General features: G+C 40.9%; 3 protein-coding genes across 6 annotated transcripts in view; 1 reads left to right on the top strand and 2 right to left on the bottom strand.

Moving 5' to 3' along the window:
* The window catches only part of ZDHHC6 (zinc finger DHHC-type palmitoyltransferase 6), a 10473-nt gene extending 2253 nt beyond the window's left edge, over nt 1–8220 (top strand). Inside the window, exons 3-10 of the mRNA XM_058029550.1 lie at nt 1376–1535; nt 2582–2743; nt 3367–3420; nt 4843–5010; nt 5292–5333; nt 5680–5825; nt 5914–5957; nt 7690–8220. Coding sequence (XP_057885533.1) covers nt 1376–1535; nt 2582–2743; nt 3367–3420; nt 4843–5010; nt 5292–5333; nt 5680–5825; nt 5914–5957; nt 7690–7793 — 880 coding nt within the window. The 3' untranslated portion in view covers nt 7794–8220. The remainder of the gene's footprint in view (nt 1–1375; nt 1536–2581; nt 2744–3366; nt 3421–4842; nt 5011–5291; nt 5334–5679; nt 5826–5913; nt 5958–7689) is intronic.
* Nucleotides 8221–9836: 1616 nt separating this feature from the next.
* Nucleotides 9837–26817, bottom strand: ACSL5 (acyl-CoA synthetase long chain family member 5). 3 transcript variants are annotated; one of them, XM_058029004.1, is made up of 21 exons: nt 26807–26817; nt 21240–21399; nt 20591–20699; nt 19868–19932; nt 19687–19788; nt 19271–19370; nt 17934–18112; nt 17262–17294; nt 17009–17060; nt 16395–16468; nt 15864–15941; nt 15516–15650; nt 14908–15042; nt 14738–14833; nt 14151–14223; nt 13297–13385; nt 13100–13216; nt 12515–12658; nt 11486–11591; nt 11051–11118; nt 9837–10654 (listed from the first exon to the last, which is right to left on the bottom strand). In XM_058029004.1, the coding sequence occupies exons 2-21, from the start codon at nt 21393–21395 to the stop codon at nt 10514–10516; spliced, it is 2052 nt and encodes a 683-aa protein (XP_057884987.1). In that variant the 5' UTR covers nt 21396–21399; nt 26807–26817; the 3' UTR covers nt 9837–10513. The 3 variants fall into 3 exon arrangements, with proteins under 3 accessions (XP_057884987.1, XP_057884988.1, XP_057884985.1); XM_058029005.1 differs by lacking the exon at nt 11051–11118 and having other exon boundaries at nt 11490–11591; XM_058029002.1 differs by lacking the exon at nt 26807–26817 and having other exon boundaries at nt 11051–11122; nt 11490–11591; nt 21240–21395.
* Nucleotides 26818–47806: 20989 nt separating this feature from the next.
* TECTB (tectorin beta) lies at nt 47807–56187 on the bottom strand. 2 transcript variants are annotated; one of them, XM_058029316.1, is made up of 10 exons: nt 56109–56187; nt 54277–54467; nt 53736–53878; nt 53580–53652; nt 52164–52267; nt 52001–52084; nt 51655–51817; nt 49839–49908; nt 48943–48975; nt 47807–48454 (listed from the first exon to the last, which is right to left on the bottom strand). In XM_058029316.1, exons 1-10 carry the CDS (start codon nt 56185–56187, stop codon nt 48402–48404), a joined length of 993 nt encoding a protein of 330 aa, XP_057885299.1. In that variant the 3' UTR covers nt 47807–48401. The 2 variants fall into 2 exon arrangements, with proteins under 2 accessions (XP_057885299.1, XP_057885298.1); XM_058029315.1 differs by lacking the exons at nt 47807–48454; nt 56109–56187 and adding an exon at nt 55154–55240 and having other exon boundaries at nt 48676–48975.
* Nucleotides 56188–70399: the final 14212 nt, after the last annotated feature.

The raw sequence follows: 70399 nt of genomic DNA, 5'->3' as shown, positions 1-70399 counted from the left end.
CTTTAACATTTTCTTTATAGTTTGAAATTAGTTTCTCTTAAAAACTCCTCGATGGTACTAACAAAACAATGCAGTCCTGCTTCAGAGATGCAAATGTAAATACCTAAAAATCATCTGAAATTCTTTTAAAATTCTGAGTTTAAACGTTGCCCTGCTTAGAGAGTAGAAACACCTATTCTGTCATGTTTCCAGATGGGAATTAAATGTTGATTTGAGTGGAAATTTTGAACTGCTTGTTTTTCACTCTTCACCAAAGCGGGTTTTTGAAGGGACTTGACATGTTAAATAATAAAACCTTTTGGGTCAACTTAAGAAGTTTGCACCTTTTTATCTTCCAACACAATCGTCCTGATACAAAGGATATTTTATTATAAATAGCTGTCACTAGAATTTAGTGCATCTTGAAAAAATCAAGGCACTTCAGCTGACTGCAGTCCAGGCAGGTTGTCCTCTGAAGGACTCCTAAGAGAATGTGGTGAAAGGATATTGCAACATATGTGTTCATTTGTTATTTCTATAAACCTAAGATGTGCAGTCAGTGTTTTTTAGGAAACAGAAACTGAAACTCCAGATCAGTGCTGTAATTTGGCTGCATCATCCCCAGATTTAAAACTAACCACTCTTTTCCTTGAGTGACAATCTTTGCACTGAGGACTGATCACTTAAAAGGTCACATAGACTTTCACACCTGTCAAGGTAATTTGGAATGTGAACAAATCTTTATTCAGGTGGAGTTTTTTTGCATCTGTGAGCTACACCAAAATAACTGGCTTTATGTTCAATACAAGAGTGTCTCTCGGGTGTTTACACATGTTAAATGTATTTTGAAAAGGATTTTCAATGGTGTGAGGTTGATACATTGCAATTGAGAAAGTGGTAAACCCTCTGAAAGCTGAAAAGAGAGAGCCACTATCACACTTCTGTCTGCATATCTTTCTTTAAATACTCTTTCTACAATTTCTACAATGGAATTTGATATTTCCTTTATTTTCCTGGTATTCTGATTTTTAAAAACTGGCATTTACAGTATTGCATAATTTTTGTGATCATAGTTCTTACAAGTCCAATTCTATGGCTCTGTCTCCAGGCTCTGTTCTATGGTGTTTATTAGCAACTAGTTAGTTTGAGTAAAGGGGAGGACAAATAACTGGGGAGGGTAGGACCTGGAAGCACTTTTTATTTGCTTTTTTAATTCTACGACATGGAAATATAATTCTGAATAGCAACTGAAAAGAAACTGTGTTGATCTGATTGTAGAAGTTGGTGGGTTCAAATGAAAGAATGGAGGTTGAGAAGTAGAAAATCAGCCATCCTTTGAGTTTTTTGAGAAACATCTTCTGTGTCCTTTATATTAATCAGTATTTATTATTCACAGATGTGTTATGAAGATGGATCACCACTGTCCTTGGATCAACAACTGTTGTGGATATCAGAATCATGCATCTTTCACTCTGTTTCTCCTCTTAGCTCCCCTGGGATGCATTCACGCTTCTTTCATATTTATAATGACAATGTACACTCAGCTTTACAACAGAGTAAGAAAACATAACTAAATGCTTAAAATATTATTTGAGTCAGGTGCATAATTTATCTCTGGAAGTAGGAGAGAATTTAGTTTTCTGAGAAGCAGCATGTGGAATTCCTTGCTCTTCTTCCACATGCACTCCTAGTTCTGCTGTGTACCTGTAAGATGTATGGGAATGGAGGAGGATTCAGAGAAAGTTGTTTCTATTTTCATTCTTTTTTTTCCTTTTTTTCCCTGTGGCTTCTCATAATCACAGGGAGTTTCCTATTGCTCTACATTGACTGAAGACAGTTTCAGAGTAGCACTTTATGTAGAGAGAGAGAGAGACAGGCTGTGTTTTGGCTGGCACAGAAAACAGCTGCTATTTATTTCCAACACTCAAGTTAGATCATATTTATTTTCTTTTACTGGCCACTTTTTTTGAATTGTGTCTGTTGCTTCAAGAAAGAATGTACATTATTTTTAAGACTAAAATATGTTAGCTGTGGTTTTTTTTAACTGGAAAACTTCAACAGTGAGTAAAGCTTATTCTGGAATACACCCCTTATCTCAGATCCATGGTTAAGATTATAAGCTTTGATTTCAGCCTTTGTGGTTGCAGTGAAGAGCTTGATAACATCACCTGAGTGTAACAGATGAAGTTGTATTTGTAGCAGCTGAGCTATGTTTGCAGAGGGATAATGTTGAGAATTGCTGTCTGCAGAGCTTTCAGAGGAAACCTGCAGCATTTCCACAGAAAACAGGGACTGTTCTATGCAAACATTGTCCATCTGACACTGATGAATATGAGTTTTTGAACATACCAGAGTCCAGATTTTTTTGCCGATTTTTGGGCGTGTGGAGCTTGCAAGATGGTGAATGATTGTGGTTTCATTTTCCATCTAGCAGCAAACTTCTGAAGATACAAGTCTTTTGAGTACTTTTTTTTTTCGTTACTCTACTTCATCTCTGTGAGATGTTGGACACTTACTTTCAGAGCCAGATTTCTTAGGGATAACTTGCTTTGTTGCAGCAGTTGGAAAGTTCTAGAGTTGAATGGAATTTTCCTCTTTGCAGATATCTTTTGGGTGGAGTTCTGTGAAGATTGACATGAGTGCAGCCAAAAGAGACCCTCGTCCCATAATCCCCTTTGGACTGTCTGCATTTGCTGCATCTTTATTTGCCTTAGGACTGGCATTAGGAACAACTATTGCTGTTGGGATGCTTTTTATTATCCAGGTGAGTCTATGGCTCTGTTACAAAGAAGTTAAAAGCTGTAAGTTCTGTGTGCTTGTGGAGCAGAAACAGAATTGAGATAAGTACAGTTGTTCAAAGCTTATGTTGTATAACTTTTTCAGGGATTAGTGTAGCTTTGTCCCAGTTTTTCTGCTACCACAGTTTTGGTTTTTAAAAATTATTTTTTCATGTTTTTTAATTATTTTTTGATTCTTTTTGATTTTTTTAAATTATTTTTCATTTTTAAATTATTTTTCTTGGATGTGAAAATCTAAGTAAGTAAGAAAATATGAAATGGATTATATAAACTCCCTGAAAAAAGGCAAAATACTTGCCCTGTTCCTGCAAATAGGTGCCTGATACATTTCTTAAAATTTTGGAGATCTTTGGAAGGAAACAAAGACACATTTTAAACATAAAGTGCAATACTGTGTGGTACTGTCTTAAGTGTGTAATTCTAGATCATGTATCCCTGCTGAGGGTTAGCTTCTAACAAATGTTTCACTTAAGCCTATAAAAATTTTGTTCTTTAAAACAAGTTTAGTTTGTTAAATGAAGCTTTCTCTGTATAGCTGATGTATTCTGCAGAAAATAAATCCTAATTTCACCTAACACTTTTATTTCAGATGAAAGTAATTTTGACAAATAAAACTTCAATCGAATCCTGGATTGAAGAAAAGGTATGCTTTTATTATAATATTCTTGTACTGTTGCAAAGTCTATTTTCCGTATTTAAAATTTTTGTTGCATCTCTGGGTTAAAACCGAAGATGTTATTTCAATTGACAATTTCAACACTGACCTAACACCCACAACAAGCTTTTCCTTTACCATCTCTGAAATTCACTGAAAGAAATGAGAAATCATGTAAATTAATAGATTTTTGTTTTGGAGGAGCTTGTTGAACATACAATAATACTTGCTTTGAAAAGACTTACCTACTTGTGTGTGTTTTCATCTGAAACTTGAGCTGTCTTAGTCATTACATCTGCCTGTAGCTTTAATTGTCCACCTCACTGACCCATTGAAAGTGGCATCTTTTGACTCATGGTTTTACCCATTTCTTACTTTAGATTTTAAGGGAGGATTTTCCTTTATTTTAAAGAAGTACTAAAAAATACCTAGTCTTCTGTCCTTTAAATTTCTCCTGGATTTCCTTATCTCTAAGGATTTTCACAAGATTTTTAAGGGGAAATATAGTCAAGCAACAGAAGCTAAGTTTAGAGGAAGGAAAACTGACTCAGTATTTAGAAATTAGTTTGATTCTACCTGGTTAGTTTTTGTGTAAGTCCACAAACATTTCATTAATGTCTTGTTGTCTTATTTTGTGTGCCAAATTAGCATGAGAATCTTGACTGTGTATAAGTACTTAAAGTATTTATTGTAATGTCAGCTCTTTGTATGGCTGGATCCAAGTCCGGGAATAATGGGATAATTGAACACAAGTGAAAGGAATCCCTGTTATTGTAGAATTTGGAATAATATGTTAAAAGTTTTGCTGTAAAACACAGGCTGCTAATATGTCCCCTTTGAAAGCTGAGCACAGACTGTAATACACAAATATTTAATAAAATGGCATTTTTGCAACAAAGAGAGCACAGTTCTGTGGCTGCTCCACTAGATGTCATCAGAACTGTGGGAATGTAAAGCTTGTGACTACGGAATGTGGGCAATTCAGATCACGCCTGTGTGTGCATTCTTAGAGGAGGAGCTGGCACCACCAGTGTTGAGTCATGTTTGTGATCATTAGCCAAAGGGTTCTGAGCTGTGGAAGCTTTTTTATATAACTGAGAAATAGTCAGGCATTGGTCCCTAAAAGAAAGCAGTAAAGTAAGATCAGAGCTTGGAGGGAATTATCAATGTAGTCAGTGGACTGTTGTTATTGAGTAAATGGAGGTTGGCAGGGATAGGGGCACCCAAACCAGACATGCTTCTGAATTTAAGGAGGTTTTAAAGCCTGGGTTGATACAGCAGGAGTTCACTACTGTTGCTTGAAAATATTTGCTCTAGGTCCTATGGATCCATGCAGGGCTTATGACCCTTGCTGCTTGACTGCAGTGTGTAGGGTGTTTTTATGTACTGCATTTCCTAATTATTTTCCAGGCCAAAGACAGAATCCAGTACTACCAAACGGGTGAGACCTTTATCTTCCCCTATGATATGGGAAGTAAATGGAAGAACTTCAGGCAAGTGTTTACATGGTCTGGGATTCCTGAGGGAGATGGCCTGGACTGGCCAGTTAGAGATGGATGTCACCAATACAGTTTGACGGTAACTGCTCCTCAGTGGTGTCTCAAGCTGATTCTCCCCACTATTGTCTGCTTTCCTTTGCAATAATAAACCAGCTTTTTTAATAACTAAAACAAACAGGCTTGAAATACATGTACAGGAGTTCTGTTAAGTGTTCTCCCATTTTTGATGCACTAAAAAGTTATGCTTTTGTGAGTGCTTCTAGCTGCTAATGGTACTTCTGGTGTTTGTTGAATGATTTAAATACCTGGCTTCATTTTGTGTTGAATTCTGCCTAAATTTCTATTTTTAATCATTTATAGATAGAGCAACTGAAACAGAAAGCAGACAAGCGAGTAAGAAGTGTAAGTATTTGTTGAAGTTTGGTCTAAAATTACTTTGAAATAATAGAAACAGTGGTATAAATAAATGTAATTAAGTGACACCAACAATGTGTAGCAATCTGCTCAGTTACTCTTGGCACTTAGCCTTTGCATTTGCTTCTTAGTTTCCAGATGGGAAGAAACATGATAATAAAGAGGATTGTGCTTCACTGTTAAACAGTAATTTAGAATTTAGAGTCCCTTTGAGAGCCACTGTCATTATATTTAAATCTGTGTTATGCTTGAATTAATTTTTTAGTGTGAAACTTATCAGTAGGGCCATAACTCCTTCAAAAAACAAATCGCTGTGTTCTGTTCCAACCTGTAGGTGAGGTATCGAGCCATAGAAGATTACAGTGGTGTCTGCTGCCCTGTGACTAAAGGTGTTAAAACATTCTTCACAACACCCTGCACTGAAGAACCTAGAATTGCACTGAGTAAAGGAGATCTGATTTTAGCCACCAGAGGCTTAAAGTTAGTGGCTCCACACCTTTATATTTGGTTAAAAGAAGTACTGAGTTGAGTTCTGGCGTCTAATTACCTATTATGCTTCCTTCCCCAGACACTGGATGTATGGTGAGAAGATTCTCATCTCAGCTGCTGATGGTATGGAGCAGTTAATTTCACTTTTTCTGATGAAAATTGCATATCAATTTCATAGCTATCTAGAAATGTGGCCAATATTATATATTCACTTCTCAAAATATAGAATGATAACATTACTGGCACTAGCTTCTCTCCACTCTCCACAGACTTCCCAGTTTTGATAAACATTAATTCATTCTGTCAGACTGACAGCACACAGATGTAGTAGTTTATTGAAAGTTGAATGGGAAGGGGGACACTTCATATTCTAAGGAAAAGTTAGAGTTTTAGACCATAAGGAGGTTAAGGATTATTAATTTTTTGATATTTAAATGGTGGTCTGTCTTAAACACATCCAGGCTTCCTACCTACACACTCTGTATAACTATAGAGATTAATCTTTGTGTATCTTAAAAATTAGGCGACAACATATCTTTGTTTGAAATAATTTCTAGAGACTTTAATATGCATTTATAAAACTAACTGGGGCTATTGAAGATATTAAAGACTCCTGCTGATCTGCTGGTCAGCATCACAGCCACCTGCATTGAAGCTTTTACATTTTTCACTTCAGATCTCTTGCTTTGGACTGAACTAAAATTTTACCTGCCAGAGGGTGTGTTGGAGTCTGTTGTTTCTTCCAAACAATTGTTAATTCATTGCATGTGCATTTCATATTTGTACAAGTGAGGCTGCCAGCCTCACTGAAAGAGTTAATCCTTTTTGTGAGATGTCTGAAACCTTCATGGGCTGGAAGTGCCCTGGCAGCTCACTCCAATAAACTCCTCCAAACATCAGATACAAATGAACATGGCAACAGTTTGTATTACAATGCTTATTGTGAAGATTAGTGGGACATATCTCCTCTATTGAATGTTGGGTTTTTTAGATCAGCTAAAACAAGTTATGGATGGAGAACTTGGTGAACCCTGAGAGGCTGGATCAGACTAGGCTTCAAAAAAAGGATGAGTTTTGTTAGGAAGGTATAGCAAAATACTGAAAATAAGCAGGAATGAAAAGTTGCACTACAGCAAGATGGCAAAATGAATAAGTAGCAGTTCTTCTGTGGAAAAAGACTCAATGGTAATCTTAAGATGAGTCAACACTTCCAGAAAAGAAAAGGCATACAGCTTCCCAGATGCTGATGTAAACCTTCCATCTTCCTGAGCATTGGCAGAGCCTCTGCTGAAGTACTCCTACAAATAAAAGCAGTTACTGCATCTCAAGAAAGAGGAAGATCAACTGTAAAGGGTTGAGAGGAAAACAGAGAAAAATTAGAATTATTAGGATAATAGAAAATGTGACTTATAAGGAAAAGCCAGACGAATTGGGATAGTTTACCTGGAGAGGAATAGGAAATGGGAGACAGCCTGGGTGTGAACACATAATCATCAGCTGTGTGAAATTCTGTGATAGACAAGTTTGTTTTCTGCTTCCTGTGCCCTTGCTGTGTAGAAAAAGGAGCTGTAAACCTGATTTATAGACAGAAATATTCAGATAGGGTATGAAGATGAATTTTCTCAAGGAAGGTAGAGCACTGCAAAACTTTGGAGATGGCTGAAAGCATTTTAGGTAGTTGGAGAAAATCCGTGCATCCCCAAGCAATGATGTTAGAAATGACTTAGGTGTTCTGTCTTGTAGAAGAAAATAACTTGGGTAAGTGCTTGAGATGGATGTCTCTTCCAGTGCTGTGTTTTTCCTCAGCAGTGGGCTATGTTTTGTTCTAAGTTAATGCAACTTTTCATGTCTTAAGGTGGAATAAGAGAACGAGGCTGGTTCCCTAGGAATTGTGTGGAAAAGTACCAGTATGACTCTGAAACGGATCAACCAGTGGATGGAGAGAAGAAAATCAAATAGCCTTCTAATTTTTTTAAATATGAAATGGAATTTTTACTTCAGACCACAATCCTTTACTTGAAATTTTCTGTATATTATTTTAGACTTATGCAATGAATATGTTAGGATGAGGTTTTCTTTTCCTCACTGCTGAAAGGGTTGTATTATGCCTGTGCCATGGTTTGCATACTTTTTGAACAATAAATAATTGAAGAAGCCATTCAGTGGATTGCCTTCAAGATGCATCTTTTTCATCCCAGGTCAGGATTGTTTTTTTCTGTTTATTCCTCAGCCGCATCTGATCGTTATGAGTGCTGCTTATCTTTTGTATTTCTCTGAAGCTGCCCCTGAAAATAAAAACCTGATTCAAATTCCAGATAAAATTTGTTACCTGTGACTTTTAATGATGTGATTTGTCCACCTCAAATAAATGATACATTCATATTCACTTGTGGGTTCAATTGTTCTCGACCTAGAAGAACTTAGTCCATAGGCATGCGAGTGTGAACTGACTGGGAAATTAACATTTAACCTTGTAAGTTGATTTTCAAAGTTAAAAATGCTTCTGTTGTTGCAATAGGAATATTTTGTGCTTTTAATGGCAAAAATTACATCCACCACTGTCTGTTCCCTCTGAAATCTGAGCCAGTACCCAAGAGATCTTGATCCATTTTAAAGTAAAAGGAAGCATTATCCAAGAAGAAAAAATTTGGTCAATTTTGCTACTAATGATAACAGCTTTCTCAAAGCATTTTCCTTTAGGATCTAGTATGGATTATTAGAAGGAAGACCTTAAATAGGAGTAACTTGTACCAGCTCAAGGCTTTTTAAATGTCTCCAAAATGCAGCAGGTGCTTTTGTTCTCTCATAGTGTAGAGTTACATGTCAGCCAGGTTGAGAGGTTTTGAAAATCAGTTCATGTGGCCGAAGTGGCACACAAGAGACCAATATAAAACCAATTTACACTTGAATTGCTATATATATTATGTCGTTGAGGCAGTGCCATTTGCCCTCCAAGCATACTGTTCAGGGAAGCATCACTTTATTGTATCAACAGAAGTACTTTCCAGGCCCTGCAGCAGGGGGCATCACAGGATTCAGCCTCGATTCTGCAGGTCTCAGTTGCACTGGATTTACTCTCGCCAAATAACTTGCTCATTTTTGTGTCCTCAACCAGTTCTGGGATATATTTCTTCTTCCTTGTTTCTTTCTGTTTTCCTCCCCAGTCTCCCCTGGGGAGACAGATTAGGCCACCACTGATGTCATGTCACATTGCTTTAGGGAAAGGATAGGAAAGATAAAGAGCATTGTTACATGCAGTTTCAAGGATGCCTTTATAGCCTCACATTTCTGACAAGCACAGTAAGTGACACAATGGTTACCCTAAGATGTCAAGGTCTTTAGGCCCAGACGAGAAACAGAATTAGGTCAGTTGTTTTTACTAGTCAAAGCTAGAGCTGCCTAACAGCAAGAGGGGGATCTTTTGATAAATCTTACTTGCATTTTGGGATGGCTAAGCAAGAGCATTAAAGAGGGAGAGAAAAAACTACTAGCTGTCTGAACAAGACAGGGAAAACAATTTTTGTCTACAGTCAAAGAGAATTGGCCTAGGAAAGCTGCAGATACACCTTCCCCATGTTGCATCCTTGTTAGCACTGCCTTTTGAACTACTAGAGCTGACTACTGCAGGGACAGGGAGGAGCTCTCAGCAGAGACAGCGCAGACTGATGGAAGACATAAGAAAGTTTTCATCTTGCTTAAATCATTTTCTAAAGCAGGAGCTTAACACAAGAAAATCTCACACCTTGTTTCCTGTGTTAAATTCATTCTTTCACCTCAGCCTAAGCTGAAGACAAGGAAAAGAAAGTTGGTAGAGGAGCAACTAGACTACAGGAGCAAGCCTGGACTACACTACATTACTGCCTCATGTCTGGAGCTGTGGCTGACCAGTGACAGCATAGGGAACATGTTCTGCAGCAGTTGTGTTCTAGCTGCAGCCATACACAGCCAGGCAGCTGACAATGTGGTTGCAGCAGAGCCACAAGTAGTTCACACAGGCTTTAATTTGATTGTGCAGTCTCAATTTATTACATCCTATAACCTTAGGATTGACAGCTAAAGTTTTACACTTATTAGGCTCAAATTCATAAGTGTATAGGCTTTAACACTGCCATTTCATTTGAAAATGTGCAAAAACTAATCCAGTGCTTCCTAAAGAATGAACATTTGCGGTAGACAAATGTATTTTGCAAATAATTACTCATTTTCATTATTAACAACTTGTACCATGTGGTCCAGGGCTAGGAACAGGAAATTCAATTCTGTGTTTGCTAAACAGATGTTAGCATGAATTCACACTGTGTTCAGTCTGATTGCAGATCAGTCCACAACAGGTCACAGTGGAGTTTGTAGTTTCAGCAGGAAAACAAGATTTGCTTTTGACAGTGAGAAGTGCATACAGCTGTCTTTTAAAGGCTGAGGGTTCTTGCATGTTACAGCATTTCAGTCACAGTCCAAGAAAGATGAAAGTTGTGGCTTAGCCCAGACAGTTGATGCTCAGTCCCACAGGATGTTAACACTGCAAGTTGTCAGTTATACTACAGCCATCTTCATCCACAAGTCATTTTTCAAACTTAAATTTATTTAAGTTCCTGTTCCCCTCCACTCAAGCCTGTCTTCACCACAGGCCATGTAGTGTCACAGATTTAGCTACTCCATGCAGTTTAAGTTCAACTGGCTATTTATTCCTGAGTAGATGAATAGAGGGCCTCAATCTCCTTCTGGAAGAATTTAACAACGTCTCCTCGCTTTGCCTTCAGTGTTGGCGTCAAGAGTCCATTTTCTACAGAAAACAACTCTGTGTGGATGTACAGGTCTTTAACCTATTAAAAGAAAACCATTTAGTGCATGACACATCATTAGAAGACAAACAATAGTTCTTTCCAGGTTCCTTGGGCAGAAATTCAGTCCCAGGAGATCCAGTAACTGAACTGGTTTTTTTGGCCGACACAGCAAGAGGGTGGAATTCCAGAACAGCCCCTACAGCCTGTTGTGAGCCTCCACTCCAGCTCCTGGCAATTGCCATGCTTGCCCTTCACAGCCCCTGGTCTCCTGGTATAGGGACAGGCAGCCAATGTTTCACTGACTGCTTCCATCAGGTGTCAGGGGCAGCTGCCTCAAGGCCCCTCCTGGAACAGGCAGTAGCACCAATGGAGACTTCCCAGCCACTGTGTCAGCAATACAGCTGTTAGTGACAAGCAGAATTTGAAAGTACTCACTTGTTCAAAGGATTTAAGGCCAGCCTGTCTCCCCAGTTGGATCATATCATCTAAAATAGCTTTCTTCACTGCCTAGAAGAAACACAGTAGAAGCAGAGTGGGTAAAACTATCATTGCAGCTCAAAACCATAACCATTTGCCCAGTCAGGGACAACTGAGGATGGCAAAAATACATATTTCAAAATTCAAGATTTCTCACATTAAGGCCACTACAGAGTCATGTCTCTCTTCTCACTGGAAAAGAAGCAGTGATAGCCCTTGGAACAAGAGGCACCTATACTGAGTTCCAGTTTTTGCTGGAAGGCTGCTTGCATGACTCACCCAGCATTAAACCAGTTCAAATTACTGAAAAGAGGTGAATAGAACAAGTTCAGAGCAATGTAGGATTGGACTTAGAATTAAATTCTGTCTCTAACCCACTAAACACAATGCCACTCACAGGGTTTTTGCAGAGCTCTTCAAAGGAACCTTTGACTCCCAGTTTTGCTGCAAATTCTGGAAGCATCTCAGCATCAGGAACCACTATACCTATTAGAAAAGACTGAAAACAAGTGGAAATAGTCAGGCTGAGACCAAGCTAAGGCATACTAAATGTCTTTGTGAGCTTGATTGCAGGCAGTATTTCTATGACAAGTCAAATTTACATTTCCATTCATTTTCAGAGTTTCAAAGGTAGCTACAAGGATTTCCAAGTCACTGAGAGTTGTGACAGCAGTAATTGAAGTACTGACACAATTTGTTCTGTGTGCTGAATGGTCCAGCAATAACTTTTGGCTGTTTACAGACTGAAGACTGGCCTCTGCTAGCATTGGTAACACCTCTGTGGCAAAGGAACGGAGAAACACTTCTGCTGTGCAGAAAGGATTCTGCTGAGAGAATTGGGGTTGTTCAGCCTGAAGAAGAGAAGGCTCCAGGAAGACTTTTTTTTGTGGCCTTTCAAAACTAAAAGGGAGCTTGCAAGAAAGATGAGGACAAATTTTTAGTAGGGCTTGTGACAATAAGACAAGAGGTATATGGTTTTAAACTATAAGATAGTAAATTTATATTAAATACAAGGAATTTTTTTTTTAAGTGTGAGGGTGGTGAAACAATGGCAGAGGTTGCCCAGAGAGGTGGCAAGTGCCTAGAAACATTCAAGGTCAGGCTGAATGGGGTTCTGAACAATCTAATATAGTTGAAGATGTCCCTGCTTATTGCAGGGGGGACTATTCTATGAATCTAAACTGCAGAGAAGTGACCTGACATGCTAATCCCACACAAGTATGTAATTAGCCTTTACCCAGCTTGCAACAATGCCAGTTTTCACTTGGCAAGTCTGTAGGTCTGAGAACATCTTCCTATAAACACAGCTCTCTTAGGAGCAGATTTTGTTCAAGGACTCTTGTACATGCATCCATTTGTGCCCTGATCATCCAGAACTTGTTGTGGAAGGAAATCTTGCAGGATACTCCTAACATCACTTACCCTCAGACTTTCCCCATGTACAAAGACCTGGGCTACAGGAGCACTTCTGATATAGACATTTTCTATCTTCTCTGGAGCAATGTATTCTCCTTGTGCAAGTTTAAATATATTCTTCTTCCTATCAATGATCTTCAGCGTTCCATTCTAGAAGTAAAAAGTGGAGGTCATTAGTTCCAAGTCACTCTCTTATATAAGAGAATATAAACAGGCTTTGTTTAGTTGTATGAAAGGCACATCTGGAACTAGTCTAGAAACCACATACTGGTCTTTGCTTTCTACAGAGAGAAGGGTTTGTGTAATTTCTCCAGTTAGCTCAGGACATGATTAAACAGCTCCTTTATTCTCCTCTGACAGAAACCAAGACACCTTGTTATATTATTTCTACAGTGAAGAATAGTCTTAACTATGGGCCTAGCAGTTGTTATTTGATATTCTGTAACCTAACTGGTCTTTGGAACTTTGACTGGAGTTACCTAGTGAATCTACTGTGTAGAAACATTTATCCTAGAATTCCATCTTTAGAGAATACTGTGGAATAACAAGAATTCACATGCAAGAGATGATTTGTGTTAAGCAGCTACTCACTGGCAACCACTTCCCTATGTCTCCAGTGTGGAGCCAGCCATCTTTATCAATTGCTTCTGCTGTCTTCTCAGGGTCTTTCAGATAACCTTTGAACACATTTGGTCCTTTAATGCAGACCTATAGCAAGCAGAGAACACTGTTAGTCACCAAGTCTTATGTTTCAGTATTTCTTGACACGCACAGCAGATGGTACCTACCTCGCCTTCATTGTTAGAAGAGAAGTAGCTCATTTCTTCCACATCATCTAGTTTTATGATATTACAAGCCAGAGGGGCTCCAACATGGCCTAAGAGAAAAGAAAAAAAAAACAACAAAAAAGGCTGCAATGATAGTAGATACTTACTGGGTTTGTTCACTGCTTTAACATGAACCAGCATTATTTAAAGGAGTATGGCATCAAATGTTCAAGCAAGTTGTTGCAATGCCATTTTCAGACAGTTAATGTAGGACAAATAGCAGCTAAGTCTTGATGCTTAGAGCACTATTGGTGTCATCTACCACACCAGCCATGAAGCACTGAACCACTCGTGCCTCCTCAGGACCCCCTCTCATAGATCCTGGTATTCATTTGCATTTCATCCTCATTATGCTCTGCAATTACTGTGTTCACAAAGATGGTGACTTGAGTCTGAATTTAGAATATCCAGTATCGCTAAAATAAAAGCTAAATCTTCAAGGTCCTTCAGGAAAATAGTCAAGTATCATGTCTAATATTTTTAAGTAAAACATATAATTTAAGAGACCAAGCTAGTTTCTTAAGGCCATTTGGGAAGTCTCTATCCAGTTTGCTCAGCTCTCTCTATTCCTTTCCTATATTCTGGGACAAAGTCTAAACTGATCTATGACACTTTACACCAGGGTTGAGTCTTTACATCTGGTTGAGTCAAGAATTTTAGTACCTATTAAACAGACAGGTGACTGCTGCTACCAAGAATCACTTTGAGTACCCATGATTTAATTTTCATTAAACTAAAAGCATTACAGCACCTAGGCTTGAGTGCCCCTTTATGTGGACAGCTCTGGGAGACTTCACAAGTCTCAGCTCCCATACCTGTTGTCCAGTCTCCGGGCATTGAGAAAGTGGATCCAGCTGAGCATTCAGTCTGGCCATAACCTTCAAAGATCTGTGTGAGAAAGGATGAGTATTCCTTGAACATCAAGTCCTTGGTGTGAAAGGCCTCCGTTTTGACTGTGCCCGTGCTCAAGTTTTCTTAGGAAGGAAGCCAAAACAACCTTTGCTTTTAAGATATCTTGATCTTATTGGTGTGACCCGATGTTAAAGTTCACTTATTCAAACTTTGCTTTGGTCACCTCATTTTCTGTTCTCAAATGTGCTATGTTGGGAGCTCATTGACTGTCAGAATAAGCCACAAAACTCAGAGGCAGCTGCCTGACTATGAGTGCTGCATGTTCCTATTTCTGCTGCTCTATTCTTCTTAAAGCCTACAGCTTAGTATTTTTGGTAGTGTAATTTAAAGTGAGCCCTGCAGAATTTTTTTTCCTGTTACAGTTAACTCAGATGAAGCAGTCTGTAAATGCCTGAGACTTGACAGCATTGAGCTGGACTCCAGCTATATCATTGGTCACTCATTTGTGCATAGTCAAACAAGGCTTACTTTTAAAGAAAACTCAGCTTACCTGACAGCCTAATGCTGCTCTAAGAAATGTCAGGACAGAGGGAGATATAGGGGCTGCACCTGTCACCATGATACGCACTCTTCCACCCATGGTTTCCTACAAGTGAAAAAGAAGTCATCAGCTCCTCCAATATTACCTTGCTTAGCTCCCTTACACTTGGAATAACTTACCTGAATTTTTTTGAAGACAGCCTTGTCCCAAATGCTGTCATTTCGAATGATGCCCTGTTTTATTTCAGCTGTCTTCATAAACACAGCAAATTTTAACAGGAATTTCCTTACTGGGGTGTTTGCACCACTCTGGATCTGCAAGGAAAAGGAGTAGTGGCTCTTGGGTTTAACTCACATCTGTACATCTCAGTCTTGCCTTGGTAAGAGGCACCAAATCTTACTTCACTGTTCTAGGGCCTGTCTTCACCACTGCAGTATCTAGGAGGTGACCCAAAAGGCAATACTAATTCATGTTAATGCTGAAAAACTACAGCCATAGCTTTGAGGAACTGGGATTCTGTTAGCTGTGCACTTGATTCATTTGCATTACAAAAGTAAACAAAGTTTTTATTTCTTAACAGTAACAAACGTAGCCCAGTCATGACTGCATATGCTGTTCATATACTCCCAGAATGCTTTCCATCTCCTCAGAAAGGATTCTAAAAAATTCCTCTTGCTAAGGGGTAATTAACTAGTGATGATGTTATGACATATTAATTACTATTTTGTATTTGTATGCTTGTTTGGATATATGAACACAAAGAACACAGCTAAAATTGCTCACATACCTTGTCATAGACTCTGTTGAGCAGTCTTGGTACAACTGGAAATAGCGTTGGCTTCAAGGTTTTCATGTCATCTGTTAGCAGCTTGATATCTCCTTGGAAGAAGCCTACTTTTGCTCCACAGCTGTATACCACAGTCTAAAAATTGACCAGACTAACCTTAGTCAAGCAGAATTCCTACCTTCACTAGCCATAATTATTAGTCTATGAAAAGCAGCATGATTTCCAGTGCCCAGTTATTACAAAATAAGGAAAGTTATTGTGTGAATAGGTTTTGAGGACATACACATTGCTAATGTCTTTTACTATAATTTGGTTTATAAAAGCTCAGATATATATATCTGTACATACCTGCACAACTCTCTCAAACATATGAGCCAGAGGAAGATAGGAAATGACAACATCTGAACTTGTACACTCAATTGTGTTCTAGAGGGAAAGGAAGCAGAAGTAGGTTAGCATTTTCTGTGCCTGCCTGAGTTACTTTTAAGTAGAAAGTAAATAAAATTGAGATCAGTTTGAGTACTTTTAGACAGACACTTCCAATGACTGCAACGCAGGCTCATCCATCACCTCTTCAAGATTTGCAGCTGTCACTCAGCCACACTAAATCAAAATTAGTTTAATGTTTTGGCAAGTCTTGAAGTAGATAGTTCAGTACTCTTGGTATTTAGGACTGACTCATTCTAGAGTAACTTCTATGTACAAGTTCTTGTTCAATTCAAACCAAGTTTCTTGCAGTAGTATTGTCTCATTGAAAAAGGGGCACTTAGGAAAGCATCAGTTTCTGGGAGTGAATGAATGGTTTACAGAAAATGCCCACATTAAAGCTGGTTTAAGCTGGTTTCAGGACTGAGGGACATATCCTGGAGAGTAGCTCACCTCTGTGCATCTAAGGAAGGCAGCAGCATTTGAAACAACATTCTGATGTGTCAGCATGGCTCCTTTAGGGTTACCTTTGGAGAGATCAAGCAAGGTGAGCTGTGGCTCTGACTGCTTCTGCTGGCAGTTCCCATGTCTTGTTTGGCTCAGTTTGAACTATCTCAGTACTAGGCTCAGTCCCAGCAATTATTCTCATGAGAGATTACAGATATGCCTCATCTTGAGTGCTTTCAGCTATGGCTGTTACATAAAGGAGATGGATACTGAAAGAGCAGAGCAATTGGCAGTAGCATAGAGAATGCTGAAACAAGATTTTTGCTTTAGCCCCTGTGGACCAAAATACACAGTTGAACAAGCAATCTCTTGAACATTAAGGCTGCATTTTTCATAGGGTAAGCCAACATGAATTTGGCTTTTCTTGACCCAGTTTTAAGAAGCTTTATCATAGTGCACTTCACTTGTAATGACAGTATCCCAAGTAAAACTGCAAGAGCAGTTTGACATTGCTCTAATTTACTGGTTTACTTCCATGTTCATAGGATTTCTTTACTTTTGTGCAGGGAAGCTGCATGGGGAGGCTCTTTCAGTGAGGAACCATCACTATAAATTCTTACCTGTGGTTCCACTTGTAAAACACACAACAGAAAGATCTTCAGGCTTAGGAGGCTAGAGAGAAAAAGCCACATAAAGTCAGCATGAGGATTATGATGGTTATCTGTAACTACATACAATTCCTAACTGTGACAAATCAGGAATTCTGGTTCACAAAAAAAATCTGGCAACCTCCTCTACTAGCAGCATAGCAAGAGGTCTTTCCAGAGACAAGTTTTACAAGTCTATAGCTGATATTATCATAGAGATACTTACAACTGGATCTCTGATGTTGTTTCTTCCCAGCTCCTGTGTTAGAGAAAAAACACAGCTTAAGAGATGTGCACAATAGGTGAATAGGTAATTGCATTTCAAAGGCAACACCTGTTTTACTACTTTGCCTCTTGATACTCTGTCTCATTCAAACAGAAACCTCTTCCTGAATCGAATACACATAACTCTGAAAAACTGTCTGCTGCAAGTGTGGAAAGGACACATGTGAATGTGTGGAAAGTGACCAGAACTTCTTTAGGAATTTGGAAGTCCTGAGTGGAGAGGTTTCCTTTTATTTGAGGTAGGCCACATCTCTTTAGATGTATGCAAGCTTAAGCCTCGTATTGGGATGTCTAAGCAGCCAGTAATTTGCACTTACAGTTCCAATTAGATTCAACTGCCAGCTTAGAAGCCAAATAAATCCTGTTACAACAGGATCACAAATTAAGCTAAGCAAGTCTTGGCAGTTCACAGCACATGGGCACAACTTTAGTCAACTGTTTCAACTCTGCAACTCTGTTTAGCTAAAGATATCAAGTTTCAAAATGACTGCTCATTAAGATGTCAGGTACAGGCACGACAACTGGGTAATGCTTACATTAAAGTGTCATTGCTGCCACAGAAGATCAGGATGTTTAAGCTGGCAAAGTATTACAGAAGTCTTTATCCACCTACCTCAACCTCCTGCAGTGACAGAATTTCAATTCCCACTTTAGCTCCTCTGTCCTTGAGCTCTTTATCAAAGAGATCCATGAGAACAATAATCTTCAGACATGGGGTCTTTTTGTCCTCACAGTTCTTAAGCAAGACCTCTGCCTTTGCAGGCGTGTCACAGATCACCACGCTTATGTCAGCTACAGAAAAGAAATTATCAGAAGTCTGTTTAGAAGACATGAGGCCAGTGACAGCTCAGCAGCATATAATTTTAGAGCATAACATTGTTTTGGTGCCATTTGCATTTGTTCATATGGATTCAGTGGCTGGCTTACAGTGCTGAGAAAGTTCCTCCTACCATACTCAACTGATTGGGCAAACCCGATGTTCTGGCAATATAAAATGAGGGAAATGCTGAAGAGCTGGAAAGAAATATCATTGCTCATAATCAAGATGGGCATTGAAACTTTTGGTATTGCCATGATATTGTTTAGGTTTAGCCATCTTCCTTAAATCAAAAGAAATTAAGGCCCAATTGAAAGAGGTAGCTAAAAATAGTGAGTTAATACTTCAGCTTCCCTGTAGATGCAGTCACAAAAGCCTTTTCCTTTAAGTCAGCAGAGGAACTGGATTTGCCTGAGCCTGCCAGTTCCCAGTTAGATTGGTAAATTACAGCTGTGTAATCAATCCCAAAACAACACCTGTTTCCAAGATTCATCACCATAACTCTTGAAGGGGTTTTGCTTGGCAAATCCTATTTTTGGGATGGATACCAGATCACTGTAACAACAGTGGACATTTATTCCCCCATATGTCTCCTAAGACAGGGGGAAGAAAGTCTGAAGATTTATTTAACTTCCTTGCCAGCTTATTCCATGTTGGCCTGCTAGATGTTGTTTCTGTAGAACGTGCAATAACCAGATAGATTAAACAGATTTAGGCAAATCTTTACCCTTCCCTCCTCCACTCTTTTCATCCTACAGACATATACAGACAGACATATAAATCTAGTCTTAATTTACATGCAAGTCTGTCTGCATTGTCTGATTGTCTGGCAGTGTGGGAGTTCAAGATTGCAAAATCTCAAGTAGCAAATAGTTGAGCACTGATTGCAGAATGATCCACAGGATCTAGCAGATCCTTCAGTGGTCTTGCAATCAAGACACTAGGAGACATAGAAAGCCCCCTGGATTCTTGTAGGCATTGAATCATGTGCTCTGCAAAGTAGCTTCACTAAGTGTCTGTAAGAGCAGTAAGGTTAAAACTACTCTGAGTTTTGCAAATTCCCTTGAACTTAGCCCTCCCAAAAAAAAGTTTCTTAGAAAAATCCTTATGAAAGAGTGCAAGTCAATATTTACCTTTGTTAACAATATATACAATGGCCTCTGGTCCCAGAGTGTCATAGAGTGGAACAGCAACCATTGAGTAGGTGTAGCAGGCATATTCTGAAATGATCCACTGAAAAGAGAAAACAGCACAACTAATGAAAACTAGGAGCCCTCAAGACAGGATTGCCTACAGACTCCATACAGCTTGGCAAGCCCATGTTGTACTTGGCAGTGGGGGGTATGGAAGGAGCACATCCATGAGAGTAAGAGTTGTGAGAGGTCATTGTATTACATGCTTGGCATGGTATGTGCTCAGTCAGTAAAAAGGGAATTGGGAAGGAAAAAATGATTGTTCCTGATGTGGCCTGAAGCTGTTTAAATACAGAGTCCACTCTCATCCCAAGGTGTCAGAATAGTTAGGAAAGAATACACAATTTGTTGCTTACCTCTGGCCTATTCTGAGCAAAAATGCCAATATACTGGCTTGGTGATGGTTGACATCCTTTTTGCAGAAGTCCTGATCCCAGGTATTTAGTTCTGTCTGAAACCTGCAAGATAGTTATTCCCCCACTTTAGTGTTTCAAGGCAGAATCCCAAATTAATTCATCTGTCATATACAATACTCACCTGTTTATATGTCAGCCACTGATAAGGTTGCTTGGGTTTCCTGTAGCCTAGACAGTCACCATTTCCTAATGAAAGAGTTCAGAAAAGCAGTTTCAAAGCTCAGTACTGGAGTTGCATAACACTAAAGTGCATAACACTAAACACTTGAAGTGGGAAATGTTTGCTGTCAGGCATTCAGGCAACTGCATGGAGAGCAGGTCAGTGTCCATAGTTAAGCACTTTGTCCAAACCAAGGTTGTAAGACTTTAACTTTGTCCTTACAAGCAATACTTCTAAGATCTGGTGATATTTGTTGGATTGCACAACCCATGTGAGGTTGAAACACCTTGCAAACCATCACACATTTCCATGCATAGGACTTGTGAAGTGACATGCACAAGTTCATATCTGCTGTAAACAGGCAGTAATTTCACAGGAAAACTCACATCATAAGACAAAGGAGAGGTGTTTCCCCCCCAGTTCCTCTGATGCTCTGTATCTGCTGACTCTTGACTGAACTCTACCATCTTCAGCTTCCGGGATTTGTTCCTGCCCAGTCTCCCAAATAAGACTAGTACTAAATTGGGACAGGGAGAAATATGGTCACTTGTCTCTCCACCCCACAGAAGGTTACAAGAGCTGTTGCTAGCCTGCATTATTACCACAGCCAAGACACAAGGAAAAGGATCTTGGAAAAATTTTATTTGTGATAGACAAGTACTAACTACCAGATGCAAAGCTTACCAGAAATACTCACTCCTCTCTGGAAAACTTCATACAGGGTTTTAGCATCTTCAAAGTAATAAGAAAGCAGGTTATTATCTGTCAAGAGTGCAGCTCTTCTGGCTCCTCCCTAGGAACAGAGCATGGTTATGAAACAATACAGACCAGATAAAATATCCTTTGTTCCTCAGCCATTCTCTCATCAGTCCCATTTAAAGCATTTCACTAGCATTGTATTGTTAGGGAAATCTTTTTCCCTTCCTGATTTTGATCTACTTAGTCACATGCAGAGTGGTTTTCTAGATGGCCCAGCTTAATGTTGAGTTACAGGTTATTGAGAGGCCTTGACTGAGTGCTACCACTTCCCTTATTACATGAAGTCTAGCACCAGTTTCAAAGCTGATGCAGTGCATTGAAAATACAGGAAAGTCAGTGACAGCCAAAGCCATCTGGTAAAAATTCCACCCAACTCTGGTTGGAACAAGCTGCTGTTTCTCATCTTAGCATCTTAAGATTTCCCATCTCCCCACTGTGCTTTTGAGTTGTACACCTGGGAGAGAAGGCTGTGCCATAGGACGGGAGAGCTTCCACTGACACCCAGAGTCAGAATGGATCAGTATTCAGATGAAGCTCCTAAACAGACCATGCCCACAAGCAGAGAAAGCATTACCTCAATTCCTATCGACTGCTTGTTCAAGTCAACAGGAGGTAAGAGGGGTTTTGGCCTGCTTATCACCCACAGGAAGATGACAGCTCCAAATGCAATGAGACTGATCAGTGCTGGTGTTGGGAGCGGTGAGAACAACACTTGAAGTATCCAGATCATTGTACTGGATCAGTGTAGCCAGAGCTGAACCTGAAACAAATAGGAGGTTTAGTAGACTTGAGTTAGAAGCTTTAATTACCTATGAGCTATGGTTACTTAAGTAGCTTGTTAAACAATACTGCAAATCATTTCAGCAGTTTGCCCCTGGAGAGCCCTGGTACAATAGTGAAGCACACTTATGCAATGTTTTAAGCCTCTTAAGAGATCTTAAGTCACCTGTCCCCATAAATCTTAATCTATACTGCATCCACCTCCACAGAAAGCTGAAGCCTGATGAAGTCAGACAAGGAACAGATTCTTTCCATCCTTAAGTAAAAAAATATGCCTGAAGAAGGCCAGTATATAATTTCCCAAATCTGTCTCCCCAAGTATAACTAAGAAATGGCTATGGTTCAGTGACGTGAATTGTGGAAGTAAGAAAATTTCTCAATATTGTTAGTGTTCAATAGGAAATGGTTTTGCTAAAATAGGAAGGGTATTGATAAATTACATATTTCATATACCTACATATATGACTGCAGGACAAACAGTATATTCACTCTGAGCTGCTTTTACAGGTCATGCCAGACAAATATTGCAGAGAGTGACAGTGTGGTCAGCCAAAAAAAAACAGCACAAATCAAAACTGTGAAAGTTGCTTTCCATTAGGAAGCGGTGACCTGGATGTCAGTTTGGGCAATGGAAGTCTAACTGGGAAATACAGAAACAATTCTGCTGCTTGCATTCTCCAGGGTATCTTCCATCAAGGACAGGGAAGCAAAATCTGAGAATGCAGATGCTTTTTATGAGTCACAGAGACCTGAGCTTTCTTCCTTAGAAACAAGCAATTTTATCTCCAGAATGTTCTGACATGTTTTAAGATTAAATTGCCAAGACTGCTTTCTATCTGAATCAGCTCAGATCTCAGCAACTCGTATTTGCTAGTGTCTAAATATCTATGCAGGACACACCACCTCACACTTTGCAAGATGAATAACAACACTCTTTCAAACTCCCTCATACAGAATCAAAGGAACCCCATCAGTAGATAACATGTCAGCTATCAACTAAGTCCCTGTACAAGAATACCAAGAGTCCTGATGCAATGAGTTCCAGTTACCCTTTAACTATAATTCCAATGAAGTTGAAGGTATTTTACAAACCAATAGTAAGTTCAGACAGGACCTGAAGTCAGAATTTGGGTGTCTGAGCCCAGAGTGCTCATTTAGATTACCCGTTTTACAGTTTTGTAGTTTCCAGTGCCAGTGTAGATTATCTGTTTTACAGTTTTGTAGTTCCCAGTGGCAGGGTTAATCAGCAATCCTGGTGTGTTCTCTGGTAAAAAAGGCATGCTTTGCCTGCCCTGCATGTGGATAAGAAAGGGTACCTCAGAGGCTTTTCAGCTAGTCCAAGCTGCCAGATGCACATCACCTACATATCTGAGAAATACCAACTCCCTAGCCCTCTTTCCTACTCTAAACCTTAGTTGCCACGTGTCCTTCAAACTCCTGACCTTGGCTTCATGTACTGAGAGTCCAAAAAGATTGTGCTACAGCCTGAAAGGCAGGAACTGCCCTTGGGACTCTCTACTGATAGACAATTCCAGTCACTGGGCATATTGATCCTGTGGGAGCACAAACCTGTTTGTACCACAGCACATCACCCATCTCCCTTTGGACCTTTATCAATTGAGCCTGGATTAAAAAAAAAAAAAAAAAAAAGAAAAGCAGACCCTAAATCCAGGTCTGCTGATCAAGTTTACATTCAGGACAAAGCTACTTATCAGTTTAGGTTTAGCACTGCTTGGTTTGGAAAACTGAAGATTTTTAATTAAGTGAATTTGGTAATCAGCTGCTCTTGACACTATATATATCTGGACCATTAATGGAGCAGTTAGCAAGCAGCTTTCTGCAGTGATTAAACTGCATATGGTTTGTGGTTTATATTTCCTCTTTCACTAACATGAGCCCGACACTTTTTTATAGCATGAGCACTGAGGCAGCTAGGTAGAGGCATCTCCATTCTCCATCATGAAAGGTGGAATATACAAACTTTATTCCTTTAGCTCAGAGCCCACTACTAAATCCAAATGACAGAGCAAATCACATTTGCACCATCTGTATGTTGGAAGCTTTCTAGACTGACAAAGTAGTTCTCACTTACTGCATTTCACATGACTCTTCCCTGGTCATTTTTTAATCAGAAGTTAGAGAATAGAGCTATATGCAGTAACCAGAGAGACCACAGGCCTGTACAGCTGGACCAGTTTTATTGGCTAAAGTGTGCTCTCATCTGCTTATTTTAATAGTACTTTAAGACAATTTCCCAAAAACCATGAATGATAGGTTGTTTTTAAAGTATCATGCTAGAGGCAAGAAACAAAACTATCTTATTTATGGCACCAAGTCCTCTTCTTTAACTTATTTATATGGCTTACCATTAACACTGTCTGACTAGGTCAGACAGACCAGAGCAGTTGTCACAAATAGCTACAGTCTGTTACATGGACTTACAGAAAATTTACAGAAGACACTTTTCTGACCTTTTTGTGATAAGGATCAGAGAACCCAGTAACCCCAAATGCTCCATGCAGCAGTAGACAAGTCACTGAAAATTTTTCCATCCGGGTATTTCCCTGTTCTCACTGACTCACATGCAAAGTACTTTGTACCAGGACATGTAAGAGGACTGAACATCAAACCCTGAAGGATATGATTTTTTTGCTTGGAGCAAAGAACTCAAAGTCCAGAGAGAACACCTAATCAAGAAATGATCATTTAATACAGCAAAACTTTTGCCTTCAGTTTCTGAATTGATTCCACAAACCTCTTGCACAAAAAGAAAGAGGGAAAGATGTGGCAGTAGTTTAATCCCATTGTAGCCCTCCCAGCATACCTATAGGTAGTCAAGGATAATTTTCAATTATATTTGAATGAATTTTTAATTTAAAGAAAGACCTGGTGACAAGTTTCTTTAAGGTATGGGAAGTATTATATGCTCATTAGCTTCTAGGGTTTGGTGGGTGTTTTCAGTAACTTTTAGTCTTCATTAGCCCACTTACAGCCCTGACTGAGACTACATATGCAGGACTTTGCATATATACCCTTTAAAGGTAGAGAGGTTAGTGCTGCATAAAAAACTCCATCGATGCACAAAAACACAGATCTAGGTAATACAAAGCAATGTTTTTCATATCTGAAAAATTATTTTCAACACCCTTACTTTATTAATAGAATAGTGACCATGTTTTCTTTTACTTTCCAACAACATTTCCACAAAAGGGCTTTAGTTTCTTCAGTCAAAGCACATAGGGTGTGTTACTTAGGCTGTGGCAAGAGATTGTCAGCAAATTTGTCTCAATCCCACAATTAGGACAGTTGTTTCCTATGCCTAGAGCTTTTACTGTAACTATTTGTCAGTCCAAGTAGCTGCTAATTTATCACCTCTGGCATCATCCAAATGCCATTTAATCCTGCTGCCATCAAAACAGAAAAGCCAGAGAGAGGACAGGGATCTGTACTTGATAGACCTTCCTGTCCATAGTGAGAGAACAGCTGCAGCCTAAATCTGTGCTATGGAACAGCTACAACCAGACTTCATCCCACAAATCCAAGTGCCCTGTGCATACATAATACCTGATCTACATCAATTTAATGAAAACAGTGCAGAACAAGAAAAAACCAGAGCATTTTGGACAGACACCCACTTCCACTGCAGGGTAAGTCTGAGCACCAGTTGCCTTTCTAAACTTCAGAGGGGTCAGAGGTGAAGTGTCTGAAACCCCTGAGTTCTGGGGGCTCAGCTCCCAGGGACACAAAATGAAGAGGATGTCTCAAGCCACCTGTTAAGCTTCTTGTGCAATAAGATGTTGGACAGTTGAAAGTGTACTTAGGTTGTCTGCCCTGATCAATGGTCAGGGATAAGATGCACTAAGCTCCAGAGTCAAAGGCTTCATTTTTATCAGAAGAGATTACAGGGATACCATTTACAGCCTTGAGTTCAGGAGTACACATTCTCATTTCTACTGTACCTCCCCCTTTACAGCTATTCCTTCATTACCTAAAAGGAATTAAAGTTATTCTCTATGCTCTCCACGTGAGATTTTCTCCACTGGAAAGTGGCTGATCTTTGTACTTTTGATTACATAAATATGAAGAAAAATCAGTGTCATCTCCATTGCAAGGCATTGTGGACAACAAAGCACCCTCTGATACTTGCACAGTTTTGGAAGCAACAGTCTGCACTGCCTGGGAGAATGTCTTCTGCAGTTCTGTACTTTGCATCAAGTTTGCCTAAGCTTTTGGCATGATCATGACATCTTTTTTCTCATCATTAGCAAGGCAACACTGACTGTTTACAAGCAGGAAAAGTGGAGTACAGCCACCTACACTAATTAGTTACTTAACCACCAGCAACTCACTCTTTCCATCTGCTTGCACAGTGCAGCTCTTGCCTGGTGTCGTCCTGCAGACCTGAGCCACTTTGCCAGTTCTTACTCCTTGGAAACTTTGCATTGCATATTGCTCCTTGATGCAGCTGGAGTCTTGTGTTCCACAGGGTTTAGGAACATCTAACTTAGAGCATCCAGAGGGAAGTTAAAGCACAAAAGCTCAGCAGTGATTTCTGAGCAGAACCATGCAAAAAACAAAGCAAAATGCTCAGTAACCTGCATTAAGCCCAGGATATGCTTCAGTGAGGCTTTGCTTTTAGAGTACCTCTTCAGAGAGTCGGAGCCAAACAGTTCAAGCACCTTTTGATCTTAGCTGAGAAACACCCTGCTAGAGGGTGGGAAGGTCTGAGGCCTCAGTAACTTTCAGGAAGCAGAGTGCTGTGGTTTCTGAGCCTTGCTGATGAAACCAATTGAATTCAATTCAGTATGTTTAAATAGAAAGACCATTTTTTTTAAAAAAGGAATTTTACTGTGCTGGACATTAGTGTCTCTCCATCAGGAGGGCAACAACATCATGACACTACTTAGTACTAAAAGTTATTTTCTCAGATAAATTGAAAAGCCAATATTTCATATAGTCTTTATAACAGATTTTCTCTTTGAAACTAACTACTCAGAAACATGCACAATTGGCCCTTTGAAGCTTTAAAGAATTTAAAATACAGTCAGTATAGCAGGCTAGAATTAAGGACGAAATTTTTCACAGAAAGAGTGGTCAAATACTGGAATCATCTACCCAGGGAGGTGGTGGAGTCACCATCCCTCGAAGAGTTTAAAAAAAGACTGGATGTGGCACTTGGTGCCATGATCTAGTTGAGGTGTTAGAACATGGGTTGGACTCAGTGATCTAAAAGGTCTCTTCCAACCTAGAAATTCTGTGATTCTGTGATTCTGTTAATGTTTATCCTATTGGATAATACAGGTTCACTTCTTGCAAAAATGCAAGAAGTGCCTCAAAAAAAGTGCATTAATGCATCAAAACTATATTAATAGGAAGTTTTCTCTAGTGATAGGGCATGGTTTTAAGAGCAAGGACTAAAACTCAACTTGAAAATTCACATAGAACTGCTAAGAAAATTAGAATACTATCACTAGGCACCTTAGCCACACAGAGAAAAGGTAGCACTTGAAGTTTCTAGCTATTAATGTCCATTACTTCATATTATCACAGCACTTCAATTATGAAGAGCAAAGAACAAACACATATCTGAACTTAACTCAGCCCAAGGTCCACATTTAACTGATAGCACACTACAGAGATTTCCTAGGAGGCTTCTGAAAAACTCATTATCTTGAACCCTGCATCTAATCACTGCACTGCACATTGGATTTACTAAAGCCCATGTGAGTAACAACCAGCAAACTCATGAGCAATAAAACAAATACAGTAAAGCTTCATTACTTACATGGAAAATCTGGCAGAGCACGTATAGAGATGAGGACTAGTGAGTAAAGGCACCTTCCATTTTAATATAGGGTTGGAAATCAACCTCTTCTTAAGTAAAAAGGAACCTCAGTAGCACAGTACAAACCAACACCACTTAGGTAACACTCATGTCAAAAACTACAGCCACTTTCTTGTCCCCAGTTTAAATAAATCAGCAAGAAGAGAAGCACATTAGTAATCAATTTGGGCACTTTTGGGAGGGGAGCTTTAAGGGACGAACTTGCATGGGGAAACTGGAGTGATTAAAAAAAAATAAACCAAAAAAACCCCCAACAATCCACCCACACAAGAGGAAGTAATTGAGCTTTTTTGTTTGTTAATGAAAACAGCTTGAAGTAGATCTAAATGAAAAGTAAACCAAAACATTTTTAAATTTATTTATATTTATAGTTTATTCTTTCTAAGCTGTTTGCTATTATCTTCTCTATGTATAAAGCTGTATTCTCAACAATAGCAATTTTCTCTCTATAGCTGCATGTGTGTTATGGTGAGCAAAGCTTTGTAGCCTGTAATACCAACAAAATGTTTTGACTACAGCATCTCTCATATACTGCTGCAATGGACTTGCTGGTGGGCTGGATTTCTGCTGATGGTTTTGTTCTATTTGGTTTTGATGTTAGTTTTCTTGTTGCTGCTGTTGGGTTTTTTCCTTTTTTTTTTTTTTTTTTTCCCAAAAAGCTAGCTAGTTCTTTCTGTTCTGTTATAGACATACATAGGTGCAATTATTTGTACCAGGTAACAATGAATCCTGTTTCAAGCTTCAGTTTTGTTTCTGCTGTGACATAGATTTTTAAAAATTATTTCACAGTTTTATTTCTTTATTTATAAGTTTATAGCTGTTGCAGTTTCCCTTTTTCTCTTCAATGCTTGTCTAATATAACTGGAATTTCACAGTAGGTTTGGAGGGATGGGAAGACAGCAACTTCACCTATCTCTCTATTGACTTAACCTCAGATTTTAGAATTGTTTTCTCCACTTAGGAGTTTCCCCATCTGACAGTTTTCCTATGCTGCATGATTTCAGAATAATCTGCTTAGCTAGCCAAACTGTAAAGCTGAGATGGAATTAACACAGCATGTACTTGTATCCAAAATAAAACCTGTACTGGACCTTGGCTTGCTAAAACACGTAGCCCCTACTAATTGCAATTATATTTTTATTGCTGCTGTAATCTTTATGCTATTCAGGTAGAGCTAACTTACATATAGTTATGGCATAATTTAGCTACCTAGGTATCTTTTAGGGAAACTGAGGGTTGATTCACTGATTTTGCTGTAAGCTGAGCATAAAAAGAAATAGCTTTTTCTTCATGAAACTCCTCTGCCTTTGGCTTTTCCTTCCCAGACCTCTTCCTGCGGCATTTCAGAGAGGCTATGAGCTTCAGCTTGAGTAGTGCCTGTCAGGGGGCATTTGTGCTTATAGAAAGGAGACAAGGCCAGGCTCCCAGCCCAGCCAGGTCCATTAGCACCCACTCTGTGTGCCTCTCTTAGCATTTTCTGGCCTCGGGCTGTTGTTTTTCCAGGAGCAAGAGCAGAAGCAGTGAGTTTGCCCTGACACTGGTCAGCTGTTGGACAGCAGTGCTGGGTATCTCAGGTGCATTCACTTTGCTGCAGGGTGGGAGAAGATGCCCACAGCATGGTCCTACCTGCCCTCCCAGGATGTGACCCAGAGCTCTATAAGGCTGCACTCTATTGCCTGGGCTCAGTGGGTATCACATAAATTGGATTAAAGGATGCACATAGGAATGCTTCTCCTTAATGATCATTTCTGTTCAATGCTCATAAATTAGAATACAGATGACACTCTTCCCCAGTTACACATAACAAGCGACATGCAAATATTGAGGCTTTTAATTTTTCATAAATTATTTGAATAAACTCCAGCTTTTTGAAAGGCACAGATCTTATTTTGCTAGAAATTTTCTGTCAAAAAGCAAAGCAGAGTTATGAATCTCAGCCTTTGCTTTTCTTTGTGCATGTATATAAAATTTACACCTGCACACATCATACCCATTAGTGACTTAAGATGAGCAGTAGGTAGCTTATGCATATGGGGAGTTCATGTTGTTTCCTTTCTGTTGTCACTGCCAAAAAAGTTTTGCATGGAGGATGAATCAGGTGAGCTTTTGGAACAAACCTTAAGGTCATAGCAAAACATGAGCTTTTGTTATCCAAAGATGTCAAAATAACCTTTCTATATATAGGAAATGGCAGAGGATGCAAATAAGTGAAAGGAAAGCATTGTCTTCATTTACCATTTACTCTGTTGTCCCTTCAAAACTTAGATTTAAATTTTGTGAGTTTGTGGGAGGTGTGACCTCACTTCATTTGAATTATTTTAAAATTCCAGTTTGTTTTCTTAATGCTATAAACACAACAATTCTTTATTGCTCTGTTCTGCTTTTCAAGGGCCGTGTCTGGCTTTGTAAAGCAGAATAACTGCACTGAAATAGAAATTATCTTCTCAGAGTACAAGCGAGTTCCTCAGGAAAGGAGGTAGGGATAGGAGATGGGCTGCTTTAAGACTTGGAAGAGCAGCATGATTTTTTCCAGTTCTCTTGCTTGCAGCTTGATTTCAGGTTGATCTTTGTCTCCACCACCCTCTCTGTACACAACAAGAGCTTGGAGAAGGCTCCATCTCTGTAGCTAGAACAAGCATTTGTACCAAGGCAATGGCGACAGTCTGGTGTGCCATACCCTATGATAGGGGCTTTTAAACCATTCCAAAAGGCATTATAGCCAGCTTCTATCTTCCTAGTTAGGGATTAAGCTAGATTCTGTTGTATTAAATGTTGCCAATAAGCTTGTGCATGTAAATGACCTAGCATATTGCAGCCTTTTACTGCTTGTGAAACTGTGAAAGCAAATATTCTTATATTTTTGGAACCTAGTTTAAACATTAGTGTGAGTGGGAGCCTGGCACTGCTACTTTGTGCACTGTATCTTTACATAGGCATAACTAACAAATTGATAAGAAAATGGCTTCAGCCTGGACTGTAGACAGGTTTCTACTTCCAGCCAGCCTATAGCAACAGGGAGTGTTCAGCTGGCTGCTCTCATTCAAGCTGTGATTTCCCTGTATGCCACCCTGAGCCCAGACTTGCTTCTTTAATAACATCCAGCTGTTGCCTTTAACAGCACACAGGGTGATAAGAATGGTGCATTGGATCCAGGTATTGCAACAAATTGGGGTTATTATCCCACTTGCAGTATTTCCCTGCAGGAGCAGGAAGCCCAGGACTTGGGAAACACAGGCTCTGACTAGGAGGGATTTTCTTACCTTCCTTCAGTGCTGGAGAAGGGTGGAGGTACAGCTTGCTTCCTTTGCTGCTTTACAAGTCCCAAGGGGTGTTCTAGGGTTGGTTCTTCCCCAGCTGCAGTGGTGCTTCCCCAGCTCCCGTGGCAGGACTAAGCCCCGAATCATCAGAGTGTGGCTTTAATAAACAGGCGACACTGCACCCAGGTAACCTTTGAACCTGCCTTGCAACAGGTTCAAAGGTAAGAAAAAAAATTATTCCTGATCAAATATAAAGAGCAATTTTGGCTGGTTAGAATTGTTAAACATACAAGTCTTGCACAAGAGCATTACAAGAGAGCAGTGCATTGTGAAAACTAACCCCAGCCCTGTGAAAGCTGCAGCCCTGGGCTTTTCATTGGGCTCTCATTTACTCTAGGTGTGCAGGAGCACTGAATAAGTCTTGCTTCACTGAGAAAAGGAGCCTCTTAGATTGCACTTTGAGCAAACAAACATATTCCAGTGTTTTTCACCAGATGCTTTGTGCAGAGTCCTGTCCATAACATGTCCAGCTGTTGAGGCATGGGTTTCCCTTGCAGCTCCAGGGGTCTGTGAAGTAGCCACTCCTTTGGGGTCAGGGCTCCCAGCCCCTTTGGGATGTATGGGGGCTGGTTATCTCACCATGGTGCCCCTTCCCTTTTGACACTGTGCAAAGGTCAGTGCACTTGCTCAACTGCCAAGTAGGCCAAGCCTGTTTTGTGAGAGATTTTTTGTGTTGATTTAAACAGCTGTGGTTTTGGTTTGGATTTTTTTGCCTTCCTCTCTATCTGAAATGGGAATAAGAGAGCACCTGTGCTTAAGGCTGTGTGAGAAAGCCAAGTGCTTGTTGTGGGGTGAGGTATGAAGGCTGGGATAGCAGTTGGAACTTCCCGGCTTTGCTTCCAAAAGCTGTGGATATGATCTGTGGAAGACATTTTCTGCACATGATCCAAGAGATAAATAGCAAAGTCCTTTCAGCGCTCACTTAGAGAGCATCCAAAGGAGGGTAACAGAGATGGTGAAGGGCCTTGAGGGGAAGCCATATGAGGAGCTGCTGAGAGCACTTGGTTTGTTCAGCGTGGAGGAGACAGGGGAACAGCTTCCTCTTGACCGGGAGAGGAGGGACAGGCAGTTCTTCTGTTTGGTGACCCAAGGGAATGGAAGCTGTGTCAGAAGAGGTTTAGTTCAGATATTAGAAAAAGATTCTTCACCCAGAGGGTGTTTGGGCACTGGAACAGGCTCCCCAGGGAAGTGGTCACAGCAGCAGTCCTCACAAAGCTCAAAGAGTGTTTGGACAATGCTCTCAGGCACCTGGTGTGACCCTTGGGAATGGCTCTGTGCAGGGTAAGGAGTTGGACTCGATGATTCTCATGGATGCCTTCTAACTCAGACTATTCTGTGATTCTGTGACTGGTCAAGATAATAAAGCTTTTGTTGATCTGGGTCTGGTTTGTCTGAAGAATAAATTAATACACTTTTCACTTAAGACCTTAAGTATTCTCACTTGGTGCAAGGCAACCTGCCTGTATCAGTGGATATGAATAAAAGTGAGAGTACCTGAGCCAACACAGCATTCTAGACCTTGTGGTTCAAACCTCCTCTTAGGTTTTACCATATGCCATTTTACGGAGGATGAAAGAAAATTCCTAGGGGGGTTTTCTAAATTTGGTGCAAGGAGGTGACAGCAATGTTGAAGTCTCTTGGCTTCTGTCTGTGGAGCATCTTGCATGTGGGAAACAATGCATTTGATTCAAGGTTTTTACAAGTATGCAACAGATACTAATAATTAGTAGTTGGGCAGGTCCCCGTTCAGCCTAAGTGGATATTGCATCATCATCTCAAAAGATGTGGAGTGACTGACACCATGTGTGGTTTTGGCTCCTGGATGTGTTTCACAGAGCAGTGGGGGTGGGGAGGGAGGCGGGGAAGCACAGCAGAGTCACTTGAGAAGGAAACAAAGCCAATTCCCTGAGCCAGCTGTGTGTGTAAAGCTGTAACTGCTCTTCCTTCTCCACCCTTTCTCTCTGGTACATAAAGTACATGGCATTTTACCTCATTTCAACAGCAAATTTGTCCAAGTTGTGGTGTTTTGTCACCTTTCACCTATACAGTTTATTCCTAATGAATTAAAACTATTGATTAGTTGACTGTTGAAAACTGTGGTCTGAGTCACTTGGAACAGTGAGTGGGTCATCCTTGAGTCCGGCAGGGGAGGCTCTTGGTCAGATGTCCTGCTGAACTGCTAATAGTGGGTAACCTTTTTTTCAGCTTGTTTTGAAAGCAGGTGTGAGAAAACACATTCATGAGTCCTGGAAAACAATGGGCTGTGTTCTGTAGTGCAGGCTTGTCTCTGCACATCATCTGTGTTTCTTGTGGTCTGCAAATCAGTGATGCTGTAGTTTGTGATCTCAATGACCGCAGCACACAACCAATGACATAAAATGACCTGAATCAGCTGTGCAAACATCACCTATGTTCCAGTTCTGAAAATGAGGAGTTGAAGGCAGACCCACGAACACCGGGTGTTTTTTTCATAAGATTTGAAAAAAAAATCAGGTAATGAAAATAATAATTTTTCCCCTCAAAACTTGATTATTAAGAAAATGGATGACAAGTGCCATGATGAATTCTCTGTAGGATAGCAGGGGTTCCATGAATTTTAACAGGCTAGTAATTTTTTGAAGTCTGAGCAGGTTATGGCTCAATATTTATTCAAACTATTACTTTTTGACAGAAGTGTCTGCATGCATGGGGTTTTCAAGATGGTGACAATATGGTTTTTCTTTTGTTATTTGTTACAGGTGACAGAAAGCTCAATAGTTTCCCTTCTTTGTTTAAATCCACTTTCTCTGCTGATCTAATGTATCACTGGTTCAGATTAACACACCTTGCAAATGTAATCATTTGCCCCTTGTGCAATTCACTTGACTCTTGAATAATGAAGAAAGAGACCAAAAGGGAGCAAAAGCAATTAAAAAGAGTGCGTCTTCCAGCCTTATTCAAGCTCCATTACTGAATGCAGAATTCAGAGGTGTGTTTTAGATACCTGCCAATGAACATACAACTGTGGCATATCCCTGAATGCTGCTTAAAAGTTATTCTTACTGTGGTTGGGCAACCAGTCTGAGCCATGAAAGAGTGGAGCTAAAGGTCATTACTACACAAGCTGGAGTTTAATCACTCCTAGGTACCATATAAAAAGCCCTTTTTTTATTGGTCTTGTGAAATCTACTCAAATGCAATAGGTTGTTGAACGATAAACACAAAATAAACTCTAACCCTTCAGCCTAAATAGTTGTCCTGACACAGTAAAAGTTGGGGCCATGATATTATAAATAATTTTTTACTGTGTTAAAACATTTGTGTGAAAGGCATAGCTGTGTCATCGAACTGTTTTAACAATTAAGGAGGCTGCACATGTATTTGCAGTTTCTCCCTAGGGCCCAAGAACAGCTGCACATTACTTTTGTTGTAGGATGCAGCTGCTGCATAAAATTGAAGAATCTGAATGAATTTGCTGCTTCCATGTTACCATTGACAATCTTGCATTCTCCTCTCTTCATGCAAAGTTGAGTGGTGTGTGTGCCTGTGTCTATCATTTTAAAACCTGACCAAACAGAATGTTGAGATAACTGTGGGTGTTAAATACATACAAGTATGAACTGGTACTCTCTACCTTGCAGGGGAAAAAAGCATCTGATTTCTATCTTGACCAACTGACTCTAAGCATAACAACTGACATAATGATTTGACTGGAAACTTTTTAATATGTTATAGAGTGTATTTACATTGGTATATTTGGGGTCAGAATTTGTCCTCAAAAGACTGATTTTTCTGAGCTCTGATACAAAAGAAATATTTGGCATTGATCTCTTCTGTTCAATCTGATAAGATCCATAGATGATCCAAAAACTGAAGCTACTGATTCATTTGCTCAGTAGTTTTCAAAGTCCAGTTCTCTTGTTCCACTTAAACATTTACTTGAACATTTTGCTGTACTGTCAGGATAAAATGTGGACAGCATAAGCAGACATGACAGTTTATGAACAGAGACTTTGACTATTGACCATTCAAACTGGAAGTAGGAAGATGGAGCAAATCTCTCCAAGTGACTTTAGACTTTGGATTTTCATACTAATAAAAGGAAAAAAGCTGATGTTCAAAGTGAGCAATACCTGACGTGTAGTATTTAGACGAGGAAAGTTTAAAGACCACTTGGATTGCTTCTAAGTGTTATCAGTGCTGTAATTTCATTAGGTGGCTAAATTCTTATTGAAACAACTAAATTCCAATTTTTGTTTTCAAGATAACAAGCTTTTGATGCTGCAGTGGTAAATACAATGGTTTGCTAGGATGTCTGTTACAGCCCTCTGTGTGTTGTGTCTTGGACCTCATCTGTCCACCTGTGCTTAACAGATAGGATAAGCCCTGGAGTTTAGCACTTTTTCTGATATTCTGAGGAGCCTTGAGTTCCATCTCTAATTTAGGAACTGTCTAATACAGGGACTCTTTTTTCCTTTCAAGCTGAGATAATGTCATTGATGTTGGTTACCGATAATTATAAACCAATAGAGGTTCAGCCTTTAAAAATGGCAGCTCTTCTACTTACAGATTGTTATAGAAACAATGCAGAATGCCTGTAATTTCTGAAATATTTTCCCTTGATCTGTGCATCAGCTCAAGCCTTGACTGAGTCAGCTTTGCCCCAGCTAAAGACCAGGTTAAATATAAGAAGTTCAAGACATTGTGAGATTAGGTGTTCCAATGCTTTCGTGATTTTATTCTCTGGTTTTCATTAGATACATAGATTTAAAAGACCAATAAATAATGCTGTTGGATCAGTACTGCCATGGTTTTTAATTTCCATATATATTTCTTTAGAAATCTGTGTAAACAGACCACTGCTAAATTTTAGAAGGTTTTTGAGATCACTGTCATGCAAGATCACAAAGAGAAGCATTGCTTTGAACTGAGAATTTGGATTTTAATTAAGCCTCTCTTGTTGAAGTTGCTTATGTAATGTTTAAAGCACTTGTATTTTGGCACCTAAAAATAGGTTCAGAAATGGAGAGACTGTGTTTGAGGTAGTTTCAATAGCCCATGTGGGTTTTCAGGGTTGTACAGATAAAGAATTTTCAAATTCAATTTAGTTCCAAGTGAAGCTACTGACTTTGAAAAAGCTAATTGCTTGACTAAAACCCCATAGTTGTATATTGCAGTTCAGGGGAATACATTGAGGAAAAAAAGTAGTGCTATTCAAATTCAGGCAATCAGTATTTCCTGTGGCTAAACTGTAACCCCTGGGTCATGTTTAGTAAGGGTTTGGAGCAAGGTGATTACATGACTTTGCATACCTGATTCAGTACAGTATGATTCAGATATATGTGTGATATATGGGGTTGTAAATATTCCAATGTCCTTCAAAGGCATTTCCTCTGCAGTCACTGCAATAGATTTGCAAAAGGGATGGATTTGATGCTTTTAATTGAGCTACAGCAGATATGATTGTCAAAAGGTACTGTAGGAAGTCATGACAAATCACTAATCAGATGCGTCATGGTGAGCACTTAAGTACAGACACTTTTGTTGAATTTTTATTGTGTTCAGTGTGACTTCTTAAGTGTTTTAAACTAGCATGTTTTCCAGATTTGGACAGAAAGGATCTGCAATAAATATGTAACAAGAGCAAGGATTTTTCTTGGATTAGGATGGCAGCAGAAGTGTGTGCTTTTCTGTCCAGTAAGAGAATTTCTACCTGTGCTGTATAATACAGAATGTTACTTCTGGTTTAAATAGAGAGAGATGAACAGCAATACCACTGAGGCAATCATGCACTTCACTGTGTATTTGCCTCATCCTTAATTACTCTTTGACTGGATCAAATATACCCAGTTGTTTTCCTTCCAGCTGCAGTGTGATAAACAATATATGATAACCTGTAAAATCTGAGCTGCCCTGGGTTGCAATATATATTGAGTCCAAACTCAGGATGCCATTGAAACAATTAAGCCAAAATACTCTGATTAATTATGATTTAATTAATATCTGGTGACACATAAAGAAGTCAGAGCCAGCAGAATATAAAATTAAATAAGAGGAAAGTATAGAGTCTGAGGTATGGCTGTACTGCCACTTGGTGACAGCACATCTCATTGTGCCCTTCAGTGCCACTCCTGCCTGTCAGTGCTGCAATAGCTGTTGCTCTGGTGAACCTTGCCAACACTTTGGTTAATGTGCCAGGCACCTCTGAGCTTGTTTGGGCATCTCAGGCACCTTGGAATGCTTCCTACCCACATGGCAGTGAGAAGCAGGGCTCAGCTCTCCAGATTGCTGTCAGCAGCCATTTCCGACCAGTCATCCTTAGGTAACTTTAGCCCAGCTTTTGTTTATGCTGATGGTGTTTGCAATGCCAGGGAGTCTTCTGATGCCTTCACCTGTCAGGTTCAGCAGGAGAATGTTTCATCCCTTTTGGACCAGGTTGCTCAAAGGCTGAGGTGGAGTTTCTGTTCCTGTGGTTAGCTTGTTTTGCCCTCCAAGTCCCGGGACTCTGGGGTTTGGATATTTGAGAACAGCTTGGACCAATGTCTCTCCAATTTCAGTGGCAAATGGGAGAATGCTGGCATGGGAGAAGGCTTTGTCTAATTTTTGACTTGCACCTGTCTTCTTTGGTAAAACCCAGTTTGACTGGTACTTTCCCACAGATGCTGTGTTCTGTTTCCAGGCTTTTCTGGAGGAGTGCTTTGGAGTAAGACTATTGCTCTGAGGAGCCAGGAGGATTTTGTCAGGGGCTCTGTACCCTCTGGCATTGTTTCTTCTGTGTCTGAGCTCACAGGTTACTGCAGTGCATGCACCTCACTTTCTCCCTCTGTATAAAGTTCTGAAATTCTTGTGATGACCCCGTGCACCTGCCAGTAGTTGCTAAAATGACATGAGACTTTGGACAGCAAGCTGGGAAATAGGGCATGGGGAGGAGATTGAAAATTGCTGCCTCTCTGTAAGTCTTCTGTGTAAGTTAACATAGTGTTAACACCGTTTTCCTGTGGCTTCTCATCTGCTTGTGGTGAGAGCTTCCTTTGATACAGATTGCTTTGTGCCTGTGCCAGATCTGGGAGCATAATTCCTTCTGCTGGGAAGCTGGTACTTGCTGTTAGGAAATGGGATGGAAGGGGGCTTGTTTGGTAATTGTAACAAATGACAGAAGGGTAAGCATTTAACAGCAAACCCAGGCAAGTAGTGCTCTTCAGCTGTGCTGAACTTGAGTCAGCCTTTTTTGCAGTCAGCTCTATCATTTTTGCTGATTTCTGTTCAGGCTGTTTCCCATAAAGTACTTTCTAGAAGACCTCAGAGCTATTTAGGAAGGAGTTTTATTTGGTCTTCAGTAGTTTCAGAAAGCTGAACACTATTTTGCTTTGAGGATCTTTCAAACTTTAAAAAGCAAAAGAACAGTTTTATCTGCACAGAATTGCATTATTTTTTTCTGAAATGCTGAAGCACAATGTCTTCACTTAATTTCCAGCTGAGCTCAGGTGTTTTGCAATGTGATTGGCCGCAGTTGATACCAGCCTTGAGAAATACTTTAACTAGTCAGAAGCAGCCTGTGTTTTCATCCCCAGTCTTGTACATCCTGGGGTGGCACTTCAGGCACTGGCTCAGGCTGCCTTGAGTACCTTTTAAGCCTGAGGCAGCACTGCCAGGATTAATCTCTGTACCATGGGATGTTACTGTACTTGAGGCTGCTTGGAGCTCATGAGTGTTTCCTGTTCTTTGGCACACAGCCTGCTCATTTCTCAGCCTTTCAAACACAACACCCACCATGATATAGTTTGCCCCAAAACTGTGCTTTGAGATTCTCTGGCAGTCTGCCCATAGCTTTAGATGAATTTGCTATGACTGCAGTCACAGCATTTTGACTCACTCTGTAGCAATCCAAAAGTGCTTCCTGGTAGAGGTATGCAATGCAAACACTGGAATATATTCCTGCAGTACCATATCTCTGTTTAAAACTGGTAACATCCAACTTCAGACCTTCCTTGAGGAAATGATGGCATTTAAGCTGGGCTCATGTCCTATAGCACGTAAGGAAATCTGTCTCTGTTAGCAGGAGTATGCAATAAATGCTGTAAATACTATGAATGTCAAATCATCATCACCAGTGAGAAATGGATCATTAATTATATGAGCTTTAGGCAGCTGATTCTGAACAGCAGAGGAACACTTGAAGAGTGTTAAACTGTTCAGTCACTTTGTAAATACTAAAAACTGCTAGAATATAGTAAGCAGTATCTGCTCCATATGCTGTGCATACACTCCATGGAAAAGACTTGTGTGGTAACACCCTCTGTTGTCCTCTTCTGGCTGCTGACATCCCCAGCTTACTCATGTTTCAGTCCATGGTGAGGAGTGGAGATCATTGCAAGACTTCCTCCTGAGGTGCTGTCACGTGCCACGCTTCATTTCATACACCCACATATTGTTGTAAAACCTTTGGTGTAACCAATATCACTAATTATTCCATGTTAGAGTAATACATCCCAAACCCATCTTGTTGACCAAATGACAGGAAAGGGTCCCATATTCCCACAGAGCAGGAGCTTCTATAGAAGGTGCTTGACTTCAGCCTCCCAGCACAGCTGGAGGACAACCAAGGCTCTGGAGATTCTGACAAGTGCTGGAAGTGATGAGTCTTTCTTTCCTTTTCTTTCCTTCTCTTCTATTCCATTCAAAAGTGGTGCACGCTGGTGGTTTTAATTTTTTAAATTAAGTTTTTGCAAGAAGACACATTAGGAAACACTTCTGTAACACCCAGATGGATTTAATCTCATTTGCATTCTCATCTCCAAATTTTGCAATCTGTGTTTGTTAAAAAAAAAAAAAAAAATTAAAAAAAAAGGAAAAAGGAAAAAAACCACCCCAAAACTAAGGAGGTATATCCAGGCAGTAGAATTGATGGCTTCACTTAGCTCTGTGCAGTCACTAGGGTACTTAATATTCTGTAGTACTACTTCATCATTTGAAAAAATAGCATCCATGATGTTGCTGGGATCCTTCTTTTTATCTTGTGGGTTGAAGTGCTATTTGCTTTCTTCCAGTCTTGCAGTAATTCCACATACTCTTCAAAAATTCATACCAGTATACATTGATTCATTATCTCACATATTTCCATGTATCAAATAGTTGTCATAGAATGTAAGAATTTAGAATTTTTATTTCTCCTATCTTCATCCCCTTTCTTTTTCTCATTTCCACTCCAAAAGTGCAAATGCACCAAGCAAGTGGTCCCACAGTAGCTGTTAGTCAAGACTGGTAAATGGAACTAGATACTCTAGAGAGGATACTCCTCACAAACAAAACCATAAAAATCCCCTAGCATCTTTTAATGAGCTTACTATGAAAGATCAAAACATGCATTATGACACACGAGAGAGCAGAAGAGATCAACAATATCATTGAAGTCTCAAGTCTGAAGCAACAGGGAGTTGTTAACTTCAGCTAAGCACCTTTGCCCAAGAAATGGATAAAGCAAGCAAATTTTTTAAATTTTTTTTTCTTTAGGTTATTTTTGCCTTAAGTCACTTACCTCTTTCAGTAGAATATCAGTTGTTGTTTCTTTAATCTCCTTAGCACTGTTGTTAGCTTCCTGCTTTTTGCTATTCGATCTGCTTACTCAACCATCTTTTATACTCTGACAGCTACACCCTCACGTAATAACAATTTGTTTTGGGGCAGTGCATTCACTCAGTGATTTACCCAGCCTACTCACAAACTTACAAACCTGAAAACACTGCTTTAATGGGATGCTGTCTACCCTCTAGTTGTCTAATCTATTAGTGGTATTTTCTTCTGTGATTTCAAGATCACTTCCAGTGTGGCTTCAAGGACCCATAGCAAATGGTATAGATTTACAATAGACCAACATGGTAAAGAATTTCAGTCTGAAATTGATTTTTCCCATTCAATTGAAATGATTTATAAAAGGACTTTCTCAATGAATCCACTTTGACAGGAGAATTTCTATATGCTTGTCAGATATCGAAACTTTTCTAATGGAGGTTCAGTGTCCAGACTTAACAGAGAGTTTAAAATTGAAGTAAATTACCTTTTCATCCAGAGCCCTTGTGATTGTTGTTCCTAGTCACCTTAAGACAATGCATTTAGGTGACTGCCACTTACATGGACTTTTACCAGAGTTTGGGGGAAGTCCCTCCTGGTTCTCCCCCAGTTTGCATGGCCAGAAGCTCGAGCAGTTGCCTGTTGCTGCAGAGATTGTTATTTTCTAAGAAAAGTCTCTCAGAGAGATCTTGCTGCTGTATTTGACATCCTTTCAATGAGGTCCAGCTAGAGATTGTCCAAGAGCAGCAAATGCAGCTGTTCCTGCTCAATCTGCCTCGCTGGGCTCCCCTCAGGTGGCAGGGAGGGATTAGCAATTCTCTGTGCTGCCACAGGGCTGGTGCAAAGAGCACGATGAGCTTCTGTGGAAGAGTGGTTAGCTTTCATCTTGCAACATTTTTGTTTGCTCAATTACTTTTTTTCATTCCTAACTGACCTTTTCCCAAGTCAAATGATTTTTTCAATTTTTTTTTTTTTAATCAGAGACTTGAGAGCAAAAGTTGTAATCCCCTGGATATAAATCTTGATAGAGATATACATCACAGAGAAAAAAATTATTTTTGCTGATTGCCTAATAGTTACTTAGGTAACACATGATCCTGTGTAGTTAATTCTGTCTGCTGATTTGGATCACTGTCATCTGTTGCATCCTTTAACTCTCCTGCAAGCTCCTCAGTTTCAGTATTCCCTTTCAGTATGAATGTCAGGCCAAAAACATAGAATTTTTTTGTTTGATGTAGATATTCTGGTATTATTACAATCAGCCATGTTTTGGTAGAGGAATTTAGACAAATATATGTTAGTTAAAGAACTGGGAAAAATACATAACTATAGCTTTTTCAGGAACTTAGCAAGTGCTATGTGAAAATCCTTCTGAAGCTATCATGGTAAGGAATGCATTACATAGTACTATAAAATATGCAAACACCTGAAATCTGTGGGAGGCCAATAAATCCAAATTGACATACAAGAAAAAAATAAATCAGTAGCAATTTGGATTATTGAAGATGATAAAACAATTCAGAGTTGCTCTACAGAACAGCTTTTCCATTTTTATTTTCTGGCACAATATAAAAAGCAATCTTCTTGTGACCATCTTTAGATCACATTTTTTTTGGTCTTCTGAAATATCCCTGTGTTTTGGCATGGTCAGACAGTAAAGCTGGACAATGTCTTTCTCTGACACTTCTGTCAGAATTGTGTCCCCTCTGCAATGAGTATCACAAGTAACTTTGTAAACATTCTCTGACAGGACCTCTGCTGCATTAGCTGGAAGCTCACCTTGGTGCATATTTAGGTTTTAAGAGTAAATAGTGTGAACACTTGGTCAAAAGCCGTCTGGTTTTAAGGTTTTATGTGGTTCCCAAAGACAATAGTGTTTCCAAATCTCTGTGGACTCTGTCCTTACTGTTAGGTGTTTATAGGATGATTTCTGTTCCTTACTAGCTCTTGCAGAAAGCCTGTGAAGCTTTACAAAGAGGAAATGTTCCTCTTGCGCAGCCTCCCCATCCCCAGTGGGGTCAGCAGCACTGAGGAAATATCTGTTATGTCTGAGAAATTCCTGAGTGCTGTGATTCCTTTGGAGATAGGCAGTGCACCCAGACAGGAGCTGGAATTGCACTGTTGGCCTTCACACGAGCCAACAGCCCAGGTCTGGCTGGCTGGGAGGGCGTGAGGGTCCAGGCACAGTGGAGGGTAAGGACTGCCACCCTCCGAGGCACAGTGTCACACCTAGCTCAAGTGTGAGGGAAAAAGTGTTGATGTAAGCTTCCTCCCAGGTTATTAACCTTTGAGTTTTATTTTATGTTAGCTATAGTTGTGATTTGTTACTGCGTGTCACCAGGTACATAATAAATTGCATATCAGAAGCCTTGAATTTATTGTATTGATTTTCTGTATATATGGATTTTCTCTTTCCAATGCAGATAAAATAAATGCAAAATTTGCAAGTTTCCTCAGTTCACAACTCATTCTCAGAAGTATCAGATCTATCTGCCTATTTTTCCTTGATTAATATTATATTGCTCCAGTAACAGTCCCCTCTACTGGAACGAGTGCCAATTTGATATGTCCCCCTGCCATGACCTGCTCATGACGTTCTTTACGTGTCAGATTTTCTCAGTTTGTAAAGGGAAGATTAAATCTTCCAGATTAAACAGTTACTGGTCTTAGAGTACTTTGAAGTATTCACTGTGAGGTGCTAGCACAGAAGTGTTGGGCATGGAGACAGTAAGAAGTGCTCAGAATGTTCTTATCAGCACTGATTAATCACCATGTAATTTTATAGTGCTGGGCAAACATTATCACAGTGATAAGATGTCTGTTTTAGCATTAGACCTTTGCTTTAGCATTAGGCCTCAGCTTTAGTGCTCTCCAAGCTGTAGGATCTATGTACCCCACTTCCTATCATGCCTTACTGCATCATTTGCACTCTGCAGAATGTGCTTATGGAAATTTAAACCTTCAAGATCTTCTCAAAACACATTTCTGGGCTATGTTACTGACAAGTCTGTGCTACCAATTGTACACTGTCTTTTTATGACAAAGTTAATTTAATATACATCCTGATTGTGTCTGAGGTATGTTGATGTGCTTGCTCCCAGAAGAAAATGATGATGTTATTTTTCTGCTGGGAGCAGGTGAGTGTAAGCAGAAGAGCAACAGGATAGGATCCCTTCCAGTAGATGCTTTGTGTCACAGTCTGTAAATTCTCAGAGAAAGGTGGTCTGGGGGAGGAGGATGTTAATGTGGATGAGACCACTTGTAAAGAAAATTTAGCAGGGGAGGAGGCACAGGCTGCCAGAAAGCAATCTGGGAAGGCTGGAGACTGGTGGCACCCCAGAGCAGCAGTTTGCATTGCAGGTGGGCTGCAAGAATTACTATTTATTTCCCAGAAGCCACTGAACTTGACCTTTGTAGGGTTGCAGTGATATGCTACATGAAAGGGACATGGGGTCCAATCCATCAATAGCTATTTTTTTCCTCTGCACCTGTGAGCTGCCCTTTGGATGGGAATAACTTGAAAAGACTTGATCTTCAGGGCAGAGTGAGAGCTTCACTCCTAATACAGACCATGTACATCTATAATGTGTTTTGGGTGTAGTGAGCTATTATACTGTTCTGAGGCAGGGTTTTTCCTGGTCCCTGACCTGGACATTTAAACAAAAATGTCATGGATTTACAGAATAAAGAGATAAAGTTGGTATTTAATTAAGGATTAAGACTGGAGAGTTTCTGTACATGGCATCTGGATCTGGGGCATTGCCTGTGTTTACATTGTGTAATGTATTGCCAATTCTGGCAGCACATGCACTGTTTACCTCAGTGTGTGTATCTCAGAGCTGAGATCCCCCTACAGAAAGGCTTTTCAAGGAGGAATGTGCTTCCCTCCTTGCAGGGCTGCCCCAGCAGGGGCTGCACAAGGTGGGCATGTCAGGTCAGACCCAGCCTGGCATTTCTGCAGCAGGATCATGTGCATGTCCCCAAGCAAATACCTGCTGAGGTTTAATTCTAAAGTTTGCATTTGAAATTGTGAGATCCAAGCACAGGATATGAGGCATTAATGACTGAACATAATTAATTCTGACTTGACAGTCTTGGTACTTGCTCCTTCTTCACTATTGAGCATGGGGTGGCAGGACAGGAATCACAGTGCCAATAGTAATGCTTGTTTGGGAGTACTAAGGATAGATTGTCCACAATCGGAGGTACCAGCTTGCATTGTGGTATTCTTGCTCATTTTGTGTAAGATTTGACTCATTCTTTCATTTGCAGTTTTTGTTGCACCTCTTCTGAATTGTTATTTGCATCTTCAGTGACTATCAAATAAAGGCCACACAGGTTAATGCTGTTTACCATTTGCAAGTGAGAAGAGAACCTCCATTTAATGAAGAAAATATTGTGTAAAGTGTGTCACTGTACTGGCAACATTGTGCTGCAACCTGTGTTGTTATGATCTTGATGCCTGTGTGTGTTCATTTCTCTCCTACTTCTTGTCATGACCTCTGTGACCTTGTGCTTCAGCATTGCAGTGCCAAACTGTGGGAAGGAAAGCATGCAGAAATTCATGTCCCATTAGAGTTCATCCAAATGGAAGGAAGAACTGGGACAAAGCCCAACTGGAATCTTTGTGGAGACAAATGTTGAGTTCTAAAGAGATTATCTGCATCCTCCCTAAATAAATTTCCTGTCCTTATGATTCCATAGGCAGACTTGTGTTTGGCTTTCAGATGCAGAGATCAAGGCAAGCATCCTCATGCCCTGACTAGAAAAGACTGGATTTTAGTCCATCTGAAATGATGAAGTCAATCAAACTTCATCTTGTACTAAAATCTTTAGCAGTCATTGCATTTTCTGATACAGGCAACATAAATAGGGTTTAGTAGAACAAGTAGTGATGAGCCATATGCTAGGTTAGGAAAATAAAAGGTGGATACTTTTTTTATGCAAACTATCTAGGATGGACAACTTTTGCTTTCTTATGGAGCAGTACTGCTTGAGCTGAAACCTGTTCATGTGTTGTTGTCTTCGCTGGCAGATAGACCTTTCCACAATCAACTCTGGCAGCTGTTTTTCAGTTGTGTTTTGATTGGTTTTGGCAATAAACCATTTCTGGACTGTAGGGAGACAGTGATGCAGACAAAACAGACAGGAGGGCTGCCCGAGCCCCGCTCAGTGCAGGAGCACAGGCAGGAGATGTGTGTGCCACAGGGACAGATGAGTGTGCCACACGGACAGGAGATGTGTGTGCCACAGGGACAGGAGATGTGTGTGCCACAGGAACAGGAGATGTGTGTGCCACAGGGAGAGATGAGTGTGCCACAGGGACAGATGTGTGTGCCACATGGGCAGATGTGTGTGCCACACGGACAGGAGATGTGTGTGCCACACGGACAGGAGATGTGTGTGCCACAGGGACAGATGTGTGTGCCACATGGGCAGATGTGTGTGCCACACGGACAGGAGATGTGTGTGCCACACGGACAGGAGATGTGTGTGCCACAGGGACAGATGAGTGTGCCACACGGACAGGAGATGTGTGTGCCACATGGGCAGATGTGTGTGCCACAGGGACAGATGTGTGTGCCACAGGGAGAGATGAGTGTGCCACAGGGACAGATGTGTGTGCCACATGGGCAGATGTGTGTGCCACACGGACAGGAGATGAGTGTGCCACAGGGACAGATGAGTGTGCCACAGGGACAGATGTGTGTGCCACAGGGACAGATGTGTGTGCCACAGGGATAGATGTGTGTGCCACAGGGACAGATGAGTGTGCCACACGGACAGGGGATGTGTGTGCCACAGGGACAGATGAGTGTGCCACAGGGACAGGGGATGTGTGTGCCACAGGGATAGATGTGTGTGCCACAGGGACAGATGAGTGTGCCACACGGACAGGAGATGTGTGTGCCACAGGGACAGGAGATGTGTGTGCCACAGGGACAGATGAGTGTGCCACAGGGACAGGGGATGTGTGTGCCACACGGACAGGAGATGTGTGTGCCACAGGGACAGATGAGTGTGCCACACGGACAGGAGATGTGTGTGCCACATGGGCAGATGTGTGTGCCACAGGCACAGATGAGTGTGCCACAGGGACAGATGTGTGTGCCACAGGGACAGGGGATGTGTGTGCCACACGGACAGGAGATGTGTGTGCCACAGGAGCAGATGTGTGTGCCACAGGGACAGATGTGTGTGCCACATGGGCAGATGTGTGTGCCACAGGGACAGATGTGTGTGCCACAGGGAGAGATGAGTGTGCCACAGGGACAGATGAGTGTGCCACACGGACAGGAGATGTGTGTGCCACAATGTGTGTGCCACACGGACAGGAGATGTGTGTGCCACACGGACAGATGTGTGTGCCACACGGACAGGAGATGTGTGTGCCACAGGGACAGATGTGTGTGCCACAGGCTCCATCCCACGGCTGGCAGGAGCAGCCTGGGAATCCACAGGCGCATCCAGAGCTGCTGAAATCCGGCACGGTTGGTTCCAAAGCCACGCTTCTTGCATAACCAGAAAGGAATGAACCAACCTGCCAAGTCTTTCTGCACAAAACAGCCGCGACAGGAGTGTGGTGATTGTTATAAAAGCAAGGCAAAAGAAACAAGCTTTGGAGAAGGACAAGAATTTGAAGAGGCAAACGCCGCTCGGAGGTGCTGAAACGCGGGGTGTCAGCGGGAGGAGCGCAGAGGAGAGGGAGGAAGCAGAGGAGAGGGAGGTAGTGCAGCAAACGCGGCCTAGAGCCTGCAGGGCGATTATCCCGGGTCAGAATGACCTGCGGAGCAGCGGGCACGGCGGAGAGGAGGAGAGCAGAGGAGGAGGGGGAGAGCAGAGGAAGGAGAGGGAGGAGAGCAGAGGAGAGGGCGGTAATGCAGCAAACGCGGCCCGGAGCCTGAGGGGCGATCGTGCCGGTCAGACCGCCCTGTGGAGCCGCTGTCCCGCAGCGCCCTCTGCTGTGCCCGGCGGGGAACGGCGCCTGCTCCCCGCGCCCTCCGCCCCCGGCAGCGCCGGCGGACCGAGACTGCGCCCGGAGCAGCGAAAGGAGCCCCTGGAAATGCGCTAAATGTGTTTATTTTACCGCTGGGGTCTAATGGATGCGTGTTCGAGCTCTGCGTTATCTTCATTACAGTGAGCTTTATCAGGGAGCTGAAAATCCTTCACAGTTATTCAGGAGGCTCCCTCTCTACAAACAATAGTAAAAAAATCTATAATGAGCTTTTGCTTCAGTATGTGCAAACACAGGTACACCCACCGTGTTCATTAATTGAAAATGTAACAACTGTAGTCATTTTTCCCTCTTTCACATTTAGGATCCTGGAAAAGTTCTATATTTCTGACACTTTCAAGGGTTTTTTTCAATATTGTTCAAGTAACTAATGGAAGTAAGGAACCTACTGTTATGCTTTTTGGGGAATTGTTTCATGTCCTGACATTTCCTGCTATTTATAAATCATTATTTCCCTTTCCAGTGCTTTTGTCTTGCTGTTGTTGCTCAGGTACAGACCTAACACCTGGACCCTGCTGTGTCTGCCCCTGGCTATGTCTTCAAGGGGAAGTGCAAGGCTCATTAGCTTGTTTTCCAACCTCAGAAGTGCTCAATATGCTCCCACACCACGTAACCATCCAGCACTGCGCCTGTCCTACTCCTACAGTGTGCTCTACTTAATCCAACCAATCAATACTGACAACGCTGAGAATCAGGAAAGAAATGTCGGGTAATTAACTCTGAACACCTTCTAATTACTGCTACATGAAAAGCACCCTTTCCTCCCATCCTTGACGTTAGGCTGGTTTCTGTTTTGTTCCAAGACTTCACAGAACAAACTGGGACTTAGCAAGACCAGGCCTGGAGGGGAGTTTGGTACCACACTGAGACTAGCAGGGAAGGAGGAGACTGAAGGTAAATTTGGCACTGAAAAATGCGGAGTTTGCACATCCCTATATTCTCTTTAGGAACAAGTCCTATTGCCGTCACAGCTTTTTACAAGGAGGCATTGGCATAACCCAAGGGTTTTCACTAGTTCAGAATGCCAGCAGAGACTTGGGAGAAGCAAATCTGCTTTGGGATTTTCCAGAATTTGAGGCACAAAGCTCATGGAATGTTTTATTTATCTGGTAAAATGGTGCACAAGGATTTTTAGTGGCTTTCCTTTTTCCTCTGTAAAATAAACATCTTTAGTAAAGAAGTCCAGGTCCAAACAGGATCGAGGAAAGTTACAAAGTACAGCTGGGCTGCATTTTATAATAAAACAGCAGAAAATCCAATCACAAAAAGTAGGTGGAAGATGACATCTGCAAGAGAAACACAGGCTACATGTGAGTACTTCCCTGTCAGCTCCCTTTCACCTTCTCTTCCCACCCCATTCAATAAAACTGCAGGCCCTAATGTGGCTCTGTCAACATATCAAGTGTTAACAAATAGATTTTGAAAGGTGTGTTTCAAAGCCTTTCCAATCAGAAATGCTTTCAGACACCCCTGTTAACCCAGTAAAACATGATTGTTCCTTTTTGGGAAGGGGGTGTGACAATTAGAGAAAAAAGATTGTTCTGTATTGGAAGTAATTGCTATGATTTTATTGTCTGGTGTGAGTGATATACCAAAAGAAGGAAAACAAAGTATATTACACCAGGAAATAAAATCTGATTTTGAAATATTCACTCTTCTGTCAAATTTACTGGTATTTCAGTTTTTTTCTTTGAGCTATGGATTTCATGTCGACAAAGACACTCAAAATGCATATTTGGAATTGATACTTTCATTGTAAAACTTTGCTGTTTACCTGAGAGTGTGTAAAATCTGGATAAACCTTTGCCTGTATAAAAGAGGAAGAAAATAATTACATCAGGATGATGATTAAAATAGGGCAAAGTGCACCAGTGTGCTTTGTAAAAGAACAGGAAACATTTGTCACATTTTGAAATTCTGAATATTTCTTCCTCTTGGATTTACTGTTTTGAAGTTAAAAAAGGATCCTCAGTTCTTTTACCTTCTAATATCGATGGGGGTTTTCTGGTGCGACATAATGGATTGTAATAATTTTACTGTGTCTGTATTTGTAATTTTAAATTGGCTTTCAGATTGGTGCAGTTGATAAACTAGTATAAAGGGCTCCAGTGAAAACATTGTTTGTTCCAAGGACTTGTTTCAGAAGATGAACCAGCTCGGAGAGAAATCCCTGGTGCCTGCAGGAGGCAGCAGTTGTTGTGCAGTGGGGAAGGCCGATGGCAGTGCCATCGGTGTGTCAGGAGGGATAGGCACAAATCATCCCTGCAACCCATGAAGGCGTTGTGGATATGCTGAAGCACGGACCCACAGTGTACAGAAAAACTTTCCTGCTGCTCCTGACCTCTCTCCCACTCCCGTGCAGCTCAGAGCATGTCTGAGCTGCTGCTGAGGTCACAGGCAGGTGAGCAGAGCTTTCACTGCCAGCTCTGTGTGCCAGTGGTTTGGCCATTTATCATAAATGCCAAAGGGGTGCCTTGACTCACTTGGCAAGAGAAGAGAATGTCACTGAGCTGTCCTGCCAGAGTTGGAGGGGACCAACTTCTGTTCAAGACTTCTGCTGCCCCAGGGGTCAGGGGTCTGGCAGAGGGCTGTGGCTCTCTCTGCTTGCTCCTGTCTGCCAGTTTCATTGCTTCCCAAAGGGAGAAGCACCCCAGGAGCCCTGGCACTTACTGCGCACGGTGATCTCCGCCACCAGAACGCCTCCGGTTTGTACCGCGCGCTGCCCTCGCTTGTCACATATCTCAAGAGAGCAGAGAGAAAACCAAAACAATTAAAAATTATTTAAAAACCCCACAGGCACAATTCTTATGTTTCCAACCAAGGAAATTGCTGCATATTTTCTAGGGACATTTTTTTTTCCTGCCTGTAATTATTGGGGGTTTTAGTGCAGGAGAGATTTGAAGAGAGCCTTACAGTTCATTTTCTGAAGATTTTGGTGGGCTGCTTTCCCACCCTGCCTTAAACAAAACTCCTGTCAAGAAGAGGGAAATTGAGCTCCATCTGTTTAACCCCTGACCTCTGTGAAGGCTTCTGTGGTTGTTTATTGCTGATGATAATTGTTGTCCGTTGGGTAGAAACAGGAAGCACCAAATCCTTTCTGAATTGATCAGCTCATGTCCAGCACTAATGATGCCTGTCACAGCTGACAAGGTCTGTATTGGAGGCGGTGCTCTACAGATTAAAGGTCCTTGTGCATCTCTCTGACCTTTGCAGATCCCCAGCTGTGGGCATTTTTATTACAAACTCAGCATGTAGTAATTCTGGTTATGAGTTGCTTGTAAGCACAGACCACCAGCTTGGTTCAACCTTAATTGCAGAAGACCACCAGCTGCATTTTTGAGTGGGAACTCGAGGGATATTGCCTGATTGAGCAATTAACTTGCACTGGAGGGTGAGGTGGGAATTCCACACAGTGCCTGAAAGGATGATGTAGGTGTTTGACAGTACTGCCAGAGGGGCACATATGAAGTAATGGGTTTGTGTTTTCTTTTAACTCCGATCTGTGACTGGATAAAAAGTTGAAGAAATCTTAAAAATCTACAAAATTATGAAGTTTTTTCTGTTGCCTTTGAAACTTAGAATTTCTAACAATGTGCTTTTGTCAAACATGCAACTTGTGCACAAGTCAATTCCTCCTGCTTAGCACTGAGGCTGTATATTACAAAATGCTGCCTTAATTTGCTCCTGGACTGAGGAAGGGGTAAGAATGAAAACTTGGGCTCACCAGGAGGAGTGATGTTTTCTCTTCTCTGGCAAGAAACATTTATTGTTGAAATGACAGCATATTGGCCAAGGAGTATTTTGTGTTTTCATTTTAGGTTAAATAAAATTCTATTTCATTGCATGAGAGAAAGAATGGCAAAGCTCTGACTTGGTGAAGGGTGGAGAGAGAGTCTTTAAAGAAAGACATTTTATGGGCACTTACCCTTGTTAAATTATGTGCCTGTATAGCACCCTTACCATGCTCCCATCTAAGGATACAGGAATCCACTCTTCTACCTCAGTTCCTGCTCCAGAGACAATTTATGTATTTTATGCAGAGTAAGATGTCTGCAAGAGCAATAACTTATTGCAGCATGGCAGGGAGGACTTTCCTTGGGAAGGGGGACTGGGAGCTTTGAGACTCACACTGCCCCGAGGCTGCTCTTAGCACCAAGATACTCGGTAAAATGGAAAAAGCTCAACTTTCTCCTTTTTTCCAGGCTTGTGTTTAGCTGTAGCTGTTTGTCAGACAGGACTGTAGTCAGGGATATGAACAGGAGCTGAGTTTTTCAATGGCTGCCTTATTTCTCAATACATTTAAACAAGTTTCCCAATGTTGCCTGTGGCATGACAGGGGCCGGGCTGCCCAGCTGGGCTCGCACGGTGCCTGCCTCCATCTGCCGAGAGCCCTGGCGCTGGCTCTGCGCCTGCAGACGCTCGGGGAGGGCTGGCCATCCTCTGTCTGAAGGTGGCACCGCGTTTTTCTGCAGCAGGGAGGCCTTACCACGGGGCAGGAGAACTTCTCGCTGTCGCAGATGTGCGTCTCGCAGTGCAGCCAGACCTTGGACAGCTTGGGGATGTTGCGGAAGCGGAAGGCGTTGAACTGGAACGTGGCCCGGTTCGTTTTGCCATTCTCGTGCACTAGGATGGAGTAGTCCGTGGCACACCTGTGTTGTGTGGGGAGAAGCAGTGTCAGAGCCCCCGTGGCTTCAGTGCGACATCTCCTGAGGTGACATCTGATGAAAGCATTTGCCCAGCTTTTCCTTTGCTTCCTTATACCCCCACAACCAGCTTTCCAGCCATCCTCAGGGCTGGGCTGAGGTGCTCCCCTGGGTCCCACCAGCACCTACCCCTTGGTGATCAAAGGCCAGTGGATCTGGTAGAAATACTCTGAGGAGGGGGTTGCCCAGCAGTTGTTAAGAACAACTTTAAACCTGGGGAGATACAAACCCCAGATTAGCAAGGAATGTCCCAATTGCCAGTTTATTACTCATTCCTCCTTCCTTTGCCTACCTGTCACTTAAGCCCTTCGCTTCCACTCCAGCAAATATGTCAGAACCAATTTCTGATGTTTCAACCACAAAGGGGGCTTCCTTTATACTTGAGAACTTGGCATTCTTTGAAAGGCAAAGACAAAGGCATCATACATTGTAACATACAAAGCAAGGCATCATTAAACTTCAGCCACCACTGGAGAGATTGACCCCAGAAACCTGGGTTCTTATAACCTGCAACCTCCAAACTCTACACTGGTAGTAGTACTATTGCAAACCAAGATGATGTTTAAAAATCTTTTGATTAATATTTGGTGTATAATGATGATCAGTGAGAGAACTTGATGCTGTTTGGGTTGTAGCACGTATTGCATATATTCCCACAGAGCATGGGTGGGGAGCAAGCTTGCTGCTGCTGCTTCTGCTGGTGGGAGAAGCTGGTGGGAGTGAGAGTGAAGGTGAGTGTGCAGAATGGGAATGGAGTTGGGACATGACCACATGTTGGAGAAAAGGAAGGAAGACAAGCAGAAATCACAAGAAAAAAGCCAGCCTACTGAACATGGAGCAGTGTGGTGCTCAGGTGAAAAGTTTTTGTTACAAATACACTGAAATGCCTACCTTAAATCCCAATGCTTCTTGTTGGGTAAGATGATAACAAAGCTAGCACCAGAATTGTACAAAGAGCCAAAGAGCATCAGATTTAGTCCAAGCATTGGCTTATCTAGTGGAAAATACTCCTTTTACCTGGCCTATAATTTTAACACAGTATGTTCCTAGTTGTGCTTTTTCTTGCTGTGCTAAAATAGAGAGGCTGTTTTGGAGCTTTTGACTGTGCTTTTGTGGAGAAAAGATTCCAGGATTAGGAGCTGGCTGCTCCAGCAGTGCAGTGAAGCTGCAGAGAGGAGAGGGAGTCTTCAAAAGATCTGCCTGATATCAAGGGACAATATTTTGTTGGCAACAAAATTCCAGCATGATCTAAAGATCTGTGGGGTACATGAAATATCTGTCAGGTGAGAGGATCAGGGAGAAAGCTGCAAGAGAAATGCAGGGAGCTTTGCTGTGTCTATAGAGGCCATGCAAGGCCAGCAGTACGTGCAGATTCATGCTGCTGTTGCAGTGGGACTGCACACAAGCTTTGATTTTTCTTATAAAACCTGTCAGCAGGTTAGAAATGTACCTCTCAGCAGAAAAATCTGTCTGATTCTGAGGGATTAAAAGAACAGTTGGCATGAGTCTGCTCAGTTCACTTTAAGTATATCCCTGTTAATCAGCAGAAACAAGAACCCCTGCCAATCCCACTGCAATTATCTGTTCCAGGCTAGTAATGTGCTCCATGACACATAAATGTCAGGAGCAGCTGCCCTGTTTTCTCCAGCCCTTTGGCTGAAGCCTTTGTAAGGCAAAGGTGAAGGTGTGAGTGGCAAAGAGCACTTACAGAGTAGAAGTTGAGGGACAGCTGGCTTTCAAATGAGCCTGAGCTCCCGTTCTTCACATGGACAGTGGCCACCCTGGGGACAGGACAAAATTCTGCATGAGTGAGGAGGCATGGTAATGAGGACAGGGTGAGACACACTCCCAGGAGAGGACATACCTTTGGTCAAAGGCAGCCTGGTTCACCAGGTAGTTGGCATTGTATGAGCAGGTGAAGGAGTAATTCACCGGCTGGTTCTTCACAATCACTGAGGAGTCATTGGAGACGATGGAGTTGTAGAAGTGGTATATGGGATTCTTGAACTGTGAATGGTGAGACAGAGAAATGTGGGCAGTACTGAGTCCTTGAGGCATCAGGAATAAACTTTGAAACATGAAGACTCTGATGTCAAAACACGCTCCCCAAGGAAAATTGGTTTGGTAGCTCTTTATATGCTGTGCTGCCTATTCATATGCCTTACTAAACATAAGTTCTGTGTAACACAGGTGCAGGTGAACAGCAGACTAATATCACTAAGCCTGTGAGTATTTTGCCTGGAACTGCAAAGCACAGCTGTGTGATTCTTCCTTCTCCTTGACTCTGCAGTTTGGCTCCTTCTTCCATTGGTACCTAAAGCTTACTTCAAGCTGAAGAGGACAGGACTCTCTCAAGTGAGTGCAGCCATTTCCTGAGTCAGAAATGCTGACCTTCATAGTCTTACCTCTGACTGTGTGCCACAGTATGATTTGTTTTTTGGTGACAGGTCTGGGATTGTGAATTGGTAATATCCTGAATCGTGGATCCCATTGTAGCAAATGCCTCCAAGTGCCAGCTGATTAACCTCCCATCCATAAGGGCACTCTGGAATTCTGGTAATGATGGTTTTAGGATAGCAGTATACTAGAATTACATCTGGAAGGAAAATGATATACCTGAAGTTATTCAGTAGTAATTTCCTTTCAAAAGAGATGGGTCCACCCATTTACTTTCCATTGGGCTTAACCTTCTGTGAACAGGGATGTGTGCTGGAAGGTCCCCTAATGACAGCAGCTTTCGCTACACAAAACAGACCTTTAGGTTGTTAAATTCTGTCCTCTATGGAAGAGTTTAGCCTTTGCCTTCTAATCAATGCAGAACTTTGTGAAAAATTTTTATCTTTCTGGAATAGCCGATTGAAAAGCAGAGACACTGGTGAGAAACTTGAAGTAAAAAAAAAAACTGCACTGAAAATGTCTCATTAACTTGTGCTGCAAAGCTGGCTTCTGCAACACCACTGACTCTGTAAAAATAATATTGGTGAGGTTGTTTGGTAGGCTTTGTAGATCTGCACTGTTTTGTACTGGTGTATAAGTCTTGGCCACAATAGATATTCTGCCTTTTCTTTTCTTGGACTGGCACTATAAATCCAGCACAAACTGAATTTTTCCAATTGTCAAGTCAAAAGCCAAGTTCTAAAACTTAACCTAGGCCTGCTAACAACAATAGGAAATGACCCAAACTCCCAGCCCTGTTAACAGGAGTGCTGTGTATTTCCAAACATGGTGATTGCTAATGCACACATGAATGCTGAACATCATAACAGACAGACAGACTGATACCTTCATGACAGCAGAATTGGATATTTTTCACAGGCACAGCTAATTTGAACATCCGATGGAAATTTTAAGGGCAAATATTGACTAACCATTAGTGACCTGAAAACTGAGGAAGACTTCCAATTACCACAGTGAGAAAAAAAGGTACCCTCCCTGGAATTATTCAGTTACTTTTTTCAAAGCCCTTGCCACTCTCATTTCTTATGCTAAAAGCCTCATTTTGCAGCCTTTCCATGTCTGCTGGGGAATAATCTGGGAAAGTCAAGTAGAGACATTAACAATTTGGTTTTTCTGATTAACGAACCTTGAGCACATGCAAGCTGATTCTGCTTGTGTTAATGCTCAGATTTAAAACTGGCAACTTTAGAGCTATGAAAATTCCTGCAGTTAAGAGAAACTGCTTGTGCAAATAAAGGTACTGAAATAAATGGCTAGAGGGCCAAATACTTTAGATATACCATGAAATGACTGACAGCAATCTGACAGCAGTCATGCACTGAAAAGCAAACACTAAATTGAGGCATATTCCAACACATTTCTGGACCACATTTTGTAATTGTAGTGAAATCTATGTTACAGGTCTGGCAATCTGATGTAGTCCGTGGGACTACAACCCAGTTTGGGCAGCCAAGATCTGCTGCATCTAGCCTGTACTATTACAGAAAATTTCTAATTGCTTTTGTTCCCTCTGCTACTTTATGCTTTTGTGATTAACTTTCTTGCACTATGGTTATTGCACAGAATTAGCTACATGCCTAATTCTTTGTGGGGTTAGGACTTGTTTGGAACATTCTTTACTGTGCTAGCTCAAAGCAGGTCAATAAAAGAAATTTAAGGATTAGCTCTACAGAATCCACAGTTTAACTTTCTGAAGGAAAACCTTTTGATTTTGAATGAAAAAAACCCTTTGGCATCTTAATTATAGGAGAAGATCTCAGGAGGTTTTAAGTTATTTTACCTGCTTTATTTGGAGTGCAAGGCCCCCCTGCAAGACCTCGAGCCAAAATGACCAGCAGATAAACAGCAAGAGTCACCATTTCTTGCAATGATCTGAGGACACAGGAAATAAAAGCTGAAAATGTCTTTAAAAGTGGAAATAAAAACAATGCATTGTCTGCAGTCCTGAACTTGTAGTAGCTACTGTTAAAATGTCATTTTTGCAGAGAGAAAAAATAACGTTACTGATATCCTGTCACCCAATCTAATTGCAACTACAGGGTAAATATTTCAAAGACCATTGCTATAATTAGGTCACTATTGTGACAATTTTACTATTTCAGTTTAGTGTGGCTTTTAATTATTCTAGTTTGATTTCTTGCAAATAGTCTAAACCTGAAGTGTTAATATAACCAAATGAAACTGAAACAGTGGAATTTGAAAAAAAGAGGAAATAGAAATTACTAGAAGAAATATGACACAAGAGCATATATAATGTGCTTAAAATTTAGTGCTGAAACTATTCTCTGTGGTGATTGGTATTCTGATGCATATAAACTTAAGATAGCTCAGTTTTGGTGAATTATGCATTTTCTCCTTTGCTGCTAAATGTTGAGTTTTGAGGAAAACATCCATAAAAGTTATTTACATTTACATTTCAGGCCTCCAACCTGAAAGCTGTTTCCCACAGGGGAAAAACATATACAGCCTGTGGGACTGGAACTGCAATTCTCATAATTTCCCTTTGAAGACACTCTTCAGTATCAGCCCTCATACACACATCACTAAGCAGACTAAGTCAGAAGTAAGAAATATCATTTACAGGGAAAAAAAATCATTCCAATTCACTAGTTCTAACAAAACCAATCAATTTCAACATTTTCACTCAGCCTCTATTTAAAAATATATAAATATACATGAGTTTATAAAAGGGTCTTAAAGTACATATCAGTGACAATTCCTTCTAATTATCATCCCATGCATTCTACAAGAAATTAAAGGTTATACCTACGAGACAGGAAGGTGCTAATTATTTCAGATTTTCATTCCAGTCTTGTTCCAAAAGCAGCGCCGTCAGCTCTTTCCAAGATGTCCTCTTTCAAATGAACCCAGCTGGTGTTATCTTCGCTTTATATAAGCAATCTTGTAAAAGGAGCCCATCTCTGGTTAAATCTCAACCTGCCAGTATTGTCCAGTGTGAGAGGAAAAAAAAAAAGAGTTATAGAAAAGCAGTTCTCTTCCCCTAGATGAGACTGCATTGCTGCTATTTGATTTTTACAAATCTTTCTACAGTGGCTTTTTACTGATCTTGCAAACAAGTGAACAGAAACCTCCTGAAGGTACAAAATTTTTTGGTTTGTGAGTTTATTAGGAAGATGTAAAATTTCTGGAGAGGTGAAGGTACAGCTGCCTGCTAGAATTCAGTGAAAATATATTTATAGGAATTAGCTGCTTGTCTTAAATGGTTTATTGAGAATGTCAAGCTTTTGTGCCATACAATGAACAAAAGTAGTGGCAACAGATCATATACTACCTTTGGAGTTGTTTTTTTACTTATTTTTTTCTAAAAGCTCAGGCAAGTAATCTGAGTTTAGGTAGACTCTTCCATAAGCCTTAGCATTATGCTACATCATTATAGTACATAATACTAAATGCACACAAGGCTGTGTAATATACATTTAACATTAAACTATAGATTGTATAAAATTTACCATTGCACAGAAAACTGAAAAAAATTTACTCTTTGTATGACCACCAGTCACGAAGTTGCATGTGAAAGTCTTGGCTAGCTGGTGGGATTTTCTGGTGCCTCATTAGATCCTGTTTTTGTCAGCTTATAGTGAAAGGCCCAGAAAAAGTAGTGGGTGCACTACTGCTATTTTATACAGAATATGGGTTTTAAACAGTCTTGCCATGGGAAGTGGCCCAGGCTGAGCTTTGGGCACTGTGTCCCAAACCCGACCCAGTCCCGTGTGCTGTTGAACCACTCCTGCTCTGATGTCCTGAGTCACTAACGTGGGACCCAGCCCCGTTGGGGCTCCTCAGAGATGGTCTGTTGGCTCCTCTTGTGCAGAACCTCATTCTGCCCCACCCACAGCAGGACTTTGGTGTGGATCTGCCTTCTCCCAGGCAGTTTTTGGCAAACAGGGTGGCACAGTAATAACGGTGTACCAGTTGTCAGTAGTTTGGAGTTTTTGAGAGAATCAAATGGAAGAGCACAGTGGCCCTGACCTAAACCTGAAATGCTCAACGAGGAGTTTTTAGCTGGCCTGTGAGTGAGATTTGTAGGAACACCTTGATGACAGCATTCGCTACAAGAAGTGTCTCAAGCCAGAAGACCTGAGCAAAGCAGGGCAATGGGTGCACCTGCACTGTGAGGTCTGCTTGGCAATGGTCGTGTGCACATCAATCTGCAGTGACATGAAGAATTAAGTGATCAGGGTGACTTCTTCTGGCAAACTGATCCAAAGCCCTAAAAAAAGGTTGAAAAGCTGATCCAAAGCCCTAAAAGGTTGAAAAGCCATGCTGGTGCTTGATTTCAAATATCAAGTCTGAACCAAGACTGAAGCTTTGTAAGGAGTTGCTCTTACTGCTCTTGTGAGCCTGCAAGCCACCACATTCTGATTTAAATGAGATTACTTAAAGATGGACACATGGATAAAATCCTCTGGGCAGGGTTTGTTGTTATTTTAATTGAATTAAAGAACAATCCACTGAACAAGAAGCAAAGCTCATCAATCATTTGGTGTGATCTCTCTTAACTAGAGATTATCCTCATCAGAAATCTTAAAGCAAGGAAGATTTAACTCCAGGTACCTGTTTTATAGCCTCACCCCAAATCCCACAGGGATTCAGGCCTAATTATGATTTCCTAAGGCTAAATCTAAATATACACTGTGTCAACATGCACTATTTTTTTGTCTTTCTGTGTGTGAGTGTGTATTTGGTCTGGAAGATGAAACCAGGGTTTCTGGTGAGACTTTCTGATCAACCCTGTTCACAAGAATATTTAGCACAGAAACAAGGGGACACTTGCAGAAGAGGGCTTGTGACTTGGGCATGGGAAAGGACTCATGGCTGTGTACAAGCTAATTCTTCAAACTCAAAGAATCAGATTCAATCCTGAGGGTGGACTTGGCCTATCAGGCCTGCACACACAGGGCTGATTTGGAGTATAAGATATTTGGCTAATCTTGATTAGGAATAGTGTAAATGCCTTGCTGAAAATTATGTAAGTGATCCGCCTCACCATAACATTAACAAAATTAACAAAGCTCTTGAAACACAGATTAGCTTTTTACTGATAATTTTTAGAAAATACGCTAATTAAATTATCATTGGTATAACAGTACAGGTTTCAGTGGAATTACTCCAAAATGGATCTAATCCCATAATTTGTATGAGAAAATAAATCTTTCACTATCTTCTCACAGAAAACTTATCTCCATGTACATAATACTCCTTTTAGGCAAAAGGTAGAAAACAGAATGAAAACCATGAAACAAATTTGGCAGTGGTGCCAGCTGGTGTATAGTAGTTTGCATTTGCATGAGAAACAAGCACAGAATGTACCTAAGCCAACCAGCATTTGATACCTGCACTGATCAGAGGTGAAGGCTTGGAGAAGGGTTAGGTTTCTCTCAGTAAGTGCTCACACTGAAAAAGGAAAGCCATTAACTTGCAAAGCAGACCATTGAGGATTGTTGCAGTTCCCTGAATCTTTCCAAGACCATTGAATAATCTCAGCAACCTAAGTGTTTGTACAGATTTCAACCAAGAGCAAATGAAGGACTTATTGTGGATTCCACCTACAAGGGCAGCTTGTGTCTCCAGCCTTGTTCCTCACATTGTGATGGAAAGCTGTGTGAGTATCAACTGTCTGGCTCTTACATGAAGCAAATGAGATTCTGCTGTTCGAACCTGCAAGGGATATAGCAACATCCAGTTTTCATTGGTTTTGGACAAAACAATAAACCTGAAGAGTCCCTCAGCTGTATGGAAGGACTTATGGGATAATGGAGACAGGCACCTGGTCCCAGGGGAAGGCAGCTCAGCTGACACTCATCTAGAGGCTGCAATGTAAAAATGACAGTGTTTCCACACACCAAAACCTGGCATAGTCAGTTTTGTCTGAGATAAGAGGTGTATTTATCCCACAGGCATAGCAGAGATCCATGCTGCGTCTGGAAGCATAGCAGCTGTATTTACATTTGGCCTGACTGAGTGAGTGGATCCCCTTGAAAGTGCAGCACTCTGTTGGTACAATCAAATTTTCCTGAAGCCTGATTGAGCTGTGCTGTGTAGACTTATTCCCTCAAGTCATAAATACCTTAGGGATTTAGGATTGTTTTGCCTTTTACAGTGTAAATACCTTTCCAATAGTTTATTACTCATGGCACATGGCTGGTCACTTGCTTCAGCACATGACTGAGTCACCACCCCTGGAGGTACATGCAGATGTGGCACTACAGGACATGGCTAGTGGTGCTCTTGGCATTCAGGACAGTTGGACTTCAAGATCTTTTTCCAACCTAAATGAGTCTACAGTTCTATTCCATAAATATTTTAGCCTTGTGAGCAGATTATAGCACAATGCATGTACATACAGAGAGCCTGGGACACACAGATCTCCTGCACCCCAAGTCCCCAAGTGGCTGATATTCTTCAGAAGAAGGGGAAATCAGAGGAAACTGTCATGGTGGAGGAGCCACATAAAAACCAGAGATGGCTGTTCAGGCCACTGGAAGAGACAGTCTTCTGCTCTTGACTTACTCATGTGTTAGCTGTCTGTCTGTCTGTGTAACTACGCAACACTGAATCATAGTTTTTCAGCAATCACCTGCAGCCATGAGCTTGATGAGACAGTGCTGCTGCTGGTACATGCACTCCTGTGAGGGAGGGTGTGAGAGAGGACAGTCTCTCAGCTGAAGAAGCCTTGATAATTTTGCTATTCAAAACAGATATTTACATCAGCAAATCTTGCTGAACACAAAATTGTGGCTGAAGTCAATAATCATATTTCATGTTCATTTGAATGCCTGATTCTATTGCTGTTTAGCTTTGCCAGCACATTTAATGTTCTTTGGATGCTTCTCCAGCAAAATCCTGCCTGTTTTGCAGTTTACTGCTGTTGGAACAGAACATCAGTTTGCAGCTGAGTTTCCTTGAAGCCTTTGTGTGGGTAAGTGCTTTATTTGTTGTGATTTTTAGGGGATGTCTTGGATCTAGCTAGTTATGAAGGATAAGACTTTGGAGGTTGATTTAATAAAGACATGGTGCTTGATTTAATGAGTGTATGAGACATGTAGAACAGGTCATGCGAGACCAGAACTGGTGACTAACACCAGTCATGTGAGACCTCAGTCCTTGGACTGCCTCTAGTTGGGGATGCCTAAACTTGCCATGTACTTAATTAATTTGTCTAAACGAGGCATGTATTGCATTAGCAAGTGCTGTAAGGTGGCCAAGATACCTGCACAGATATCTGTAAGGTGCCCAAGATATCCTGTGACACAGGACCTCTGGGACACTCAGGCACTTTTGGAGCAGGAACTGGAAGCCAGGGATAGTCAGGACATCTTAAATGACACTGGATGTCTGTGTGTGGGCAGCTGAGTGGAGACCAGCCAGACACACTGCTCTGCTTGGCTTGGCATTCATTTTTGCTCGCCCTGGGAGCCTGAGCAGCCCTGCAAAGTCAGCAGCACACATGCCTGAGCCTGCTCCAGCACCCTCCAATTACTCACTGGGTGCCCAAGGACAGCTTCCAGGCAGAAGCTGGAGCACTTCTGGGGAAAGATAGCTTTGATCTCAACAAGCAAGAATTGGGTCTCCTGTAATCCTGGGCGAGGGCTCTGACCACCAGTCTGCTCCAGCTGTTCTTTGAAGAGGGTGTGGCTGTGGCTGCTGGGCTCCACTGTGTCCAGAGCTGCTGTCCCATCTGGGACCTGTCAGAGCAGAACTGCAGGGATTTTCTGCTGAGAACACAGGGATTAAGCATTTTGTAATGGCTGGTTCCTGCTGTGGAATAGCATTCTGTAATCACCTGAACATGGCCTGAATGGCTTCTGAGGTACCTAAGTGCTTTTTTGGATCTCAATCATGCCATCCTGTATAACACCTTGTAAACCTTTTAGTTCTTGTTATCTCAACAACAGGTCTTGATCTCTTGGCACTGTGGGTGAGGATCTCACCTCAGTGTGGGGGAGGATTTTAAGAGGAAGGTGAGAACAAAACAAGAATGGACTCTTTGTGTCATTCATTAGTTTAATCTTCTCAGTTTGGCAGCTGGCTCTGACACAGTGACCATCTCTTCTTGGTTCAGTAATGCTCTCTTTTCTGAGCATTATCCCACTGGTGCTGGGAAGGGTGCTGAAATATGCTGTTTCTCAGTTTGGGGTGGGTATGTCACCCCAGCAGATGTCTGATCTTCTGCCTCATTCCTGGCCATGTGTGCTGGCCATAAATAATGCTGCTCACCCAGCCTTCATGCTTTGCTACTGAAAACCTTACAAAAACAGGACTGCAGTCAGTGACACATAAAAAGTATACTAAAGGCAAATTTATCCTCTGGGGTCCCTCAGTGCCAATTCCACTGATTGCTCAGAAACTGATCCTAAATGTATGCTGCTCATTTTAAAAATATGGTTAAGGAAGAAAAAAACAAAAGAAAGACAGATGAAGGGGCAAACTGATAAAGAAATTTCAGAAGCAGGAGGAATGCTGAATTACAGTAAAGGACTTGATTGCCATGTAGCTTGGAAGTGCCTCATATTCCCAAGCCTGGAAACCTTTCCTCAGACTTGCAATCTGTATTGCCCTGGGAGCCTGGAGTGCTCCTGCTCCCTCTTTAACCCCTCTACCCTTACCTGAGCTACAGACCACTTCTCCAGCTTCCTTAGTTCTCCATGGTCTGATCCAGGAGAACTATAAACCTCCTTTGTGGGATCCAGACAGGAATGCACACATGAAGGACTGGTAAAAATCATGTTATTGAAATGCTCTCCATAAATTCATATCCTTTGAAGAGTTAAGATCCATTTGTTTCCCCTATGAAATAAGCCTTCAGTATCTGTAGTGCTGCAGTCTCAAATCCAACACAAACCCTTGCACTTCTATCAGTGGCAGCTGCTGATTAAAATCACAGTTTTGGTTTCCCAAGCTACATAATCCTGCTAGTTCAATCTTAGACCTACTTTTCTCAGCACACTGTATCCATTATACCAGTGTTGTCCTCATTTTTGAAAGTTTGTGATTTTTGGCAGTCTGATAGCATCATCCTTGGAGACAGTCTCTTTTGCTGTGAAAGGGATCTGTTTGTTGTAAAGAGTTATGTGGCACTGAGAGCTACATGTATCAAACTTAGCTGCATTAATTAGCTGGTGCTGTGCTTGTAAACTGATCATAATAATGCTTATCACAATCTTAGTACCATTATCTCTGCTTTGCAGATAATGGAACTGAGCCACTGAATGGCAAAGCTCAAGCTCAGTGTAGGGCTCTTGAGCTGCCCATCCTGCTCTTACTCTTCCTTTGCCACTGAAGGAATAAGCAGCGTGGAGCAGGAAGTGTCCAAGCAAACTCTGGATGGGTTTGTCTGTGAATGAGAAAAGCTTTTTGGGAAGCTGGAATGATTGTCTGGAGTGCCAGGTCATGTCTTCTGGAACATAGGACTCACATGTCAGAGGCTCTTTTGCCACGTTAAGTAGTAAACTCCCCCTCGCTTGTCAGTTTACCATTTCCACTGGCCTTTATGGCTTTTTGACAATGATTTGGTGACTTGATTACCAGTTGAGTGTCTCAGTGGATTTGCTATAAACAAAGCTTCTCACTTAGTCAAGACACATTCTTTAGCATTCAGTCTCCAAAAAGGTCACATTCTGAGACTTCCCACAGATAACAGATCAATTTTCAGATCAGTTAAAGGGTATTGTTTTCCTCAAATTGCACCAACACACTATTGATGACATCCACTGAGATGGTTCTTTCCATTCACAGTCTTTCACAGTAGCAGAGAAATGTAACAGCTTCATGCAGTGGAATAGAGCAGAGCAATTGATCTAAAAGTTTCAGGCACTCAGTTGAGTTTTCATTTCTTTGTTGCATTACGACTCAACCAATACCAAACAAAATCCAGATCTTACTTTTTAAATTGGCTGGATCATTAATTTTAGTTATTATTAAAATTTTATGTTATTATTAATTTTAATTACTTATTGTAAAATTCACTTAAACACCAAATGCAAGAGGTGGCTGTGGTCCATGTACATTTGTTCAGAGATTTTCATGGGCTCCCTCTGATAGTCAGGTTTGAGAAAGCTGACACCTTTGTGTTTTCTTCTGCTGAGCTGTAGCTGGTGTTGTATTGATCACTCAAAATCAATTCAACCATCCTGGGCAAAAGTACTATTTGCTAGCTCTTAAAATGACAGTTTCTCCCTTCTGGTGTAGCTTCCAGTAATGTAATTGGAGCAAACAGTCTGCAGCAAACCATCATTTCGATCTAAGCTGGCTGAACAGAGCATTGTGGTCATAAAAATGCTTGAAATTATGATACCAATGGCATTCATGTAGTATTTCCTACAAGCTATTCCAGAAAGTATGACACTGTAGTTCCCTTTTATGAAAATCCCTCAGGAATACAATAATGTGATTACCTTCCAAGGGATTCATAGAGTTGTTCTCCTCCATAACCCACCACAGCTCCAAGTACTCAATCCTCCAGGACAGACTGTGCTCAAGACTCCAGATTGATTATGCTGTTAATGACGCAGGAAGCTCTGCTGTTGTTTGTTTATTCTAAGATTAGCTAAAATTAGAAGTTGACCTTATGTTCCTGAATTAATTTAAATATAAAAATTCAAGTTACTGATTCTGATTATTTATTTTCTGGAAATATGATCTTGAAAGCCAAAGGTCCTTGAGCTGTGAGTAATTTCTGAAGTGATTTTGAAATGAAAGGTGTCTGGCCCAATTGATACATAGGAGCAATAAACCCTAAGCAATCTCCAAGGTAGTGCCCTTACATGTATACTGGGCATCTACAGATATGTAAGATTTTGAAAGATCAAGAAAATGTCAAATCCTTGTTTTAAATGCTTGCAAATATCTGGATAAATTCAGTAAATAGACCTTAAACTGCTGAGTGCTTGGATATACCAAAAGCACACGAAGTTGAAGAGTTACTCTTTGCATCTCTGGATGGTCTTGATATCTTTAAAAAAAAAAGAAAGAATAAGAAGAGCAGGGAATACTGAATCTTTTACAGCAATAGGCTGGTAAGATACATTATTGATGCTTCAGAAAGTGTGTAAGGCTTAAAGTGCTGGACTTGAAATACTAGGAAAGGATCTGTTTTCACAGCTTTTTTCTTAATATCAGTTTTGTTTTTTTCTCAGTGGGCTCCAAAACAAAATGTACCTAAATACATCAATCAATAGTCAGTTCTGAAAATGTAAGCTGATTTGAGAGTATTCAGATATATCTTCCTGGAAATCCTTTGGGAAAAAAGAATGTAGTTGGAATGCCCACTCTCTACATCTAATCCTGGGGGTGGGTATGGTATTATTTTGGCACAGGTGAAATCAGTGGATATGAATGTAGAGAAGATATGGCAACAGTGGTATTTTCTATGTTTGCAATACCATTCATTTCAGGCTTTCTGAGACCTTCATAAAGATTTTAGTCCAGACACCAACTGGCCAGGAGATGGTGTTAGTGATGTACTATAAACAGGCACATGTGGCACAGAAAGGCAAAGTGACTCATGAAATCTGGTGAAGACATCTCACCCTCCTCTGAATGGTGCCCATCTTTTGGACCCTTCCTTGGCCTGTTCTGATTATTTTCATTGTCTATAATAATTATTATTTAGTGTTGCTATTTCAATATGGCAAGCAAGTAAAATAGGATAGCAAACATAATTTTCTTGTATCTTTGTCAATACATTCGTTAACTAATAATGTGGATAATTTATTAACAGATAAGTAAAAATAGAATAGATCAAAGCCTACATCACTCAGGAATAGCAGATTTGAATGAAATAAGTTCAATCATCCAGACCTTTTTAGCTTCTCTTGCAAGCCTGAATGTTGTGGCTTGTAACAAGTAGTTTGGAAAGATGCTCCTCTCTAGGACAACAAATGCTGTATATTTCTTTCCTTCTGCACCTCCTGTCAGGAGCCAATTCAGCTGAGCTCGCCAGCCTTTCAGTCAGCGTGTGAATTCCTGTACCAGTTCATTTCTCCACTTCCCAGTCTTCATTTTCCTCATGTGATTGCAACCCTTATGATCTGCCCAATATGCCACTAAACTCACAATGTCTGAAGGTGTTACTATGTAATGTCACCTTCTGGTATTCTCACCTTCCCACCCCTTTCCATGTTTCCTGTCCCACCACCTCTCTGTGCACTACCCCTTCCACTGAGCTCAGCAAACACTGCTGCTCCATCAATCTCCTTCATTTCATGACTTTGCCCATGCTACTTAAATATGCTTGTGTGTGAAATTTTGGTTGTAAATATTTCCTTCCAACAGTCCTTTGCTTTGTGCAGGGTTTCCATGGTGGTTTCCTGCTGGCTTTTCACGTCTGCTCCTCTCACCAGCAGTATGACACTGGCCAGAAATGGCTCTGCAGGCAGGAGCTGGTGTTGGGCAGACAGTGATGGTCAGCTAACATGACTCCTTGGCAGCAGGCTGCTGCTGTGATCTCAGGTTATACATCCCTGGGTTTGCACTTTTTAAAGCTATTTCAATCATGCCTATCCAAAGAGAAGGAAAGAAAGGCTCTTGTGCTTCCTGCTTTGCTGCACAGTCACAGCCAGCCTGGGACCCTTTAGTCTCAGTCTAACCAGGATCTCTTGAAGTGAGGAGGCCAGGTACGGCCTGGCACCAGGAGCTCAAAGAATGACGAGGGAAACTGTACCTTGATATTTCATTTCTCTGCCTTCCTCAGGGAGGATTCTGCAGCTCACTGTGCAAAGGGAACTGCCCCTGTCTTCCCTGAGGCGTGGACTGCCCTTTCCTCTCATTTTGCACACAGGAGGGGCAGTTCCTCTGATTCTCTTATTTGCCTGTCCATGCCAAAGTTGGGGGCATCCTGACTAGTGGGCAGTGTAGCTCAGGTGAAGGGACAAGCCCTGGTATTTGTATCTAAATGCTGTATATAGCCATCTTATCTGCAATGGATATTATCTTTTAGATGTAACATACTGGACAGAGTGTCCTGGATGGCTTGGGAAAAGAGCCATTGGGATTAAAGGTCACTGAGATCAATCATGCTGATGAGTTATTTAACTGCTTGTCAATTGTGAGTTTTCTGCTTGGCAAGTATGCTTTTTATAAATTTTAAATTATGTGACATTCTCTGCAAGACTTCCTGTTTATGAAAAAGCATCTTAGGTCTAGGGAGCTTGGCACCTAAATACCTTTTAAAAATTGATCTAAGAGATTTTAGATGACTAACTCATATTTTTAAAAAAAGTTAGTCAGGAATCTAAGTCTAGTTATTTTCAGGATTGCAAAACTGATGGACTTTTCTCCACTATTATTAGCACTGGAAAAGTGTCTTCCTCTATATTTGCCAAATAGATCTATTGAATTTTGAGTGTCATGCACTAAAGCCTTTTAAAAATTAACTCCTATCTTTCACCAAGTACTTTTTCCAATGACTCTACTTTGTCTGAAGTGACACTTCACAACAAGGCTGCTGAGGTCACCATGTATTCTTCAGATTGTTCTTTATCCTGCAAGTGCAGGAGCCTCCAGCACTTCTCAGGGCAGCTTAGAGTTATTCCCTGAGAATATTGGCAGAGAGGGCCATTTGGAAGAGCAGTGCTCACTCTGAAAAGGGTCTGTTGCCATTAAGTTACTTAAAAATGAAAACTGGTAAGGAGATAATGTTCCATCCTATCAGGAAAGTATATTTTTAGGATATATCTGTATTTCCACAGAATTCATTATTTCCATTTTTAAACCAAATTCTATAGAGAATGAATGTGGAAATATTGCAGTGCTCTTCAGGATTGAAGGTCTGGTATTTGATCAGTTGTGCTTAAAATTCTTCTTGTTTGGGAAAGCACTTCTTGTTTGGGAAAGTTTTCTCTGTCACAGAATTCTCTGAAGCAGAAACCTTTTCTCCCAAGAGTAATATAGACTAAAATTTTTACTTAGGGAAAACTCACTTATTTAGCGTGTTTCTTTTTAAAGACTGGTCTTTAAGAAATTGAAAATGACGGAGTGTGTGCATAAAATTGTGTTTGAATACAAAGGACTGGTTAATACAAAGTGAATACAAAATTGGAAATTTGTGTATGAGAATGTAAAAAAGCAGAAAATAGGCAAACGTGGTCAGAGTAAACATTTATATGGAATCCTAAGGAAAACAGCAGTAGAATTCAGGAAATATTTAATCAGTGGTTTGACCATACCTTTGGCTCAAGCTTGGTAAATATGTGACTACTCAAGGTAAGGATGCCAGAGCAAGAACATTTTTAACAGGTCACTGACTGTTATTTTAAGTGGACTCCTAGCTTCATGGCTCTCTTAGAAATAAAGTTAAGAAATTCTTTGTCTGGAATGGCATCCTGTTCTGTTGAAATATTTTATTATGTTTACCAGGCTGACAAATCTTTTGATTGCAATTTAATTTAATACAATTTAATTGCTACTAGTAGGACACCCTTCAGGAGTTTACTATTCTCACTCTTGCTGGAATTCCTGTTGCTGTAGTGATGATGTTTTCCAAACATTGTTTTGGAAAAAGAAATTTAGGGTTATCATTAATATATAATTATGCTAATGAATTATGATAGCTTCAGTTTGTCTTCCTGTAACACTGTGGGCATAGCTACAATAAGATAAGAGCCTTTAGTAACATTTACATTAATTATATTAATTAGAGAGTTGTTAGGGTAGTATTACTACTTTATAGCCCTTGTACTCACTATTTTGATAGCCCATGTGCAAGGGCATTGCTTCCTTTAATTTTGGTGAATAAGGACTATCACAGTTACCTGGGAAGAGGACTGTGAGTGCACCTGTGGCTGTGCAGCAGAGCACCCCATGTCCAGTCATCCAAAATGACCAGTTCCAGGGCATGGCAGCCTTTACTTTCTTCTGCAGATGTGATGAGTGTGAAATATATTTCTGAGAAACTGGAAGAAATTCAATAAATAAAAAATAATTTGCATGTATTGGCCAGAGACATTAAACTGCATAAGACCCCAAGTAAGACTGTGTTTGTGATTTGCAATTGTAACTTTTCTCATTTTTCTTTTTTTCCAGTTTATCTTTTAGTGCTCATACTTATTGAACTTGAGAGTGTTAACTGCATCTATTTAGACAGAAATTAAAATGAAGAGTTCTCTTCTTTTTCTATTATATTGATAAGTTCTTTTTGTCACTGTGATGGAGGGTACATATCTACATGCAGAATACATTATAATTTTGGAAGATGGAACTAATCCATTTTTTTTATACATTTCCCTCTTATTGATAGTGTTAAAAAGACTGCAGGATTAGCACCAACAATACAGTTGATTGAATGGCCTTGGTGGGACTTCAATCACAGTTAAAACAGATTCTGTTGCAGGAAAAGCCAAGGACAGGAAATTGCAGAGCCTGGTTTAGAGAAGGATTTAAGAGTGATACACGAGTGCATGAAGGACTAGGGCGCCAAAGCAAGCTGGAGAATTCTGGAGTGGTCTGGTAAGCTCCAAGACAGAACTGAATTCAACAGCTGTGTGCAGATCCTGACAGCTCAAAAAATGCCATTTTTAAAATTATACAAAGGAAATGTGGCTTCCTTTAATCATTATAGAAGGCTCTGAGAGGCAGAGGTAAAGGAGGAAGGGGCAGGCTGATCAGTCCAGGCATTAATTAGGGCCAAGGTCTCTTTTGGAAGTTAATGAGTTTCTAAATAGCTAACGAGCAGCTGATAGGGATCGGAAGAATACTCAGCCTCTGCATCCTGCTTTTATTTCTGCCCTAAAATGAGAGATACCTTTAGGAGGTACAGACAGAAGACTTTTGTGGTCCAAAGTCTTCTATATCTGCTTCTCAGGTGAAAATCCTTTTCTTACACAATGCAAGAGAAAATTTAAAGCTTTTTTAGTCTCCTGAGATTCAGAATGATTTACAAGAGTATTTTTTGAGCCTTACTGCAGTGCTCAGGATAGGACCTGAGTGATTTTAACTGTTCTGGTCTCTCTGACCCTGCCTTGTCTGTGCTTCTGAAAGTGTCTGACATAACTGCTCTTGTTTGCCCATCCTTGTAAGCCAGATGGCTTTTGCCATCTTCCTGACCTTGCCAGG

The sequence above is a fragment of the Melospiza georgiana genome, chromosome 8 (genome assembly GCF_028018845.1).
Source record: "Melospiza georgiana isolate bMelGeo1 chromosome 8, bMelGeo1.pri, whole genome shotgun sequence".
Lineage (NCBI taxonomy): Eukaryota > Metazoa > Chordata > Aves > Passeriformes > Passerellidae > Melospiza > Melospiza georgiana.
This window is presented reverse-complemented; position numbering and strand designations above follow the sequence as displayed.

What these genes read in the sequence shown, in the direction of transcription:
- ACSL5 (XM_058029004.1), bottom strand. Translation starts at nt 21,395, where the DNA reads ATGATCTGGATACTTCAAGTGTTGTTCTCACCGCTCCCAACACCAGCA. An exon ending in ACATAGGGAAGTGGTTGCCA is followed by an intron (nt 12,659 to 13,099) that starts GTGAGTAGCTGC and finishes TTTTACTTCTAG; the next exon opens with AATGGAACGCTGAAGATCAT. An exon ending in GCTCTGCAAAAACCCTGTGA is followed by an intron (nt 11,119 to 11,485) that starts GTGGCATTGTGT and finishes TCTTCTAGGCAG; the next exon opens with TGAAGAAAGCTATTTTAGAT.
- TECTB (XM_058029315.1), bottom strand. Translation starts at nt 55,205, where the DNA reads ATGTTCAAATTAGCTGTGCCTGTGAAAAATATCCAATTCTGCTGTCAT. An exon ending in TGTCCCTCAACTTCTACTCT is followed by an intron (nt 52,268 to 53,579) that starts GTAAGTGCTCTT and finishes TGCCTTTCAAAG; the next exon opens with AATGCCAAGTTCTCAAGTAT. An exon ending in AGAAGTTCTCCTGCCCCGTG is followed by an intron (nt 49,909 to 51,654) that starts GTAAGGCCTCCC and finishes TGCTCTCTTGAG; the next exon opens with ATATGTGACAAGCGAGGGCA.